At 52.5% G+C, this 52,686-nt stretch overlaps 1 protein-coding gene across 1 annotated transcript; it reads right to left on the bottom strand.

Moving 5' to 3' along the window:
- Positions 1 to 18,897: 18,897 nt before the first annotated feature.
- Positions 18,898 to 51,896, bottom strand: ST14 (ST14 transmembrane serine protease matriptase). Its single transcript, XM_084868277.1, has 19 exons — positions 51,639 to 51,896; positions 33,102 to 33,258; positions 32,281 to 32,408; positions 32,060 to 32,130; positions 30,896 to 31,053; positions 30,265 to 30,300; positions 29,773 to 30,013; positions 28,508 to 28,647; positions 28,097 to 28,194; positions 27,011 to 27,120; positions 26,702 to 26,832; positions 25,673 to 25,777; positions 25,237 to 25,347; positions 24,990 to 25,103; positions 24,619 to 24,741; positions 23,443 to 23,629; positions 20,965 to 21,239; positions 19,671 to 19,807; positions 18,898 to 19,578 (listed from the first exon to the last, which is right to left on the bottom strand). Exons 1-19 carry the CDS (start codon positions 51,717 to 51,719, stop codon positions 19,417 to 19,419), a joined length of 2,565 nt encoding a protein of 854 aa, XP_084724403.1. The 5' UTR covers positions 51,720 to 51,896; the 3' UTR covers positions 18,898 to 19,416.
- Positions 51,897 to 52,686: the final 790 nt, after the last annotated feature.

The raw sequence follows: 52,686 nt of genomic DNA, 5'->3' as shown, positions 1-52,686 counted from the left end.
ATCTACATGTGGGTTCTCACAATAATACTTCAGTCCAAGACAGTCATCCCATTGACCCAAAGCTGCCAGGGTCCCATTAGAGTTAAGTTCAGGGAGGAATGGGGTGAAATGTCAGAAGCACTCGCCCTCATTCAGTGAGTGTGATGTGTGAATGTGGGTTTTTCAACCCATTCACACTGTTGGGCCCCTCAGTAGCCTTACACAAAGATAATGTAAATAAATGCAAGGTGTATAATTTAAAAGAATTACACCCTGGAGTTGGATTTGCATATGAATTACATTCTAGGGGGGGAAAAAATCCTTTCAGAGAACGATGCTAAAGGTAATAACCAAAGATACCAGTGCCTGTGACTGACTGTTAAAATGAATAGTTTGGGCATTCTCTCTTGAACTGGAACATTTGTTCTAAATACCAAACTGAGAAAGTTAACAAAATCTACAAATATACTAAGAATTTAAGTGGGGGGAATTTGCTTATAAATATCCAATTCCAAAAGTTAATCTAACTCATGTTTGTATGGATAAATTGTTATACAGGTGGGAAAACTAAGATAGGGCATTTTAGCCTAGATAGAAATTTCTTACTAGCAAACTGATGTAGAACTAGGGTCTAAACAGCTCTACAGACAAAGAGAAGGCTGTTTACTGCTGTCCTCAACTCTTGTTGGTTGGTTGGAGTTTTCCTACAGAAGATACCTGATGTTTCTGTACCTACCCATCTATAGGTAAGCAGACGAGTTTTGGCAGAGGCTCTGGGTGGGGCTCCCACAGGACCCCACACCCTTCTTGCCCTGTCTATGATGGATAGGAAGGACAGCTGACATTTATGTTTGCCTTTATCTGAAAGTCAGTTAATGAGTCTCATTGGCCAGAAAATCTGGAAAATTAGGTGTAGCAACATGGGACGTGTATACGCACATAGACATGCCCCAGGAAAGGCCTCAAATGGACGGCCTCTGATGAATTTTGCCATCTGGAGACTGTTGGGAAAGTTGCTTTAATAAAATCATTGCAACCAAATTACATTCTGTAGTCCGTCAAAACAAGGGGCCGTGGCAGGGGCATGCTCTCTGGCATCAACAGTGTGCATGGTAGGACTTTTGTACATGCTAACTTTTGTCTGAACTTTTTTTTTTAATTGGGGTGACACTAGTTAATAAAATTATATAGTTTTTAAACATACAACCTATACTACATCTGTATATTGTTTGTTTACTACCCCAAATCAAGTCACCTTCCATCACCATTTATCCCTTTTCCCGCTGGTAATTATCATCCTGTTGTCTATGAGGTATTTTTTGTTGGTGGGTTGTTTGCTTAATCCCTTCACCTTTTTCACCTAGTTCTCTACACACACACACACACACACACACACACCCTCTGCTGATAGCTGTCAGTCTGCTAAGAACAGGTGTTTTACAGTTCATAAAATGCTAGCACTTTCAGTGATACAGCCTTCAAAACCCCAGTGAGACAAGGAGAGAGAGGAATAAATGCAATAAATTCATGGAAGGGAGGCAGGTTCTCTCCGCAGTTAAGGCGCAGGCTGGGCTAGAGCCTCTGGGCTTGCCGATGAGCCCTTCCAGGGGCTTAAGATCCCCGGGCACAGCGGCAGGAAGAGAAGCCAGGACCTTCTATCTTCCAGGTCTAGGGTAATTCTTGGGCACTACTAGCGTTTGGAGAGACGCCTGCGAGAAGCGGGTGATGCTGGCGGAAATGTGGATTAAATAATGCAGGTGAGGTGGTGGGTTAACAATGGTGGCAGAGTAACTGGATGCTGCACAGACATGCTCCCAAAACAAACTATATTACAGCTAAAATACAGAAAAACTTCCTGAATAATTAATGGAAAAATTGCAGGAGAGAACCCTGACACCCAAGGACTCAAAGTGGAGACCGCATAGAGACTGGTGGGGGTGAGGGGGGGGCACATAAGGGCTGGCCGGGCACCCATAGATGGCAACTGAAGTCCCAGAGAGAGATCTCAGCTGTGGGTTGGTTCCACTGAGATCTCTGGGATCTAATCCCCAAGCTGGACCCTCCCCCCCCCCCCCCCACCCCAAGCAGAGAGCACCAAAACTGAGGAGGCTACCCACATTAAATCTGGCTGTGAAAAGCAGCAGGGTGCTGTCTGCCAGAGGAACATCTGAAAATTCAGTCACCCTCTAAAACAGTGTTTCCCAAACTTCTCTCATGATGAGAATCACCTGGTGGAGTTGTTAAAACACAGATTCCTGAATCCCAACTAAGAAGTGCTAAACTAGAATTTTTGAGAACATATAAGGTAAAATTGCATACCTAACTTAGTGCTCTGTATATAAAATCTGTCTTAGAGCACTAGTTAAGTATACAATTTTACCTATATGTTCCCAAAAATTCTAGTTTAGCACTTCTTAGTTGGGATTCAGGAATCTGTGTTTTAACAACTCCACCAGGTGATTCTCATCATGAGAGAAGTTTGGGAAACACTGCTCTAAAAGAACCAGCACACAACATTCCCTGTGGAGCCATCCACCTTGTGCTCCCGCAGAGGGAGGGTGAAGTGGACCGGAGCTAATAGAACAGAAGCCAGAACTGTGGACTTGGGGGGTGGGGGGGAAGATAGAGTTCAGAAGGTAGACACCCCGTTTCCTGGGCTGAGTCATTCCCTCACACAGCAGAGGACATCTTTCCCACTTAGACATTTGTCTTGACACACCCTATTGGAAACCACCTTGCCCTAAGGCCACTTAAGAGATTAAAAATAACAGTTATCCTCCAGGCAGAAGCAACTACTCCATCCTGTTGAGGGGGGGAAAAAAAGAAAAAGAAAAGAAAAAAAACTTGCCAAAACCGGTTTGGCTCAGTGGATAGAGCGTCGGCTTGGGGACTGAAGGGACCAGGGGTTCGATTCTGGTCAAGGGCATGTACCTTGGTTGCAGGCACATCCCCAGTAGGGGGTGTGCAAGAGGCAGCTGATCGATGACTCTCTCATCGATGTTTCTAACTATCTCCCTTCCTCTCTACAAAATCAATAAAATATATTTAAAAAAAACAAACAAACAAACAAACAAAAAAAAAACACACCACATCTGAGGATGATTGCTTGGAGGCAATTCAAGTTAGAAACCTATCTAGGCAGAGGTGGTTTCTGGAGGCTTTGAGTCTTTGTTTGATCTAGTTAGTTAGAAACAGCCTTTAACACTGTCCTGCATTAAAGATTGAAAGGTGTAGAGGACCTACCTAATACATAGTCACAAGCCGAAACCGCCAAAATGAGGAGACAACCCGCAAGTGAAAGAAAGAACTAGAGAATTCTCCAGAAGACCTAAATTAAGCAAAATTAAATTTATCTGAAACAGTTCAGAGTAATGATGGTAAAGATGTTCAACAGCATGAAAAAAGAACAGTCTGAGATAAAGAATGACATAGCACAAAGAACATATTAGAAGGAATACACAGCAGATTACAGAAGCTGAGGATTGAATCAAAGAATTAGAAGACAGTTAAAAAAAAAAAAAAAGGTTAAAACAGGAGGACAGCTTAGGGGAGCTGTGGGACATGAAACAGTATTAGAATAGCAGGTGTGCCAGAAGAAATAATGGCAGAAAACTTCCCCTAACCTGGTAAAGGAAAAAGTTACACAAATTCTGGCGGCACAGATAACCCCAAACCAGAAAAATCAAACATGCCCACACCCAGACACATCATAATTAAAATGCCAAAAATTAAAGAATCTTAAAGGTAGCAAGAGAAAAGAAAACTTATCTAAAAAGGAGTTCCCATAAGGCTGACACCTGATTTTTCATCAAGAACTCTACAGGCCAGAAGGGAATGGCATGAAGTACTCAAGGTAATGGAAAGCATCTGAGACTCAGATTACTATATTCAGCAAGGCTATCATTTAAAACAGTCAAAGAGTTTCCCAGACCAAGAAACAAAAAGCTAAAGGAGTACATCACCACCAAGCCAACAATACAAGTAATGCTAAAGGGATTACTGTAATGAGCAGAAGAAACAGAGAGAAACCTAGCCATTCGCAATTAAAATGGCAATAAATAAGTACCTCTATCAGTAATAACCCCAAATATAAATGGACTAAATGCTGTAATCAAAAGGCACAGGGTAGCTGAATGAATACAAAAACATGACCCAATTATATGCTGTCTAAAAGAGACCCACCTATAAATAAAAGACAATAGTGAAGGGATGTGGGGGAAATCTCCCATGCAAATGAAAAAGAAAAATAGCTGGGGTAGCAATACTCAAAAATAGACTTTAAAATGAAAGCCACCACAAGAGACAACAAAGGTCAGTACATAATACTAAAGGGATAGATCCAACAATAGGATATAATCCTGGTAAACATATATGCACCCAACATAGGAGCACCTAAATTAAATAAAATAAAATAAAAATAGAAATAAAACACTTCTAGAGGGATTTAATGGAGAGATCAACCAACAATACAGTCATAGTAGGGGATTTTAACACCCCTCTGACTTCACTGGATAGAGCTTCCAGACAAAAACTTAACAAGGAAATGGAGACTCTAAAAGAACAGATGTGTTTAATTGACATTTTAACTGGATCCGATGGGTTTAATTGACATTTATAGAACATTTCACCCCGATGCAGAATATACATTCTTCTCAAGGGCACATGGGTCATTCACAAAGATAGACCACATGTTAGGACACAAGTCTCCACAAGTTCAAGAAGATTGAAGTCATATCAAGCATCTTCTCAGATCACAGTGGAATGAAATTAGAAATCAACTACAATAAAAACACCCCAAAACATTCAAATAAATGGAGGCTAAATAGCATGTTATTAAACAATGAATGCCCGAAACCGGTTTGGCTCAATGGATAGAGCGTCGGCTTGGGGACTGAGGGGTCCCAGGTTCGATTCCGGTCAAGGGCATGTGCCTTGGTTGCGGGCATATCCCCAGTGGGGGGTGTGCAGGAGGCAGCTGATCGATGACTCTCTCTCGTCGATGTTTCTAACTATCTCTCTCCCTTCCTCTCTGTACAAAATCAATAAAATATATTAAAAACAAACAAACAAACAACAACAAAAAAAAACAATGAATGGGTTACCTATGAGATCAAGAAAGAAATAAAAAAAAAAAAAACTTCCTGGAAACAAATGAAAATGAACACACAACAACCCAAAATCTCTGGGTCACAGCAAAGGCAGACCTGAGAGAGAAGTTCATAGCACTACAGGCATACAGTACCTCAAAAAACAAGAAAATTCAACAATAAACTAACCCTACAACTTAAAGAAATAGAAAGAGAAGAGTAAGAAAAGCCCAGAGTATGTAGAAGGAAGAAAATAAAATTAGAGCAGAAATAACAGACTAAAAAAATCAATGAAATTAAGATCTGGCTCTTTGAAACAATAAATCAAATCAATAAGCCATTAGCCAGACTCATCAAGAAACAAAGAGAGAGGACCCAAATAAAATCAGAAACGAAAATGGAGGAGTAACCACTGACACCACAGGAATACAAAGGATTGTAAGAAAATACTATGAACAACTATATGCCAACAAGCTGGACAGTGTGGATGAAAGAGAAAAATTCCTAGAAAGATACAATCTCCCAAAACTGAATCAGGACGAAAAACAAACAAACAACTGAATAGGCCAATAACCAGTAATGAAATAGAAGCAGGAATCAAAAACACCCACCAAACAAAAGCCCAGATCCAGATGGCTTCACAGAGGAGTTTTACCAAAATATTCAAAGAACTAACATCTGTATTCCTCAAACTATTTCAGAAAATCCAAGAGGAACACTTCCAAACTCTTTTTATGAGGCCAGCATTATCCTAATTCCAAAACCAGATAAAGACACTACAAAGAAAGAGAATTTCAGGCCAATATCCCTGATGAACATAGATACTAAAATCCTCAACAAAATATTAGCAAATTAAAAATATCATACACCATGATCAAGTGGGATTTATTCCAGGGATGCAAGGCTAGTAAAATATTCACAAATCAATAAATGTGATACATCACATAAACAAATTGAAAGACAAAAAAATCACATGATCATATTAATAGATGCAAAAATAGCATTTGACAAAATCCAATACCCATTTTTTATAAAAACTCCCAGCAAAAACTTAAGCCATTTCCCCTAAGAACAGGAACAAGACAGGGATGCCCACTTTCACCACTCTTGTCCAACATAGTTTTGGAAGTGCTAGCCATAGTGATCAGACGAGAATAAAAGGCATCCAAACTGGAAAAGAAGAAGTAAAACTGTCATTATTCACAGATGACATGATTTATTACATAGAAAGCCCCAAAGGCTCCATCAAAAAACGACTAGACTTAATAAATGAATTTGGCAATGTAGCAAGATACAAAATTAACACCCAGAAATCTATGGCTTTTTTATACATCAATAATGAGCTTACAGAAAGAGAAACAAAAACAAAAAAATCTAATTTACCATTGCAACAAAAAAAATTAAGATACCTAGGAATAAACTTAACTAAGGAGGTAAAAACCTGTACTCAGAAAACTACAGGACATTGAAAAAAGAGATAGAGGAAGACAAACAAATGGAAGAATATACTGTGTTCATGGGTTGGTAGAATCAATATCATTAAAATGTCCCTACTACCCAAAACAACCTATGGATTCAATGCAATCCCCATTAAGATACCAATGGAAAATTTCACAGACCTAGAACAAACTCTCCAAAAATTCATATGGAATAAAAAAAGACCCTGAATAGCTGCAGCAATCCTGAGAAAGAAGAACAAAGTTGGAAGGATCACAATACCAGATAACAAGCTATATTACAAAGCCACTGCTCTCAAAATCGCCTGGTACTGGCACAAGAACAGACATATAAACCAATGGAACAGAACAGAGAACCCAGAAGTCGACCCAAGCCATTATGCTCAATTAATATTTGACAAAGGAGGCAAGAGCATACAATGGAGTCAAGATAGTCTCTTCAATAAATGATGCTGGGAAAATTGAACAGATACATGCAAAAAAAAAAAAAAAGAAAGAAAGAAAGAAACTAGACCACTGACTTACACCATACACAAAAAATAAACTCAAAATGGATAAAGGACTTAAACGTAAGATGGAAAACCATAAAAATCTTAGAAGAAGCCATAGGCAGCAAAATGTCAGACATTATCTTTACTGATACAGCTCCCAAGGCAATGGAAACTAAGGAGAAAATAAATTTGACTCATTAAAATAAAAAGCTTCTTCACAGCAAAAGAAACCATCAACAAAATAACAAGAAAGCCCACTGCATGGGAGAATATTTGCTAGTGTTATCTCCGATAAGAGTTTAATCTCCAAAATTTACAGGGAATTCATACAACTCAGCAAAAGGAAGATAAACAATCCATCAAATAATGGGCAAAGGACTTAAATAGACACTTTTTAAAATTATATATATATATAATTATATATTATATATATAAATTATATATAAAATTATATTAAAAAATTATAATTATATATAAATTATATATATTAAAATTATATATAATTATAATTATATGTATAAATTATATATATAAATCAATTTTATATATATATATATATATATATATATATATATATAAAATTGATTTTTTTACAGAGAGGAAGGGAGAGAGATAGAGAGCTAGAAACGTCGATGAGAGAGAAACATCATCCAGCTGCCTCTTGCACACCCCCTACCGGGGATGTGCCCACAACCAATGTACATGCCCTTGACCGGAATCGAACCTGGGACCTTTCAGTCTGCAGATCGACGCTCTACCACTGAGCCAAACCGGCTTCGGCTAAATAGACACTTTTTAAAAATATATATATATTATTGATTTTTCACAGAGAGGAAGAGAGAGGAATAGAGAGTTAGAAATATCGATGAAAGAGAAATATCAATTAGCTGCCTCCTGCACACCCCCTACTGGGGATGTTCCTGTAACCAAGGTACATGCCCTTGACTGGAATCGAACCCAGGACCTTTCAGTCCACAGGCTGATGCTATATCCACTGAGCCAAACCGGTTTTGGTATAAATAGACACTTTTTGAAAGAGGACATACAGAAGGCCAAGAGGCATATGAAAACATGCTCAAAGCCACTAATCATCTGAGAGATGCAAATCAAAACAACAATGAGATACCATCTCTCACCTGTCAGAATGGCTATCATCAACAAATCAACAAACAACAAGTGCTGGCAAGGATTCGGAGAAAAAGGAACCCTCGTGCACTGCTGTTGGGAATGCAGCCACTGTGGAAAACAGTATGGAGATTCCTCAAAAAATCAAAAATGGAATTGCCATTTGACCTAGTAATCCCCCTTCTAGAAATATATCTTAAAAAATCAGAAACACCAATCAGGATATATGCACCCCTATGTTCATAGCAGCACAAATCACCATAGCTAAGATTTGGAAACAGCCTGAATGTCCATCAGCAGATGAGTGGATTCAAAAACTGTGATACATCTACACAAAGGAATACCACTCTGCTGTAAAACAGTAACTCTTACCATTTGCAACAGCATGGAAAGCATTATACTAAGTGAAATAAGTTAGTCAGAGAAAGATAAATATCACATGATCTCATTCATTTGTGGAATATAATAGCATAAACTGATGAACAAAAATAGAGTCAGAGGAAAAAATATTTTAGAATATAATAAGAAATCCTGTTATTTGCAGATTTCTAATATTTTCTACAACGTTTGTGGTATTATTCTATGTTAGTACAGTGTTGGTAATATTACATTTTAAATCATTTTTAATTCGGACAAATGGTTTTGTCTTTTATGCCAGGATCAGGTTCTCAAGAGTAAGGGGTTACCTTACAATGTAAAAAATTTCACATGGCCTTGCTCTAAAGATTTGGACTGATCACGTGCTCTTACCTAGTTAAACCTCCACTTGGTTACCTTGATAACATTTTATATAACTTCTTTCTCCTGCTACCGGTCACTGAATTCAAGCCTGTGTTTCTGGCCTAACAAAACCAGCCCCCTAGCTGCCCTTCCCTCTGCAGTTGGACCCTCTAGTCTGCCCCTCACATGCTGCCAGCAGCTCTCCACCCAGGCCTCTGCCCTTCCTAATTCTGCCTGCTCCCTCCCCAAAGCCCTCCCAGCCCACTCTGCCTGCTCTCCCAGTTGCATCCACACAGGTGAGAATGCAACCCACCCCTCAGTCCCCACTCCCCCCTATTGTGGGCTTAAGGTCCCTCCTATCGGTTCTCTTAGCACAGTGGTCGGCAAACTCATTAGTCAACAGAGCCAAATATCAACAGTATAACCATTGAAATTTCTTTTGAGAGCCAAACAGTTTAGGACACTTTTTTAAAAAATTAAATTTATTTATGTATGTATTTATTTATTTAAAGCATGTTAATATATTTTTTTTAATATTTGATTGTTTTTTTACAGAGAGAAAGAGAGAGGGAGAGTTAGAAACATCAGTAAGAGAGAAACATCGATCAGCTGCCTCCTGCACACTCTCTCCTGGAGATGTGCCCACAACCAAGGCACATGCCCTTGACTGGAATCAAACCTGGGACCCTTCAATCCACAGGCCGATGCTCTATCCGCTGAGCCAAACCTTTTAAATGAGGGTCGTAAATACAAGGCCATGTGGGGTTCTGAATGAGAATTAACTTGAATCCTCAGAACCATCACCATCACCTGGCCACATTTCCCCAACTTTCCCTCTGGGAGTCTGGTCCTTCCTTGTTCTTCCCTTCGTTTGGTTCACCCGAGCCGCTACTTAAGGAAGAGCGTGCGTGCAGAGCCCCTCCCTACCCCCCCCCCCCCCCCCCGCCGATTACCCATCTGGGCTGGGGTTCCCCATTAGGCTCAGATAGCATCCTATACACTTTTATTACATTGGTATTGATTATTTAGCCTCAGCAGGCCCAAACTCCATTAGATTAGGTTCCATTAGGGCAAGCTGTCCTCAGCCCCGAGCTGCTTGAATGAACCCATCGTCTCTGACCTTAGGAGCTTATGGTTTCTGAAGTAAAAAAGAATTGTAGACATAAATCTCATGTAGAAATAACTGCCAGGGAAGAATGTGATTCACGGAGGGCCGGGAGGAAGGGAGCGTTACAGGCAGAGACGGGGAGGGAGGCGGCCACACCAGGAGCAGCACCGAGCACAGCCGGAGGGACCAGGGGATGAAGGAGCTCAGCTTGCTGGATCCCTGGGGGGAGGGACGGGGACCTGGGAGAGTCGGCTGGGCCAGATGGGAGGAGGCCCGGAGAAGAGCCGAGTGTGGTGGGACTCAACCATCGCACATGTGCAGGCAGAGGAACCACTTCACGGGCTCTAGGGAGACGGAGAACACGCGTGTAGAGGAGGTTGGATGGAAGGCAGGGGGACTGAGGCCAGATCTCTGCCCAGTGACTCAGTGGTTCCGGGAAGAGCCTGGAAGGAGAGCCAGAGGGCGGGTGAGAGCTGAGCCTGCGACCCCAAGACCAGGTCTCCTGTCTGAACAGCAGACACAGTGTCTGCTCCACAAGGCCTTGTGCCGCGCACTTGACCTCGGCAAATTCTTAGGCCACTCCCCTTTGTGTTAGAAGAGAAAACTGTGTCTTGGAGAAAATAGGGTAAGAAGTAGGCGAGTGTGAATATAAGCCAGGCAGTGAAAGATAAACACCACATGATCTCACTCACTTATGGACAATAAAGAACACGAAAACTGTTGAACAAAAGTAGACAGAGGCAAAGAAGCATCGAACAGACTGTCAAACTATATCGAGAAGGCAGGGGAGGGTTGGGGGTAAGAGATCAACCGAAGGCCTTGTACGCATGTATATAAGCACAACCAACAGAGGAAAGACACTGGGGGAGGAGGGATGAAGGCAAGAGCCGACGGGTAGGGGAGGCCGGGAGGCAGGGGGTCAGTGGGGGAAAATAAGACACATATGTACTACTATTTGTAATACCTTAAACAATAAAATGAAAAATTTAAAAAGAAGGCCTGACTGGTTTGGCTCAGTGGATAGAGCATCGGCCTGTGGACTGAAGGGTCCCAGGTTCGATTCCGGTCAAGGGCATGTACCTTGGTTGCGGGCACATCCACAGTAGGGAGTGTGCAGGAGGCAGCTGATTTGATGATTCTCTCTTATCGATGTTTCTAACTCTCTATTCCTCTCTCTTCCTCTCTGTAAAAAATCAATAAAATATATATTTTTTTAAAAATTTAAAATTAGTAGGCAAGTGTGAGCCAGGTTCCAGAGCTGAGCTCGCAGGGAGGCTGAGGAGAGAACCCCCACCCCCTCCAATCGTGCAAATAAACTTGCTCCACTGGTGGCCCTTTCAACAGCACCCAGCTCCTGCCAAACCGGGGTGGTGGGGCTGGAAGTTCCAGGGACATTTCTCATGTCCTAGCGCCCTGCTCACCACCCTCCCGCTTCAGTGAGCAGGCGCAGGTTTGGGTTTTTGGGAAAAGCGAAGCTCCTCCTCCCCACCCACATATTGGCTGATGGGAGTTGAAAATGCCACTTCAAAGACCTGCCCGCCTCCAGCCCCCAGCCACTCCCTTTTCCACAGGGGGTGACCACACGCCTACATACATGTGGACTAAGCCCAGAGCTGCACACACACCGTAAGCACACGGAACCGGCCTTCAGCCTGTCAACATGCGTGGCGTTTGTGGGGCAGTTTCTTTTCCCATGAACTTTCTGGCAGGTGAGGAGATGCGCATCAGCTGCCTGGAAAGGTTCACTAAGTGGCTTTTAAAGAAATGGAGCCCAGCCGGGTGCGGCTCAGCCGTTGAGCATTGAACCAGAAACCAAGAGGTCACTGGTTCGACTCCGGTCAGGGCATATGCCTGGGTTGTGGGCTTGAGCTCTAGTGGGAGGCATGCAGGAGGCAGCCGATCAATGATTCTCTCTCATCATTGATGTTTCTATTTCTCTCTCTCCCTCTCCCTTCCTCTCTGAAATTAATAAAAGTATATTTTTTTAAAAAAAGAAATGGCCGAAACCGGTTTGGCTCAATGGATAGAGCGTCGGCTTGGGGACTGAAAGGTCCCGGGTTCGATTCCGGTCAAGGGCATGGGCATATCCCCAGTGAGGGCTGTGCAAGAGGCAGCTGATCGATGACTCTCTCTGTCATCGATGTTCTGACTCTTTATCTCTCTCCCTTCCTCTCTGTACAAAATCAATAAAAATATATTTAAAAAAATAAAAAAATAAAAAATAAAAATAAAAAAGAAAGAAATGGAGGAAGGCCCATGCCAGGGCTGAGGTTTCAACAGGAAACTGTGCACATTCGTGGAAAAACTAAGCAGGATTCACCCTAAGTGCCCAGGATGTGCCAGGTACAGCCTGCATAACCTCTCTCCATCCCTGCTTTCCCATCATCCCTGCTTCCCACGTCACACGTGACACCTGTGAGAACTCAGGCCTCCATCGGGGTCTGCTACACCAGTGTTTCCCAACTTTCTCTCATGATGAGAATCACCTGGTGGAGTTGTTAAAACAGATTCCTGAATCCCAACTAAGAAGTGCTAAACTAGATTTTTTGAGAACATATAAGGTAAAATTGCATACCTAACTTAGTGCTCTGTATATAAAATCTGTCTTAGAGCACTAGTTAAGTATACAATTTTACCTATATGTTCCCAAAAATCCTAGTTTAGCACTTCTTAGTTGGGATTCAGGAATCTGTGTTTTAACAACTCCACCAGGTGATTCTCATCATGAGAGAAGGTTGGGAAACACTGTGCTACACCATCCACTGCTCTAGGCCCTGCGAACGCACATTGACCCACACAGAAGCCTGGCCCCTGGGGAGTTTATATTCTTGGTGGGGGAAGGGCAGGGAGGGGCTAAGACCAACAATAAACAAGATCCGCAGTGTCGTGGGCAGGTGGGAGGTGTCAGGGAGGATGGCCAGAGTGAGAGGCCATGGAAGGAAAGGTCCCAGCGGGGGAGGCAGGAGGACTCCAGACCGAGGTTGAACTTAAAAAAAAAATATTATTGATTTCAGAGAAGAAGGAAGAGAGATAATCCTTGATTGGCTGCCTTCTGCACACCCCTCACTGGGGATCGAGCCCACAACCCCGAGCATGTGCCCTTGACTGGAATCGAACCTGGGACCCTTCAGTCTGAAGGCCGAAGCTCTATCCACTGAGCCAAACCAGCCGGGACAGCCAGCTTGAACTGGCAGGGGGCCGGGGCCCCTGCCCAGATGGGTTTTGTTTGAGGCCCCGGTGGCAAACGCCAAAGCAGAACAGACCCCGCCAGAGACGAAAGGGTGATACAGCAACGAGCATGGAGGAGGTTTGTTGTTCAAGCAAATAGGCCTTTTCCGGGCCAAACCCCAGGAAGGCCAGTCCTCCCCACGGGCAGGAGCAGGCCGCTCCCAGTTAGAACAGCTCCAGGCCAGACCGGGCCTGGTTGAATGAATCTAGCAGCACCCAGCTTCTGCCAAACCAGGGTGGTGGGGCTGGAAGTTCCAGGGACATTTCTTGTGTCCTAGCGCCCTGCTCACCACCCTCCCGCTTCAGTGAGCAGGCACAGGCTTGGGTTTTTTGGGAACTCGAAGTTCCTCCCCCCAATCCACGCTTTTGGCTGATGGGAGTTGAAAATGCCACTTCAAAGACCTGCCGGCGTCCAGTCCCCAGCCATTTCCTTTTCCGCAGGGGGTGACCACACGCCTACATACACGTGCACTAAGCCCGGGGCTGCACCCGCACCGTAAGCACATGGAACCGGCCTTTAGCCAGTCAACACGCTTGGCGTTTGGGGGGCAGTTTCCTTTCCCCACGACCTTCCCTGCAGGTGAGAGCTTTGCGTCAGCTGCTCTGGAAAATTGCATTTAAGTGGCTTTTAAAGAAATGGAGCCAGGGAAGGGCCCGTGTAAGGGCTGAGGTTTCAACAGGAAACTGTACCTATTTGTGGAAAAACTAAGCAGGATTCATCCCAAGTGCCCAGGATGTGCCAGGCACATCCTGCATAACCTCTCTCCATCCCTGCTTCCCACGTCTCACGGGACACCTGTGAGAATCCAGGTCCCCCTCAGGGCCTAGGAGAGGCTGGGCCAGAGTAGCCTTGGGGGAGATGTTAACTTCCCCTTGCACGCTGTAAGTGCCCCCAAACACACAGATATACATATGCGTATGCTTACACACACATACCCACACTCAGCCGTCCCTCTGTGTCTGCAGGGACGGGTTCCAGGCGCCCCCAGAGATGCTCAGTAAAATGTCCTATTTACACATAACCTACGCACACCTTCCCGTGATCTTTAAAATGGCTCTCTAAAATACCCAATACCATGGTTAATGCTACGTAAATCGTCGTGCCGTATTGTTTAGCGAATAAAGACAAGAAAACAAGTCTGTACATCTTTAGTGCGATGCAAACACCCACCACCGTCGGCTACCTACACGGCCTATGCCAGCAACGGCATTAACTTTTTAGGGTCTTTTTGACCACAGAACCCGTGACTTTGGAGGGCTATGTCTGTGCACACACAAAACTTCTCTCCGTCCAAAGTGGGAATATCTGAAGACATGCGTGCTCTCTCCTTGGGTTGGAGGGCACCCCTGTAGCTCAGAATCACCCCCAACCCCCACCCCCATCACTGCAGTCCTCCTGTAGCCCATGCCCTCTAAGAGCCCGCTCCCTGCCCGCCACCGGGTCCTCCCTGTGGGGTGGGCCTGAGCCCCACCCCTGAATTACCTGGGACCAGAAGCCTGCCATGGCCGGTGGGTGAGGGGCCGCCGACCCCTTCTCACACTCCTCTCCCCGCTGTCCGTCGGCAATGCCCGCCATCCTGGAGCCGGAGGAAGTGCCTGGCTCTGTTCACGGGCGCCAGGTGGGAACGCTCCCCCTGATCTGCTGACTCTCACCTGGCCCGCTCCCTCCCAGCCATCGTTACTGGGGAGCATCAGCTCCCAGGTGGGTGGGTAGTGGGGGGGGCGGTTCCAGTTCTGCACCAGGAAGAGAAGGGCGGGGTGGGTGGGAGTGGAAGGGATGAGCAGAGCCCAGAACTAAGGAAAATTCGAGCAACTCCCCAGGTCTGCCCAGCATCCTCCCCAGCCCTACCCCCGCCCCCACCCGGTCCCCAATGGGAATCAGATGCCTCCTCAGGGCCCAGCCAGCACAACACTGAGCACCTGAGCCCGCACCTGAGCCCGGCCTCCCCTGCTTCTCCCCACGCTCCGCTCCGTGCCCAGGCACCTGCGCAGTGATCTGAATAAGTTGTAGAACCTGTTTTCTTCTTTTCTTTTTCTTTCTTTCTTTCTTTTTTTTTTTTTTTTTAAGTATTTTATTGATTTTTTTACAGAGAGGAAAGGAGATAGTTAGAAACATTGATGAGAGAAACATCGATCAGCTGCCTCCTGCACACCCCCTACTGGGGATGTGCCCGCAACCAAGTTACATGCCCTTGACCAGAATGGAACCTGGAACCCTTCAGTCCACAGGCCGACGCTCTATCCACCGAGCCACACCGGTTAGGGCTGTAGAACCTGTTTTCAGTGTAGACTGCACGCTGGGTCCTGGTTTCCCGGGAATTGTAACGCAGGCCCGTGAACTATCTGAGCACAGAGCAGAAGGAGCTCGTCAGTCCCGAGGAGAAGGGAACGTCCTTGGGAGGTCAAGGCTGAATGGAATTCAGATCTAGTCTGAGAGAATGTTCATCTGGGGCCAAGGTCAGCAAACTGCGGCTTGCGAGCCACCTGCAGCTCTTTGGCCCCTTGAGTGTGGCTCTTCCACAAAATACCACGGCCTGGGCGAGTCTATGTTGAGGAAGTGGCGTTAGAAGAAGTTTAAGTTGAACCCCTGGTAACAAATATGCTCACCTTTCCGGAGCCCAAAACTCATCTTTTTTCTTCTTAATTATTTTTTAATATGTTTTTATTGATTTTTAGAAAGAGAGGGGAAGGGAGAGGGAGAGGGAGAGAGAGAGAGAGAGAGAAACACCAATGTGAAAGGGCAACCTTGATCAGCTGCCTCCTGCACGCCCTCCACTGGGGATCAAGCCTGCAACCTGAGCATGTGCCCCGACCAGGAATCGAACCAGCCACCTCTTGGTGCATGGGATGACACTCAACCTACTAAGCCACACCAGCCAGGGCCCAAAGTTCATATTTTAGTAGCTGGGCATTCTTTGTATGAAACTCCCTGCTTTTGAGGTTCTTATCTCCACGCCCCCCCCCACCCCGCACACACACACACACACACACACACACACACTCCACCGTGATCTTGTAGCTCTTTGGAAAAAAGCAGAGGCTGAGGATGCAAGAATGCCCTTTTTTAGTTTAATGAGTCGACATGCAGTTCCAGGGGAGGGGTCTGGCTCAGAGACCGGTATTCTCCATCTCGGGGGCGTGGGCAGGGAAACGGTGACACATCCAAGGTGAAGGGCACATGCAGCGGAGTAGGCAGAGCGCCAGGGGAGAGGGAGAGTGTGGGCGGCATCCCCGGAAAACGCACACACCCTCCCGCAGGGAGCGGCTGTGACCGACCGACCGTGGAAGAAACAGCCAGCGGAATCGGTCCTCCTCCGAGGGAAACAGCTCTGGGCATGGCTTCAGGGAACAATGGAGGGGAGGGTGAGGGAGCCTCGGAGCTGCCCACACAGGACGCTGGAACTGGGGGAAAGCAGAAAGGGATCATGGAACTCTTTAAAGCCCTAAGACAGTGATCGGCAAACTGTGGCTCTCGAACCCCATGCAGCTCCTTGGCCCCTTGAGTGTGGCTCTTCGCCAAAACACCACGTGAGGGTGTGCAGGTACAGTGCGATTGAAACTTCGTGGCCCATGCGCAGAAGTCGGTTTTCAGCTCTCAAAAGACATTTCTTTTTTTAAATATATTTTATTGATTTTTTTAAATTTTTATTTATTTATTTATTTTACAGAGAGGAAGAGAGAGGGATAGTTAGAAACATCAATGAGAGAGAAATATCGATCAGCTGCCTCCTGCACACCTCCTACGGGGGACGTGCCTGAAACCAAGGTACATGCCCCGGACCGGAATCGAACCTGGGACCTTTCAGTCCACAGGCCAAAACCGGTTTGGCTCTATCCACTGAGCCAAACCGGTTTTGGTTCAAAAGAAATTTCAATCGTGGTACTGTTGATATTTGGCTCTGTTGACTGATGAGTTTGCCGACCACTGCCCTAAGAGTTAGGGCTCCATCGAGCATCGTGTCATCTCTGGAGGCAGCTTAGGCCGCAGGGCGACTAGCGTGATGTGCCAGCGCTGCTCTGAGGACCGATCAAAGCTGCTCTTTCTTCTGCATCTTTCCTGGGCAGCGGGTGGGGCACCTGCACCTAAAGGTGCTCTAGACAGGCCTCCCCTGAGGTCAGTGGTGCCAGGCCCCACTCACTCCTCCTCTTCCCGAAGGGCTGCTCCAGCTCCCTCTCCTCTCCTGGCCCTGTCACGGCTCAGAAGGGCTGCTCCTCCGAGAGCCAGGCCGATCCCTCGCTGCCAGCTGGGTCACAGGAGCCAGTGTCCCCGCACAGACGCAGAGGGAAGACCAGGGCACAAACCTGTGGGCATCTTCCCTCCCCGACACCGAGGCCAAAGCCGAAGTCCCTGGAAGAGGCTTGAGCCGTCTTCCAGGCAATCCCACCGCGTAAGAGCAGGTGATAAACATCCACGCTCCTGCTCTGGGGATGAGCCTCACCTTTCTCCGGGTTACCTGCCGGCTTTCCAGGCTCCCTTCCTCTCTGTCACCCTGAAGAACCCCAGCCAGGGACCAGGGCCTGACCCGAGAGCAGTTACCCGCCACCTCTCCCAGCTCAAGGGGCCTGCAGACCCCCAGAGCCCACACCACACAGGGAGCAGCGAGGGGGTCGGAAGAAGTCATTTCCACCTCCCAGCAAACTGCAGGCCTTCGCTCCACCCCCTCAGAACCTCCTCAGGCCCTGCTCCTGCCCCGTTCACACCCTGTGGCCGCCTTAGGGTACCCAGAGATGCCACCTGTGCAAGGCTGCAGGGTGAGCTATCCCGTTTATGGGGCCTGTACAAAATGAAAATGCAAGGCCTCTTGTTCAAAAAATAAGAATTTGCCCAGCGGTGTGGCTCAGTAGTTGAGCATCGACCTATGAACCAGGAGGTCATGGTTCAATTCCCCATCAGGGCACACATGTCGGGGTTGCTGGCTCCATCCCCAGTGTGGGGCGTGCAGGAGGCAGCCAACCAATGATTCTCTCTCATCATGGATGCTTCTATCTCTCCCTCCCTCTTCCTCTCTGAAATCAACAAAAAATATTTTTAAAAAATACTTTTCTGTTGATTTTTTACAGAGAGAAAAGGAGCAGTATAGAGAGTTAGAAACATCCATGAAAGAGAAACATAGACCAGCTGCCTCCTGCACACCCCCCTCCCCCCTTACTGGAGATGTGCCTGCATCCAAGATACATGCCCTTGACCGGAATCGAACCTGGGACCCTTCAGTCCACAGGCCGATGCTCTATCCACTGAGCCAAACCGGTTAGGACCGTAAAAAAGTATTTTTTAAAAAGAACTCCCTAAACCCTCCCTAGGTCCTTGACACTGTCCCTCTGGGTTACCCCAAGCAAGGAGAACATTTTAAATAATTAAGTAAAACGCAAAGGATCATGGATGGACTAGAGAGGTGAGAGCCTATAAGCAAGGCAACACGACTCCTCCAAGGTCACAGGACCCCTCATGCCTGCAGGACTCCTCATGCCTGCATGTGTAAGCACACCTACGGGCCCCCCCCCACACACATGTAAGCACACGCACACACATCTGTAAGCACATGCACACACACCGTTTATGTAACCACCTCCCCACCTAATGGAAAGTTCTACTTCCTCCTTTCTTTCCGAGACACAGCAGGGCACCAGGCGCTGGTCTCAGAAGCTACAACCACGAGCAGAAACCCTGCCCTCACCGGCCAGAGAAGGCCCTGAGCCCTGAGGCCCCCACTCTAGGCCTGGCTCCAGGGGCAGCCCTGCAGCAAGAACAAAACTACTTAAAAAGAAATAAAATTTTACTCAAATGCACAAACACACTCTGAACCCCAGCTGGGAGCTGGTCCAACCATTCGCGTCATAGGCCTGTCTGTCGCCCAGGGTCCTCCGGGCCCGGCTTCCTGACGAGAGTGTCCCCAGGACCACAGCGCCCAGCTCGCTCAGAGGCAGCATTGCGCTGGGCCTGGGTCCGAGGCGAAGAAGCACATGTCCAGGGGAGGGCCCAGCTGCAGTCTCAGGCCCCCCTACCCCGCTCAGGTCCACGCCAGCACCCTCCCCTCCCCACCTCCCGGCCCCACCCTGGAGACTGAGGGAGGCGAGAGGCTCTGCCGGCTGCTCCTCCATCTCCAGAGTCCTGGGGCTTCAGCTCCGTCTGTGGGGGGCCCGAGGCAGGGGCGCAGGGAGCGATCCGGTGCTCGGCCCGCCAGGGGTGCACATTGGGGGTAACCATTGGATGGCCCCTGCCTCTACACCCCGGTCTGCTCTTTAATCCAGTCCCGGAACAGAGGGAGCCTCGTGTACACGCCCGGCTTGTCCCTCTGGGCGCAGCCTTCGCCCCAGCTCACCACGCCGGCCTGGAAGATGCGCCCGTCCGACTCCACGCTGGACAGGGGGCCCCCGGAATCGCCCTGCGGAGACACAAGCCCTGATGAGTGTCCCGCCCACCTTCCCAGGCGTCCAGCACCCACCCGATGCCCAGCGCCCGGCACCCGGCACCCACCTGGCAGGCGTCCACGCCCCCGCTCAGGTAGCCCACGCACATCATGCGAGGGGTGATCTGCTGGGGCAGCAGCTTCTCGCAGGTCGTTTGGTTGATGATGCGGATCTCGCCCTTCTGCAGGATCAGCGACACGGAGCCTGGGGGGGGGGGGGGGGAGCTGAGCTGGGGGGGCAGGCGGGCTCCTGGGGCCACACCATGTGGGGACCGCACCCTCCAAGGGGCTCCCACAGCAACAGCCGGACTAGCAACACCCTGGGCACAACCCGAGCCCGAGGAGGACACACGGCTACGGAACAGATGATGCATCTACCGCTGGATATGGTGCGGCCCCAAAAGACACACACACACACACACACACACACACACACGTGCACCACGAACAGCCGTGAGAATAAGGAACAGGAAGCGGCCCTAGCGGGGTGCTCAGTGGTTAGAGTGTCGGCCCTTGAACCGAAAGGGTCGCAGGTTCGATTCCCAGTCAAGGGCATGTACCTTGGTTGCAGGTTCCCCAGGGAGGGGTGCATGCCAGGAGGCAACCAATCAATGTATGTCTTTCACATCGATGTTTCTCTCTCTCTCCCCCTCTCTCTCTCTCTCTCTCTCTCCTCCCCTTGTCCCTTCCTTCCACTCTCTCTAGAAATCAACGGGAAAAATATTCTCAGGTGAGGATTAAAAAGAAAAAGGAGGAAGAAAGCACCATAAAATGCCTTAAGTCAGATTATTTTGCTCTTTCCTCTCCATAGTCTACACATTTCAGCAGTGATCTGCAAACTGCGGCTCTCAAGCCAAGGTTTCCCGTCTTTTGACGAATGAGTTTGCCGACCACTGACCTAGACACCTCTCCATTCCAGTCATTACAGGCTGTTGTTGTTCCTTGTGATTAAGCCCTCTCCCAGTGGTCGGCAAACTCATTAATCAACAGAGCAGCAAACCGTGGCTCTCGAGCAGCATGTGGCTCTCGAGCCACAGCTTGCCGACCACTGCTATAGTAGATCAGAACTGAGTGTTTCAACATAACATTTACCAACGAAGGGCCCTCCTGGAGGCAGAAGGAGAGAGGAGGCTTGGCTCCCACCACTGGTCCCGACACACAGGCCCCGCCCCACAGTTCTCACCTACACCCTCTTATCTTCATTTTACAGGCGAATAAACAAGCTCAGAGAACTCGCCAAAGTCACGCATCCAAACCCCCCCCCCGCCCCCAGTCCTCTAAACCTCCCCCCCCCCCGCAACCCTCTCCTGACCCGGAGAGCTTGGTCCTCACAGAGGGGGCAGGAGGGGCAGGCCAGCTCACCTCCCTCGACGGTGTGGCCCCAGCCGGTGACCCAGATGGCCTTGCCCGTGGGGAAGTCGTGCGAGGTGTCGGGCAGGCAGATGGGCCGCACCGTGTTGCTGTATTCCACCGGCCGCTCCAGCTCCAGCAGCGCGATGTCGTAGTCGAAGGTGAAGTCGTTGAAGGAAGGGTGGCTGATGATGCGCTTCAGGCCGCGCTCCTGCACCCCGGAGTCGCTGCGCTTGCTCTGGTCGTGGAGGCCCAGGTAGGCCTTCCACAGGGTGTGGTCGGAGTACCTGCAGGGGGAGCCGGAGAGCGCCCCGTGAGCCACCTGCCGCACACTGGGAGGGGAGTGTGGGTCCTGCTTGGCCGCCACCCTCAGCTGGAAATTACTAGGTGCCTCCCACCACCTCACTCATCCCCCATTCCCTCTTTTTTTTTTTTTTTAAATATATTTTATTGATTTTTTACAGAGAGGAAGGGAGAGGGATAGAGAGCTAGAAACACTGATGGGAGAGAAACATCGATCAGCTGCCTCCTGCACACCTCCTACTGGGGATGTGCCGGCAACCAAGGTACATGCCCTTGGCCGGAATCAAACCGGGACCCGTGAGTCTGCAAGCTGACGCTCTACCCACTGAGCAAACCGGTCAGGGCCAGAACTTGGTTTCTAAATATCCTTCTCCATTCAAAGGAACCGAGGCTCCTGGGAGAAATGGCTGTTTTCAGGTCTGGAGCAAGGAAACCATAAAGCCAGCCTAGACCATGTATTGAACGGAAGTGGGTGAGTTCTCAAACAATGATGAGCCAGCAGGGCAAGGCGCTCCCGGGCCAAACTCAGGATCCTCCGAACACGCACACACACACAATAGGCTTCGTGGCCGCACATGCTGAATAGCAGAGAAGGGGGAACGGGAATCCAGGAGTTCACCCTGAATCTAAGAAGTCATTCCCAAGAAATTAATGCGGAGGAGGAAAGGTATTCTTTACAGAAAAACCATCGAATAAACACAGAAGAAAGAGTGGACGATAAATCGCATTTTGTACCCACCACAGCAGTAACCAAAACATGCAAGAATCATGCCCTAACCGGTTTGGCTCAGTGGATAGAGCCTCGGCCTGAGGACTGAAAAGTTCCAGGTTCGATTCTGGTCAAGGGCATGTACCTTGGTTGTGGGCACATCCCCAGTAGGGGGTGTGCAGGAGGCAGCTGGTTGATGCTTCTAACTTTCTCTCCCTCTCCTTTCCTCTCTGTAAAAAAAATCAATAATATATATATATTGTATATTAAAAAAAAAAAAAAAAAAAAAAAAAAAGAATCATTGAGGAGCCGGGTTGGCATGGCTCTGGTTGAGCATCAACCTATGAACCAGAAGGTCACAGTTCAACTCCCACTCAGGGCACATGCTGGGGTTGTGGGTTTGATCTTCAGTGTGGGGTGTGCAGGAGGCAGCCGATCAATGATTCTCTCTCATCATTGATGTTTCTCTCTCTCTCCCTCTCTGAAGTCAATAAAAAAGTATATTTTTAAAAAAAGAATCACTGAGCCAAGACCAGTTTGGCTCAGTGGATAGAGCATCGGCCTGCGGACTGAAAGGTCCTGGGTTCGATTCTGGTCAAGGGCATGTACATTGGTTGCGGGCACATCCCCAGTGGGGCATGTGCAGGAGGCAGCTGGTCGATGTTTCTCTCTCATTGATGTTTCTAACTCTCTGTCCCTCTCTCTTCCTTTCTGTAAAAGAAATCAATAAAATATATATATATATATTTTTTTAAAAAGAATCATTGAGGAATGCTACAACCACCGGGTGAAAGATGGTTGGGGAACAGGATATTCACATTGACTGGAAGTGTCATCCAAGATTACTTACTCACAGCCCCAGGGGAAGTACCTCTAAGGTGGGGAAACCCAGGGACACCACCTTAACCACGCAACCCGGCTTTTCTCCCAGTCGGACACCATGTGCTTCCTGAGGACACAATATCACCGAGGCAGTGTTTCCTACGAAAATGTGGGACCTAACTCTAATCAAGAAACAACAATCAGCCCTAACCAGTTTAGCTCAGTGGATAGAGCATTGGCCTGCGGACTGAAGGGTCCCAGGTTCGATTCCGGTCAAGGGCATGTACCTTGGTTGTGGGCACATCCCCCCAGTAGGGGTTGTGCAAGAGGCAGCTGATGGATGTTTCTCTCTCACCGATGTTTCTAACTCTCTATCTCTCTCCCTTCCTCTCTGTGAAAAATCAATAAAATATATTGAGAGAGAGAGAGAGAGAGAGAGAGAGAGAGAGAGAGAGACCTGTTTTCCTTTCTGCTGTGAGTAGCCGCATCCGGGGTGTCTGGGCCCTCCAGTCTGGCCCTGCCCCAGCGCCAGCCTAATCTTCATGACTCAGAGACACAGGCCTTCCAACCCCAGAACCCACGGGAGGGGCTCCCAGAGCCCCCCACCCCCACCCTCACCCAACCCTCACCCCTACTCCACCCCACCCCGGGCTCACTTGAATGCTCGTTCGTCGGCGAAGCAGTGCGCAGCGGACACCATCCAGCTGGGGGAGATGAGCGAGGCCCCGCACAGGTGGCCCTGGCCCAGCGAGTGCAGGCTCACCTGCCAGGGCCACTCGCCTTCCTCCGCGTCCTTGCCGCCGACCACCCGGGACTGCCTGCTGAAGGCCCGCAGCCCACAGTCTGCGGGGGGCCGGGGCCCGAAGGAAGGGCGGGGGGTCAGGGTGGGCACCAGCTCCAGGCACCCACAGCAGGCCCTGGGGGTGCCCACAGGGGGTGGTGTGTGGCATGACAGACCCTACAAGCGAGGAACTCTGAGCCTCGGACCCCACTGACTTCCATGGGGCCCCTTCCCTGCTCCCAAGGTCAACGCCCTCACATTCTCCCTCTCCCCACCCCGCACAAATGCATCCGGGCACCTGCGGACACCTGCCGGTTCGCTTAGATGACCAGGGGGCCATTTGCCTAGATTTCCCTGGCGAATGCTGAGGACACAGCTCAGAGGGAGCACGGGCGGGAGACAGGAAGTCAGAGAACAGCTGCCAGGCTCAGATCTGCCTTGGGCCAGGGCTTCTGGCGCGCGCGCGCGCACGCGCGCACACACACACACACACACACACACACACACACACGAGGCTGCACACTAAAGTAGGGGTGTCGAACTCAATCAGAGAAGGGGTCAACATCTAAAATCCAGCCTAAATCGCGGGCCGAATGGTTTACTGAACAGTCATAAACTGACAATGTCATAAACTGACAGCGGAGTGCAGTGATGACAGCGCGGCGCGGGCCACATTGCAAGGCCTGGCGGGCTGGATTTGGCCCGCGGGCCTTGTGTTTGACACATGTGCACTAAAGCATGGGGTGGGGTGAGGGCTTGGGAAGCTGTGCCAGGGCCTGCCGTTCCCCTGTGGCAGGGGCCAGAAGCGGGGGCCAGCCCGGCACCCCCACCAGGACCAGGACAACGGAGGTGCTGGCTGCCCTGGGCCTTGCCTCCCGGTCCAGAGTATGCCCATGGGGCAGTGCCCCCGTGCCAACCAACACATCGGCGAGGCCATCCTTTCTTCCGGGCAGCAGCCAGGGAAGAAGTGGGTGCGGGAGGCCCTGGCGGGTTCCGCCTCTGTCTGTGCCCACCCGGTGAACCCCCTGTGCCCGCGGGCGGGCCCGCTCACCGCAGTTCTTCTCATCCGAGCCGTCGCTGCAGTCCTTCTTGCCGTCACACTCGGGGTTGGTCTTGCTCAAGCAGAGCCCGTTGTGGCAGCGGTAGGTGTGTTTGGTGCAGGTGACGACCGCCCCTGCGTGGGGAGCAGGATGTGGGGAGAGAGTCAGTCCCCCCCCGGGGACCTCCCTCATTGGCAGCCTGCCACCTGCCTGTCCATGCCCCACCCACCCACGCACCACACCACCGCCCCCTGTCCTTCCAGCCCTGCCGAGGGCCTTCCACGTTCTGGAAGGTTCTCCCTCTGCACGTGAGAGCGCCTGGGCGGCTTCCGGGGAGCAGGAGGAGCCCCCCGAAGGCCGGAGGGCGGGGACCAGGCCTTACCGCCGCTGCACTTGGCCTCGTCGGACCCGTCCCCGCAGCTGTCCTTCCCGTCGCACCGCTGGCTCTCGGGGATGCACTTCCCGTTGCGGCACCTGAAGGTCTTATCCGGACAGCCTGGGAAGCACCGAGCACTTTCAGGGTCGCAGTCCCGGCTGAGTGGACTGTGGGGAGCCGGGCCCCCCCAAGGCAGCCCCTCACGGGCACCCCCCCTCCCCCGCCCCACGGCCAGCCCCCCACGGGCACTCACTGCAGTCCAGCTCGTCGCTGTTGTCCCCGCAGTCGTTCACGGTGTCGCACACCCAGAAGAGGGGCTTGCAGAACTTGTTCTTGCACGTGAACTGGTAGGTGGCGTTGCATTCTGGGACGGGGGGGAGGTGAGGGCAGCAGTCAGCTAGGGAGGCTCAGCGGGGGTCACTTACTGCCTCCCTGGGGACCTGGTCCCTGGGGAGCACCCGGTGTCCCACTCATCACCTACGGAGCCGCCTCAGCTCAGCAGACGCTGCACTGCCTGCTCTGGGGGTGCCAAGGCGCCCCACAGCCAAGCGAGGCGGGGGCTAGAGGTCTCCTGGGGGATGGGCTCACCCTCCCGCAACCTCAGGCCCCCTCCTTCCCCCCCGGATCGGCTGGCAGGCCCCCAGGCACAGCCAGGGCCAGAGGGGTGCCCGGCCCGCAGCCCCACTCACGGCAGTCGAGCTCGTCGCTGTGGTCGGCGCAGTCGGCCCAGCCGTCGCAGCGTAGCTCGTTCCCGATGCAGCGGCCCGTGTTGCACATGAACTTCCCGGGGCACGCTGCGGGGAGAGGACGGGCCTGAGGTCCGGGCCTCCCCGCTCCTCCGCGGCCACTCCCCGCCTCCCCACCGCCCTCCCCGGAGCCAACCGCACAGCCACACTGAGGGCTGACGGAAACGGCCAGCCCAGCCCTGAACGGAGAGGGGCAGGCTGGCATGGGCACCAAGGGCAGGGTCTCCAGGTGTACCAAGGGTGGCAAGGGGTTTCTTTTTATCTTTTAAAATATATTTTATTGATTTTTTTTACAGAGAGGAAGGGAGAGGGATAGAGAGGATGAGAGAGAAACATCGATCAGCTGCCTCCTGCACACTCCCCACTGGGGATGTGCCCGCAACCAAGGTACATGGCCTTGACCGGAATTGAACCTGGGACCCTTCAGTCTGCAGGCCGACGCTCTAGCCACTGAGCCAAACTGGCTAGGACTTTCTCTCTCCCTCTCCCTTCCTCTCTGAAATCAATAAAAATATCTTTTTAAAAAAACGCATAGCCGAAACTGGTTTGGCTCAATGGATAGAGCGTTGGTCTGCGGACTGGCGGTGTGTGTGTGTGTGTGTGTGTGTGTGTGTCCCAGGTTCGATTCCAGTCAAGGGCATGTACATTGGCAGCGGGCACATCCCCAGTGTGGGGTGTGCAGGAGGCAGCTGGTCGATGTTTCTCTCTCATCACTGTTTCTGGGTCTCTATCCCTCTCCCTTCCTCTCTGTAAAAAATCAATTAAAATATATATTTTTAAAAAATGCATGCATGTGAGGTGGCCTTTTTCCCCTCCGGAGGCTGCCAGAGGGGCATGCGCCTCACACTCCCCGGGGCCTCAGGACGAGGAAGGCCCAGCGCCAGGAAGAGGCAGCTCGGAGCGTCCCGCCGGGGCCCTTCCCTCTCGCCGGGTCCCTCCCGCCAGGTCCCTCCTTCCGGAGACGCCACTCACGGTCACTGGAGTCGTAGGACAGGTACTCAGCCAGGAAGCCCGTGTCGGTGTAGGACTGGTCCGAGTGGAAGCGCACCGTCATCCTGCTGCTCTTGCTGGCGACCATAAACTGGGTCCTCTCTCCGCAGAACCTGGGGAGGGGGGGGAGAGGAGGGGAGGCCAACTGTAGGCAGAGGACCCCCCTGGGGAGAGGACACCCCTCTCCCCGCACATGGGCACGGGGCCCGCTCCCTGACTCCCCAGACAGCCCCCCAACTCACTGACCTGCTGCCCCACTCCCCAGCCGGCACCCCTCTCCCGGGCACTCACTTCTCCCCGTTGACCTCCACGAAGTCCTTGGGGCACGTGCCCAGGGGTATGTTGGGCTCCAACAGGTAGAAGACTTTGAAGGACACCTTCACGTACCGGTTGTGGGGCACCTGCAGAGAGACACGCACCGGGTCTCTGCGGCTTCTTTCCCTCTTCCCCGAACCCGAGGGCGTCCGCGGCGGCCATGGGGCTGGGAGGAGGAGGCGGGCGGGCAGGGAGCGTGGCTCCTGCTTCTCCTCTCGGGTCACGGGGGGGCAGCATGCCACCCAGAGCAGGAGGGACCAGGGGGCCGTGTTTGGAAGAAACTCTAGACTCAGGGGCAAGAGTCTAAAGAAGGCTGGGCCTGGCGGGTGTGGCTCAGTGGTTGAGCGCTGACCTATGAACCAGGAGGTTATGGGTTTGATCCCCAGTCAAGGGCCATATGCCCAGGTTGCAACTCGATCCCTATTTGGGACGTGCAGGAGGCAACAGATCGATGATTCTCTCTCATCATTTATGTTACTATCTCTCTCTCCCTCTCCCTTCCTCTTTCTGAAATAAATAAAAACGTATTAATCATAATTTTTTAAAAGGCTGGAAGGCCCTCCCACCATGATGGAGGGAGGAAACAGATGGATCTGGGGTGGGGAGGACATGAGAAGCAGTCCTGCGGAGGGGACTCTTGTCCCAGGGCCATTCAGCAAGTGCTCTCAGCTGGCACATGCCCACTCTGACCTAGTCCCCACCCCACTTCTGGCTGGGAGCAGCCACAGGCCCTCTTACGTGACCCAGAGCAAGTGGAGGCTCTGCCCACGAACCCCCCCTCTCCCCCCCGACAGCCACGGAGGAGCTGGGACCCCAGTCTGGGTCTGCCTGGCTTTGCAGCATGTCAGCCCCGCATGACCCTGCCATGCATGACCCTGCCACACATGACCTTGACACATAGGACCCTGCCACCCATGGGATTCACACCTGCAGCCTCGTGGAAGTGGCCAAGAAGCTCATCCCCTCTGCGCTCCTCACGTGCCATCCCAAGCGTCCCTCCTCCCTCAGTCTCTCTCTCATTCATCTCCCTGACCCCTCCCCCCCTCCCCCCACGGTTCCTACCTCGATTTCCCAGGTGCAGTCGATGTTGGGAGGGTAGTGGCCCGGGTAGTAGGGGGTGCTGAATGTCCCGCTGGCGTCATTTAAGTAGCCTCCACAGCCTGAGAGGAAAGAGGAGAAAGAGCATGAGGACTGAGCACGGGCTGGGCCAGGCGGAGCGGCCTGAGGCCAAGCCAGGGCTCCCGTCTGCAGGCCTGGCAGCTGGGCACCGGGAGGCGCCACAGCCAGTGCTGGGAGGCTGCCAGCGCTGACGGGGCTCCGGACCCAGGTGAAGGGCTAATGGCCTATGACTTAAGCTTCCAACCTCTGTCACTGACCTGGCCAGCCCTCCACTACCTGCTGTCCCCTTCTCCCTCTGCCCGCCCCTGGCCCTGGCCCTGGCCCTGGCCCTGGCCCCACCCCTGCCCTCCTTACTGCTCATCTTGGGCATCTGGAAGAACACGGCTTCGAAGCCAGGGTGTCGCCGCTCCGTGTTGGTGATCAGCGTGACGAGCAGGACGTTCTGGGAGGAGATGAAGGTCAAGTTGTAGGAGGCGGGGTAGGTGCCACACAGCCTGCGGGGGCAGAAGAGGTGGGCGTTAGCGAGGGCAGACAGAAGCCACGCGGAGGGGGCCCAGGGACCCCACCCCTGACCTCGGGCCCCTGCACAAAAGGCCCGCCCCACACTTAGCCTAAGTAAGGATAAGACGGTCCATTTACAACAGCAAAACCCTTAGAAACATCGACTACCTAACATTAGAGCAGTGGTTCTCAGCCTTCCTAATGCCATGGCCCTTTCATACAGTTCCTCATGGTGTGGTGGCCCCCAACCATAAAATTATTTTCAGCCAAAACCAGTTTGGCTCAGTGGGTAGAGTGTTGGCCTGTGGACTGAAAGGTCCCAGGTTTAATTCGGTCAAGGGCATGTACCTTGGTTGCGGGCACATCCCCAGTAGGGGGTGTGCAGGAGGCAGCTGATGGATGTTTCTCTCTCATCGATGTTTCTAATCTAACTCTCTATCCCTCTCCCTTCCTCTCTGTAAAAAATCAATAAAACGTATTTTAAAAAATTATTTTCATTGCTATTCATAGCTGTAATTTTGCTAGTGTTATGAATCGTAATGTAAATATCTGTGTTTTACGATGGTCTTAGGCGACCCACAGATTGAGAACCGCTGCTGTAGAGCCTAAGTCCATCGGAAACACAGATATTTACATTACGCCCGTGGGAGAGAGAGAGAGAGAGAAACATCAGTGAGAGAGAGAATCACTCGTCAGCTGCCTCCTGCACGCCCCTCACTGAGGACTGATCCCGCAACCAGGGCATGTGCCCTGACTGGGAATCGAACCTCGGCCTCCTGGTTCACAGGTCGACGCCAGCCGAGCAGCAAACTATCTTTCCAATGGCAGCCTCTCTCGACCTACAAGCCTCCACAGAACCGCGTTTCACCACCGCAGGGCGCACCTTGGCTCTGCAGGCGAGGGACCCCCTGCTTACTGGCATCTAGGGACCCGTGGCCTCCTCACCACGGCCAAGGCAGAGACGCCACCTCCGTGACGCTCCGCTGAGCTCACGCCACACCTGCCCTCTGCTGCCAGCCAGTTTGCAGTGGCCTGTGTCACACACACCATCTCCAGCTTGGCCCTGAGGCCTTGCCCACCAGCTCCCACAACCCCCTTCTGCGCCCCGGAACACTCACTGGGCCACCTTGCGGGGCTCCACGGGGCTCAGGGTGTCATACACCATGACCAGGTCATTGCCAGGGAGGTTACAGGGCGCGACGTCAAAGCTCCGGAAGGTGAGGCTCAGCACGGAGTTGGCATCGCCCCGCAGGGTCCACTGGCAGCGGGCGAAGGCCGGGTAGGGGCTGTCAGGAAAGCCGGGTGTGGTGAAGCGGGTCTGCTCCCCCCATCGGGTGTGCAGGGCGAACCTGCACCTGTCTGTGGGAAACAGAGGGGGAGAGGCAGAGCCGGGCAGAGCTGGTGGGGACAGAGGCCCATAGAGGTGCCCCCAGATCGCCATGGGCTAGGACAGACCGGGAAGCAGCATCTCGTGGCCTGGGACAGGCGAAGGGATGTATGTGCTGGCTGTCATCAGGGTGGGACCAACCCCCTCCTCCTGGGGGGCTCCTGAATGGAAGGGCTTCTGGCCCCATCCCAGCCCACCACGAGGAGGAGGGCCTGGTACTTACTGTCCTGGGCGGTCTGCACTGTCCTGGGGTCAGTGGCTGAAATACAAGAGGGAGAATCGAGTATTTACTGGCCCGGCCTTTCCTCCTTCCTGCTTCCTCATTCCCCCGGGGAAGGAGCCAGCTCGAGTCTTTCTTTTTAAAAAATACATTTTATTGGTGTTTTACAGAGAGGAAGGAAGAGGGATAGAGAGTTAGAAACGTCAATGAGAGAGAAACATCGACCAGCTGCCTCCTGCACACCCCCCACTGGGGATGTGCCCGCAACCAATGTACATGCCCTTGACAGCTAGTTTTTTTTTTTTAATATTCTATTGATTTTTTACAGAGAGGAAGAGAGAGGGATAGAGAATTAGAAACATTGATGAGAGAGAATCATCGATCAGCTGCCTCTTGCACACCCCGACCTGGGGATGTGCCCGCAACCAAGGCACATGCCCTTGACGGGAATCGAACCTGGGACCCTTCAATCCACAGGCCGACGCTCTATCCACTGAGCCACACTGGTTTCGGCCCAGCTCGAGTCTTATCTTGCTGCAGAGCAGAGCGAGCTCTTGCGGTGGTTCCCTGCTCCCGCCCGGGCCAGCCCCCCAAGGCCCACCCCCGGCAGCCCAGCCCGGAGGCCCGCACTCACGGAAAGCCACCACCGAGGTCAGCAGGAAGGAGCTCAGGGTGCGGGCGCGGGGCGGCAGGCGGATGGTGCGCTCCTCGGCCATCACGCGCTCGGCCTCCTCCACCCGGTGGCTGGGGATGCTGAACTCCGACCAGTAGTAGGCGATGACGCTGCCCTCGCTGCGGAGAGGCCAGAGGCGGAGAGGCGGGTGGGCTCGGGGCAGGCCCCCCCTCCCCCCATCCCCACTCTCCCCGAGGCCCCGGTGCAGACCCAAACCCACGTATGGAAAGTAGCAAAGGGGCCCGAGCACTCCGGAGCGGTGTAAATGGCTTGCCCAGTGCCCTCCTGCCGGGTGCCCTCCTGCCAAAGCCCCCACCCAGCGCCACGCCTGCCCTCTGCCTAGTGACCAGACGTCCCGCTTTTAGCGGGACAGTCCCGATTTTTAACAATTTGTCCCGAGTCCCCGTGACGTTTTTAAAAAGTCCAAAAGATTTAAAAGAATCTTTCCAAAAATCAGGACTTTTTTTTTTTTTTTTTAATACATTTTATTTATTTTTTATAGAGAGGAAGGAGAGAGAAGTAGAGAGTTAGAAACATCAATGAGAGAGAATCACCGATCAGCTGCCTCCTGCACACCCTCCCACTGGGGATGTGCCCGCAACCAAGGTATGTGCCCTTGACCGGAATCGAACCTGGGACCTTTCAGTCCACAGGCCGACACTCTATCCACTGAACCAAACCGGTCTTGGCAAACCAGGACTTTTTTAAAACGCTGCGGGACTCGGGACAAATTGTTAAAAATCAAGACTGTCCCGCCAAAAGCGGGACATCTGGTCACCTTACCTCTGCTGCCGGCCAGTGTGCAGTGGCCTGTGTCACACACACTGTCTCCAACGTGGCCCAGAGGCCCCGCCCACCAGAGGCGCCCGCCCGGCTCCCACAGCCCCCCTCTGCGCCTCGAGACACTCCCTGCACCACCGTGCGGGGTCCCTCAGAGCGACCCGGCCCAGACAGAAGCTGTCACAGTTGCAGACAGAACAGGACTTGGTTCCCCAAGCCAGGGCCTCGTGGCTGCATCGCCCTGCTGGCCACCAGGCACTTGCCCCCCTAAAACAGGGCACGGATCCCATTCCCAGCATCCTATGCCCCCACCCCACCCTCCACCCACTCCCCCACAGCACCCACCTAAAGGCAGTCACTGTGGAGTCCTTGTAGTAGGGCCCCAGGACGGAGATCTCGCTGTACAGTTGCTTCAGCTGCGGGAAAAGAGGAGGTTCAGGGAGGCCGGCACCTCTGCCCCCAGCCCCAGCCGCTCCCTCCGTCCTGGGACTGGTGCCCTCCCGTGCCCCGCACCGGCCCAGGGAGATACAGCTGGGACAGGGCTCCGGCCCAGGACGCGGACTCACCGCCTCCTTCACTTTGCCGGCCAGCTCTACAAATTCGGTGGAGTTCGGGTTCTCGTAGGCGTCCAGAAAGTTCTCGTTGGTGATCCTCAGGTAGCCATTGAAGACCTTCTGGACCCGCACTTCCCGGTCTGTGCAAGGCCAGGGAAGGAGAACAGTCAGAGGAAGTGCCATCACCCCTGTCCCGTCCCCCAGTGTCCACAAGCTGCCCTCTGCAGCCGTAAGGGGGGGGGTGAGGGGGGTGACGATAAAGGGCGTGGGGATGGTGGGCCAGGTCCCCATGGGGTCCACACCCATGCTCAGACCCAAGCAGGAAAAGCGACAGAACCGCTGACAACCGGGGCAGTGGGTGCCAGGAGCGGCGTGTGGACCTGAGCGCTGTGGGCCAGCTCTGACCAATTCCTCACCCACTGCTCATGACTTGAAAGAGGAAAAGGGAGGGAGCATCTTAGACCCCCCTCACCCACGCCGCTGTGCCTCCATTCTCTCCCTCGTGTCCTTAAGACACGGGCCCTAGCCCTGACCAGTTTGGCTCAGTGGATAGAGCATCGGCCTGTGGACTAAAAGGTCCCAGGTTCGATTCCGGTCAGGGGCATGTACCTTGGTTGCAGGCACATCCCCAGTAGGGGGTGTGCAGGAGGCGGCTGATCGATGTTTCTCTCTCATCAATGTTTCTAACTCTCTATCCCTCTCCCTTCCTCTACGTAAAAAATCAGTAAAATATATCTTTTTAAAAGTCAATAAAATATATTATAAAAAAAAAAAAAAAAAAGGAAGCGGGCCTTGGGTCAGTCCCTCTCCCCCCACCCCTTAACTGTACTCACACTTGAAGTGCCAAACCAGGAAACCAGCCGTGAGAGAGACCAGCAGGATCACAAGCACAACCACGGGCACCACCCAGGGCCTGAGGCCTCCTTTCTCCACCTTCTGGGTGTTGTTGACCGGCAGGAACACCAGACCTTCCTCAAAGGCATGCATGCTCTGCAGAGAGGAAGGCACAGGCTAACACCAGAGCTCAGACACTCTCCCGCCGGCCCCGCGTGCAAACCCCGTCACTGCAGCTGTCCACGTGCATGAACCCGCTCCGGCACAGGGAGAGGCCCAGAGGGGGGCCAGCCAAGGGCCACGACTGGCCACCAGGTGCCTCAGTGCAAGCTTCCAAAGGCAGCCCCTGCTCCAGGCCCCACCAGTCCCAGGCCCCACCGGTCCCCTGCACTTGTGGGCAGCACAGACTGGCACCCTGTACACCCCACCCAGTGGCCGTGCTTCACCAATGTTTAACCAGTTGGCCGTGCCATGTGGAACAAGCCACCTTGCCTTCAGCCTGAGGGGTCCGAGGGAACGAGTTCAAAGTGAGGAGGTCATGTCTCTATTGGAATCCACACTCGTGCTCAGACCCGAGAGCCGGAAAAACAACAAAATGTCCCTCAGCCTGGCTGGCGTGGCTCAGTGGCTGACCTATCAACCAGGAGGTCACGGTTCGATTCCCGGGCAGGGCACATGCCCAGGTAGCGGGCTCCATCCCCGGCGTGGGGCATGCAGGAGACAGCCGATCAATGGTTCTCTCTCATCATGGATGTTGCTATCTCTGTCCCTTCCTCTGAAATCAATAATAAAAGTGTATTAAATAATGACAAAAACACCTTCCCACAAACAGGATAGCGCTTTTTGGAGTCTTCCCTGCAAAGGGGTATCAGGAAGGGGGGGAGAGCATGTGAGGATGGGACAGGTGAACTTTTCTAACACGTGATCTGCCTGTCTTCAATCCTGCAGAGGAGCCGTGTGTCATGAAATCACGAAATTGGATGGTTCCTAGGTTTAACTACCTCATATCCACGGCAAATGCAATAAAGTGAGAGCCACACCCCAAATTCCACAGGTGTGCCATTTTTAACCGCGTCCAGACGTCGTTCTTCTGGTGTCGTCGTTCTTCTGGTGTTAACCTCAGAACCCTACATAACGTGCTCGAACGGCCATTTCTTTTTTTTGTCCCATTTAAACCTTCTCGAGGAAACGTTCTCCCCATTCCTGTCACAGCTGGATACTTTTATCTCTAAGTTTTTAGTTTCCTAACTGGTTGTACCTGTGACTTTATGTGATATCGCACACAGGAACACACTCCACAGCTGACCTGACCATGGTAATCATAGCGCAGCACATAAATGTACCAAATGAACACGCTGTATACACCATAAACTTACGCACTATTGTATGTCAATTATACCTCAATAAAAATACATTTGAAAAAAATGATGAGACACACACCCAGAGGCAAACGGCTTGTTCTGGAATTTGTCCCCATATTTCTACGTTATATGCCAGTACTACTACCGCTTTTTAAAATATATATATATATATTATTGATTTTTTTACTGAGAGGAAGGGAGAGGGATAGAGTTAGAAACATAGATGAGAGAGAAACATATTTTGCTTTTCCTGCTGCAAATATTCTTTCACTGAGTTTCTTTTTAACACACACACGAGTCTTTCCATACAATCGAAGAGCTGTGCAATACTCTTCTAATCCTCCACATATAAAGTCTGTCAAATAGCCTCTTCTTTAATTTTCCTCCTGGGGGCCTCCCTCCTACAGCTCTGTGTCCCTTCTCATAGCTATTGTCTGGAACTACTATAAAGGCAATGCGTAAAACACGCATTTCAAAAACCATCTATTCCATTTCCAAGAAGGATGCTTTATTCTTTGATTGTTACTTTATTAGGCAGTCTTCTTTTGTTTTATGAACGCACTGCCTTCTGGCTCTTTCTGAGGTTACCAACTAGATATATATATATATATGTCATCATTCTCTTCAGAACTTTGTCCTTCTCTTTCATGCTGTGGGTTTTCTTTCAATGGCCAATGGTCCTTGGTTGTCTAATCATATTTGAAGATTTTTTTAAAAATAAAAATTTAGAGCTAGACTCTCTAAACAGACTGTGTAAACATGTGTATGTGTTAGAAGAAATGTAAGAAAAATTACTGTTTATTGCTTTTCTTTTCAATTTACAGAGTAATTTCACAACTATTTTCTTACTTGAGCCTCGCATCAATCAATCCTGGAATCACTCATGAGTAGAGCCGCCCCCCTGTCCTCCAGACCAGGCCGGGAGAAACGAGGACCTGGCAGGATCACGCAGCCAGGCGGTCCTGGTCTCTGCCTCCCGAGTGGTCAGCTTCCAGAACTCAAGAAGCCAGGATTCAGGGAAGAGGGAAAGCCAGCCCGATAGACAGGGCACCCCAGGCCTGGCTTCCTAGCAAGGCCATTGGCCATGGGACAGGCTCCGTGGCAGAGCCTTGCTGGTCCCTGCAGTGTGACCGCTCAGCCCAGAAAGGCTGTTTAATCAGTAGTTCTCTTTTATGGCCCTCCTCTCAGCTCCATTTTTAGGCATGTCAGAGATTACCTGGCCTAGCCCAGTGGTTTTATTGATAAGGAAACTGAGGCCGAGAGGGAGTGACCCGTACAAAGTCACAAAGGCAGTGAAGTCAGGGAAGCAGCCACGCCCTTCCACCGCAGACCAGTTTCAGGCCTGCTCTGGTGGAGGAGGGGGCAGGGAGCTCCATCCATTTGCCTTGGCTGCACACACAACCACCCAACAACCGTCCACAGGACAATCTCTCTGCTGGGCCACGGAGTCGATGGGAGAGAACGCAGCCCGGTGCCTGCTTTGCCTCTTCTTGCTCCTCTTTTGTAGAAGTAAACACACTGGCAGGTGTACACACAAACACCAGCGCCGTGAAGCCAGATGCTTGCTTGCTACAAACACACAGAAAGGCCGACTGCCACGGGCCAGACACCGGCCCCAGACACCCAGCAAGGCTCAACGCCAGCTCAGAGGAGAAGCCAGGAATGATTTCCTGGAGGACAGGTGGGCATGAAAAGCTTGGGGGTACGGGGAAAGAGTGAAGAATCTGGAGGGGCCCTGACCGGTGTGGCTCAGTGGAGAGAGCTTCGGCCTGCGGACTGAAGGGTCCCAGGTTCGATTCCAGTCAAGAGCATGTACCTTGGTTGCAGGCACATCCCTAGTAGGGATTGTGCAGGAGACAGCTGATCGATGATTCTCTCTCATCGATGTTTCTAACTCTCTATCGCTCTCCCTTCCCCTCTGGAAGAATCTGGAGGGGCAGGTTGTAGGGATAGGGTCAGAGGATCACCATTCCCATCCAACATATTACTTCATTTACTTATGTATTTATTTATTGCCATCCAATTCATTAGAGGGATAGAGAGGCTGGTCCAGAAATCCAGGAGCATGTAGAAGCCCTTCAGTACCCTACTTCCTGTTGCTCTAAGCACACTAGTGCAAGCGACTCGTCTCCCCAAGGCCAGGGGTGGTCCTAATAAACGGATGCACAAAAGCTATTTTTGACGGAAGATAGAGCCTTGTAGTCTGGGACTCCCGTGAAGTAAGAAACTCAGCAGGGCTGAAAGCTCAATACTAAGCAAACAAAACTGTGCCCACGTCAACCAAGCAATCCTCCCACTCCCGAGGGACCTCTCCCGGCTCCCAAGCATACGCTGGCAGGCCTGCCACCAGCTCCCAGCCCTCTGGGGCCCACGCTCCCACTGGTTCTAGGACCAGAGACTCCAGAGCTACACTGTCACCGGTCGTTCAGAGTGTGGGTCTCGCTAGAGAAAAGCAACTGATCCGTGTTGACATTTATAAATGGCAAAAATAACACTAGCTGAAACCGGTTTGGCTCAGTGGATAGAGCGCCGGCCTGTGGACAGAAAGGTCCCAGGTTCGATTCCAGTCAAGGGCATGTACCTGGGTTGTGGGCATATCCCCAGTAGGAGGTGTGTAGGAGACAGCTGATGGATGTTTCTCTCTCGACGATGTTCCTAACTCTCTATCCCTCTTCCTTCCTCCCTGTAAAAAATTAATAAAAATATACTTTAAAAAATAAATAAATAACTAAATAAAACTAACTGCCCAGCCGGCGTAGCTTAGTGGTTGAGCTTGGACCTAGGAGCCAGGAGGTCATGGTTCGTTTCTCGGTCAAGGGCACATGCCTGGGTTGTGGGCTCAATCCCCGGTAGGGGGCGAGCAGGAGGTGGCGGATCAATGATTCTCTCTCATCATTGATGTTTCTTTCTCTCCTTCTCCCTCTCCCTTCCTCTCTGAAATCAATAAAAAAATAAATAGATTTTTAAAAAATAACAACAATCCGAAAATCCATGCAAGATTCCCATGTAAGCGGATGAGGAGTAAAGAAGTCTTCATGCCAGATGATGGTGTGTGTTTTTTTTAAAGATTGCTGCTCATTTGGCTAAGGTTGGGTGTGACCTGCCGGGAAGGGGAATGAATGAATCTGAAAGCAGAAAAGGTCACTCCGAGTCCTCGGAGGAACCGTGCGAGACCATCGCACCGCCACTGGGAACCTGCTTCTGCTGCTGGAGGCCAAGGTCAAGGGGCAGGGGTGATGTCACCGGCTGGAGACAAAGGCGTGTCGCTCAGACCTGAGACTAGACCAGGGTGACTGGCTCCATGGGTGGCTGCCGATTCTGCTGCTGATTTGTGGCGGGTGCAGTTCACCTGTGGGTCCGGTGACTCAGTGCACCCGTCACCCGATAGGGTGAATTTCAGCTTCATGATGTCATCACTGTCACTACGGTCATGAGAGCCACACAATTTCCCTGAGATTGTTCAAGCGAAAAGGGACCGTCTGAGCATCTGCAACAGTTCTCCAAGGAGAGGGGGTGCTGTGAGCTGGAGCACTCGAAGGCAAGTGCCTGCCTCTACAAGGAGAAGCACAAAGCCAGCCTAACTCTCACAGCCCCTCTCAGATGCCAGTCCCTGTGAGATCCTGGCCAGAAGCCCCAGAAACACGAGCCACCTAAGGTGACAGACAGCGCAAGAAATGAATTCCAAAAACTAACGCTGCCTTTGTCTTCCCAGGCGATGCTGAGCACAGTAGGGCTGCACAGCATTGAGATTCCAAGGGGAAACTGGAGAAAGACCTCTTATTTTATTTTTTTATTTTTTTACATATTTTATTGATTTTCACAGAGAGGAAAGGAGAGGGATAGAGTGAGAAACATCGATGAGAGAGAAACATCGATCAGCTGCCACCTGCACACCCCCTACCAGGAATGTGCTCGCAACCAAGGTACATGCCCTTGACCGAAATCGAACCTGAGACCTTTCAGTCCACAGGCCGATGCTCTATCCACTGAGCCAAACCGGTCAGGGAAAAAGGCTTCTTTTTTTAAGTGGCTGATTATGAGGGGCCCTACTTAGGATGGCTCACTTCACTTTTTTTTTTTTTTTAAATATATTTTATTGACTTTTTACAGAGAGGAAGGGAGAGAGATAGAGTTAGAAACATCGATGAGAGAGAGTCATCAATCAGCTGCCTCTTGCACGTCCCCCACTGGGGATGTGCCCGCAACCAAGGTACATGCCTTTGACCGGAATCAAACCTGGGACCCTTCAATCCACAGGCCGACGCTCTATCCACTGAGTCAAACCAGTTTCGGCTCACTCCACTTTTTAAAAAATTATATATTTTTATTGATTTCAGAGAGGAAGGGAGAGGCAGAGAGAAATAGAAACATCAATGATGAGTGAATTACTGATCGGCTGCCTCCCGCACACCCCCTACTAGGGATCGAGCCCACAACCCGGGCATGTGCCCTGACGGGGAATCGAACCATGACCTCCTGGGGCAAATACATCTGTCTCCCTGCTAAAGTCACCACCCACACCTCGGACAGCTGTAGACAGAGAGCAGCAGCCCCTACGCAGGTTCCCTGGAGCAAGACGTCAGCCCCGGCCCAGCACAGAGAGGGGCACTCGGTGTGTCCATCACAGGATGGCCAAAGGGACCCAGGAGAAGGGGAAAGAACCACATCAGAACCCTCCGCCCACTCAGCAGCCCGGACAACTGATCTCAGGAGAAGCCGGAGTCTCGGGATCCCACGGATGGTCCCCCCCCCCCCCCCCCCCGGCGTTTCCCCGACCGGCCTGGGCATGCAAAGTCACAATAAAAATGAAGCAAAGCTAGCAATGTGCTCCCGGCATCCACGTTCCCAAGCCCCTCTCCGCAGAGAGGCTGGCACCGCAGCCAGCCAGGAGCGGGGCCAGGTTATTCTTAGGAACTTCAAGTCCCAGCAACCCAGCCTTCCTTTCCCAGAAGCGTGGGCCGGGCTCGCCCACGTCCCGCCGCAGAGAGAGGCGCCAGCGGGTCAGTTTCAGTTTCAGCTGGACGGGGTGGGTCCTGGCTGCCGTGCCCGGGGCCCTCCCACGACAGGCAATGGGCATCCCTTGGTCTCCCAGGCAGAGGCACCGGAGTTCCTCGGAGACACACGCCCAGCCAAGGTGGGGTCCGCTGGCGGTGGACTTTGGAACCTGCTGCCTCTTGTGGCCCAACCTCTCACACTTGCCCTTTGACCCGTCCCTGTCCTCCCACCAGAAGCAACCCAGCTGAAACCAGTTTGGCTCAGTGGCTAGAGCGTCTGCCTGTGGACTGAAGGGTCCTGGGTTCCATTCTGGTCAAGGCCATGTACCTTGGTTGGGGGCACATCCCCGGTAGGGCGTGTGCAAGAGGCAGCTGGTCGATGTCTCTCTCTCATGGATGTTTCTAACTCTCTATCCCTCTCTCTTCCTCTCTGTAAAAAAAAATCAATAAAATATATTTTTTTAAAAAAGAGGAAGCAGCCCAGAAATACCTGAGATCCATGGGAACAGAATGCTGACCCCACCCCCACCCCCCAAGCTAAGTTCCCAGGGAAGGAAAGAAGTGAAACAAAGCTGCACACCTGGTCAGGGCAGGAAGCGAAGTCGCGGGGGCCTGACTCAGCCAACCGGGCGCTGTGTCAGCAAGAAACCCAGGGCTGGGCCCCTGCCAGCCAGTATGGCTCCCTCCCCAGCTCCCTGCACTGCCCAGGCCCTGCCCGCAGAGCAGGGTCCTGGGACCACACACCTCTAAGGGGACAACCACAGACCGGGGAGGGACACACACACACACACACACACACACACACACACACACCCTGCAAGTCCCTTCCTTTCCTTTTGAGGGATCAGGGTGAGTGGGACCTCCATGAGGTGTGGGGCCTGGGAGCTCTGAGCCACTGGGGCAAATGGGCCTGGCTGGGCCTCGTTGGCCTCTCTGAAAAGTGGGTTAATAACCCCCTTGCCGCCTTCTGAGCGGAGGTGTTGTAAAAACAAATTACCTGACTCACGCTAATGACAAGGGCCTACCTGCGGTCTCCCTTCAGTTTTGATTTCTCCACCCACCAGTCCATCCAAGCAAGGCCCCTTCCTCCCTCTGGTCTTGTGGAGCAGCTGGAGTTCAAGTTAAAACATTCAAACAAAACAAAACAAAACAAAACAAAAAACACCCTTAGAAGCACAAGTCCGCCTGGAGGCCTCATACAGGAAGCCCCTGGGAGCCACAAACCAAGGCCAGACCACCCATCCCTGCACCCCACCCTCTTCTCCTCTCCCCTCCTCCCCGCTGCGCAGAGGCCAGCAGGGACTGCAGGGGGGGGAGGAGAGGGAGGAGAGAAAGTCCTCCTTAGGGTCTTGTCATCCAGTCTTGGTCCTGAGGCCACTTTCCCAGCAAAGCCAGGGAGCCTGCTGGAGCACGCTCCAGGTCTCGGTTTACACATCAGGTCTAGGGGTGCTGAGGGCCCCCACCTCTCTCACCCTGCCCCCAGCCAGGAGGCCCCCAATCCCTTCACCCTTGACCTTGCCAACGTGAGTAATTGATTGAAACCAGGAGGCTGGTCCCCTCCTGCCCACCCAGAAGGTTTCCTCTCACAACCTACTGAACCTGCCTGCCCTGGAGGACATAGCCAAGGCCACGCCCCCGCAGGAAACCTCTGCGGACCACCTCAATCCACAGTACATCCTCCTGGGCCCGCGCCTCCCCTCTGACCTGCACCACCCACTGGGCATCAGTGATACCCCACTGCCACGGGGAGCAGCCCAGGCAGCCCTGGGAGGTCGGGGTGCCCCGGTTCCTACTTGTTCTGCTTCTTTCCCCATCCCTTTACCCTTGACCTTGCCAACATTAGCAATGGATGGGTTGGTTGATGGATGGATTGATTGAAAGACGTCTCTCTCCCCAGCCAGATATGGAGAGGGTACCCCAAGCAAGCTGGGATCATCTCCCGGGTGCCACAGCCCAGGGGACTTTCCGAGCTTGTATAGGGCCATGCTCAGCTCGCATCCTAGTTCTGCTTACAGCGCTCCCAAATTTGGTCTCTCTGAGTCTCTTCCTCTCCCAGTGAAAAGCTACCCCAGGACACATCCTCTTTTGTAATTCCACCAGAGAAGTCCATCTAGCCTCCAAGCTCACCCTCCATCCTCTGCCCCAACGCTCCGCTGCCCCTGTCCTGGGCTCTTGGGTCCATCCTCACCTGCCAGAGGTCCTCCTCCCGGCGCCCGACCCCCAGGCAGATCCTCCCAGAAACCCAGCATGAGGAACAGGAAGTAAAGGCAGTGCCGGGAAACTTCTTCTCATCCTTTGGCTCGAGCCCACATTTTTAGAAAATATATATTTTATTGATTTTTTACAGAGAGGGAGAGGGATAGAGAGCTAGAAACGTCGATGAGGGAGACACATCGACCAGCTGCCTCTCGCACACCCCCTACGGGGGATGTGCCCACAACCAACATACATGCCCCTGACCTGACTGGAATCGAAATTGGGACCTTTCAGTCCGCAGACCGACATGCTACCACTGAGCCAAACCGGTTTCGGCCCACATTTTGATTTTACAGGCTAGTGCTTTCTGAATTACTGACATTTCTGTTGACATCACGACAGAATCATGCGCAGTTTGTAAGAACCCCAAGGGGTCCCTCGGACACTCTGCCCAGGTCCCCCCAATGCTAACATCCTATGAAACTACATTACACGACCACAGCATTAATATAACCCATTGATCTTAGTCCCGTTTCCCATTTTGCTCGTGTTCCTCTGTGTGTCAGTATGAAGTCCCATGTTCTGTTATCACTGGTGTCAGTGTATTTTATTCACGGGCAAAGTGGAGATTCTTTTTTTTTTTTTTTTTAATATATTTTATTGATTTTGTACAGAGAGGAAGGGAGAGAGATAGAAAGAGAGAAACATCGATGAGAGAGAGTCATGGATCAGCTGCCTTTTGCACACCCCCTACTGGGGATATGCCCGCAACCAAGGTACATGCCCTTGACAGGAATCGAACCCGGGTCCCTTCAGTTCCCAAGCCGACGCTCTATCCATTGAGCCAAACCGGTCTCGGCCAAAGTGGAGATTCTGACCCTCTTGCTGCCTGGGTGTGACCATGCCCACCTCCCTCCTGGCCCCTCCCCACTAAACCCATCTTCCAGTCCTAAAGCTGCCCTTTCAAACGTTATAGAAATGAATGATAAAGTATATAAACGTAGGGATTGCTGGCTTTTTTCACGCAGCGAAATTCCCTGGAGCATGACTCAAGTCACTGCACACTTCAGCCACTCTAAGTGGCTGTTTGGGTGAAAGAACTGAACATGCAAACAGGAAAGAAAGCACCACAAGGGGGGGATCTGGGGACCCAAGGCCATGGTCACAACCCAGAACCCTGTGCTGGAGGGAGGTAACAGGAAATGAGCCCGGAGAGAACTGCAGAACCATATCCTTGGACTTGGATTCTTAGAGCTGGGGCTATTTGTAGCCATCCTCCCATCATCCCATCTCCCATCCTCCATGGCCATCCTTTCTGGGGGGAATAGCATTTTCATTTGCTGCCAACATTACAAATCCTTCCACCCCCAGGTGCCATCAACATCACAATGCCTGGCACGGGAGTGTGGCAATGGGGCCAGCCTACCTCCTGCAGTTCCCCAAAATACCTCCAGGTCCCCATGCTGAGTCGGCTCCTCCTCTCGCTAAACTCGCTCAACTCAATCATCGAGGCATCAAAGTGTTTCCTAAGCCTCTGGCCATCTGGTTCAACCTCACAACACTATTAGTTAGCAATATTCCCATGAAGTCATGGAACCCAGCACTCAACAGAATGAGGCCTGACCAGCATGGTCTCCCTGGGAGCAGTTCATCCGTTACCCACCTTCTCCTGATCGAGCTATAGCCATTTCCTGATCGAGCTATGGCCATTAGCATATTCAATTAGCGCGCACACAAAATAAAACAACGAATAAGCAAGGATACAGCCACTTGTTGGAAGCTTATGCAACAATCAAAAAAGGTTTTTAAAAGAGTAGGTAAACCCAGCCAGCATGGCTCAATGGTTGAGCGTCAACCTAGGAACATGGTTTGATTCCCAGGTTGCGGGCTCGATCCCCAGTGTGGGGTGTGCAGGAGGCAGCCGATCAATGATTCTCTCTCATCATTGATGTGTCTATCCCTCTCCCGTTCCCTTTCTCTCTAAAATCAATAAAAATGTATTTAAAATTAAATAAAAGTAGGTGATATGTGGAAACACCCCCGTCACACCGCCATCCCAGTCTCAATCTCAGGTAACCATCTGCTCCTTAAGACTGGGGGGAGATAGAGGCTGTCTTTGCTCTAAAATCCAAGTTAATCAATGTGGGAATTCATTTATTGGACCATGTCTTTAGTTGCAGAACAGGAATAACATTATGATTCCATTTGGGGAAGAAGAATCATGTACACATACACTGTATATTAATATCCAAATAAGTGCATGTTTGTATATGCATAGAAGACCTGTGGGAGAATATAAGACAAACTATAGGGATTATAAAATCTGGAAGAGAGCCCAGCCGGCGTGGCTCCATGGTTGAGCATCGACCTATGAACCAGGAGGTCATGGTTCAATTCCTGGTCAGGGCACATGCTCGGGTTGCAGGCTCGATCGCCAGTGTGGCAGCCAATCAATGATTCTCTTTCATCATTGATGTTTCTATCTCTCTCTCCCTCTCCCTTCCTCTCTGAAATCAATAAAAATATATATTTTTAATAACCTGAAAGATAGAATTTCAGAGGAATTTCATCTTCTATTTTCTATATTTCTGTATTGCTTGTCTAAAAAAGAAAAACAAACCAAAAAAACCCTTAACTTTTGTAGTAAGGGAAGAATAAAAAAGCAACTTCCTCCAGAAAACATGCATAGGATAGGCACTACCAAGTTAGTAAAATGCTTCTCTAAGGTACTTCCCCAGTTTAAAATTCTTTCTCCTTATCTGAGCCAAATTCTCTTTAAATATGTACATATTAACCTTTTAATAATAACTTAAAGTTACAACCAAATAAAACCATGAGGGGATTTACTTTAGATTCTAGGGAGCCACCTTACACGCCTGACTTTCATTGAACCGGACGTCAGCTCTACAGTTCGGATCTCCTTCTGCCTTCAACATCCTGCTCACAGCCACATCACCACAGGGGCAAGGAAGTGGCTTCAGTGTCCATTGTCAGGGTGGGACAGTAAGAGCGTGACTTACTTCTAACAGAGATGGGACACTGCTGCCTCTCCTAGAGACTGTCATTGTCTTTCTGACTCACAATGAAGTCATCCAAGGTACGGCCTTTCCCCCCAGGAGGGCATCATCCATCAACACAGATGATAAGCAAACGCTCCAAGACCTCATCGGAGCTGCCACTAAATAAGAAATGTCGCAGAACCCGGGCAGAAGTTAGGAGCAGCCCAGAGTGACGTGGGTCCATAAATGGGCCCTGTTGGCTCAGTCCTTCAACCAGACACAAGCCTACGGGACCTTGCGGTTCTCCAACCGCCAGTCCTCCACCAAGCCCAGGACACAAATTGGTGTGTGCCTAGCAACAAACCAGATAAAACATACACATAGGGTAAGAAATGGAAAAGGGCATAAAAAAAATGCAAGCAACCAGATTTGTTGGCTTGAGGGGGGTAAATGATTTTTTATTTTAAAATTTCCATTAAGATATTTATTCATGTAATGAGAAAGGAACATTTTGTTCAAAGCCTCGTTGGTTGAAATCGCATCCCCAGCCGGACTCCTGGTCTACCAGGTGAGTAACTCGTTAAAAGGGGAAACCAGACAAGTGTGGGGTGAGAGGTGTTTAGTGGCCTTTGTGTTGGCGCCTGGTGCTCACCACAGCCCATAATGGTGTGTCCCAGGATGCGGCTGGGAAGATGCATCAATCACCATCGTCTTGGGAACACAACTGTATAATGGCATTGCGGGGAAACTCATAGGCTTTGAAGTCTCAGAGATCTGGGTTTGAATCCTCCTCCTACCTCTGCCTTTGGGCCATTATGCAAATTTTCAGAGCCTCAGTCTTCTCCTCTGCAAACTAGGCATTTCCTCCCCTCACACAGAGGATAAACAGAGGTAATGAATTTAAGTGGGCATATCTAATGAGGGGTAGAACAACTGACATCATATTCTTCTCCTTTCCACCATCATCATCATCATCATCATTGTCTCAGAGACAAAGGAGCCCATATTTTGACCAGTCAGACAACCATCACCAAGATCCTAAGGATTCAGTTGCTAAGTCTGGAAAGAACAAGCAAATTCTGAAACTATGAGATTCGAAGACAGAATTTTTAGTAGGTGATCTGCTTCTAGAAAAGTTCTTTTCTAAAAATATATATATTTTATTGATTTTTTTTACAGAGAGGAAGGGAGAGGGACAGAGAGTTAGAAACATCGATGAGCGAGAAACATTCATCAGCTGCCTCCTGCACACTTTCTACTGGGTATGTCCCTGCAACCAAGATACATGCCCTTGACTGGAATTGAACCTGGGACCCTTGAGTCCACAGGCCGATGCTCTATCCACCGAGCCGAACCAGTCAGGGCTAGAAAAGTTCTTAACAAACAGAAAAGGGGCAACTATTGGCCACAAGCTGTGAGCAAACCCCAGACACTCTCACCTCTGCCGGCCAGGGTGAGCATTCTCTGAGGAGCCCAGCCATTCCCATCCTCATTCCCATGCAAATGCTACTGCAATTCTGCTAAGCCCCAGGCACCTCAGATGCATCCAAAGAAAAGAACTCCAGTCTCTTGCCCAAATCAATTCTTACTCTTAGTAATCCATCCCTTCCTGAGCCCACTGGGCCCACAGCCCTGTCTGGCACTAGAGCAGTCTAAGCAAAACACAACAGAGCCAGACTACCAGAGTACAAATCCAGGGCCCACTACTCTTTCGCTCTGGGCCCAGTTTCATCCCCTATAAAGGGGTGATAACAATGGCACTAAGAGGCGTAATACATGACGTAGGCTCGACAGACGCTGGCGAGGATTACCAGTCCTCCAAACACCCCAGGAGCATGTGCAGAGTGTCAGAAGCAATGCATGTTGGGGGCTCCATCCCACTCTCCTTCCTCTTCCAAGAACGCTTTCTCCCTTAGGAGAGACATGAGCCAACAGCCTGGGCAGAACCACAAGCCAGAAAAGGAACTGATGCCAGAGGAACTCCAAAACCACAGCGGCCAGGGTGGCCACAGGCCGCAGCGCACCCGGTTCCCGGGAAGCAGCGAGAGAGGCCATACATGGACCCTGGGGGGTAAGCTGTGATGGAAAAGCACCTGCTCAAGGCAGACCCACCCTCAGTGCCTTCCCACAGGGAGTGGACAACTATCGAGGGAGGACTGTCTTCTCTTATGCCTCCGCATCCTCCATGAGGGCCATGAATCCCAAGGTCTTCCCCAGACCAAGGTGGACAAAGCCCCCCAAAGAAGGCAGACTGCTTGGCCATCTTAGTGTCCCGCTGGCCACCTTCCCTGCCCGCCCTCACCCCCTTTGCACACACCTTCCAGCACAGGGGCCTCTGGGAGCTCCAAGAGAGAAGGAAGCGTTTAAAAGTTTTACCCTAACCAGTTTGGCTCAGCGGTAGAGCGTCGGTCTGCGGACTAAAAGGTCCCAGGTTCGATTCCGGTCAAGGGCATGTACATTGGTTGCGGGCACATCCCCGGTAGGGGATGTGCAAGAGACAGCTGGTCGATGTTTCTCTCTCATCGACGTTTCTAGCTCTCTATCCCTCTCTCCTCCTCTCTGTAAAAAATCAATAAAATATAATTTTTAAAAGTTTTGTTTTACCCTAATCAGTCTGGCTCAGTGGATACAGCATCAGCCTGCGGACTGAAAGGTCCCAGGTTCGATTCTGGGCAAGGGCATATACCTTGATTGCGGGCACATTCCCAGTGGGAGGTGTGCAAGAGGCAGCTAATGGATGTTTCTCTCTCATTGATGTTTCTAACTCTCTATCCCTCTCCCTTCCTCTCTGTAAAAACTCAATAAAATATATTTTTTAAAGAAAAATTTTGTTTTGTGTGATGGGAGGGGAAGAGGGGAATAAGAAGGAGAAAGGGACCAGAGCCAGAGCCATGGTCTTGGCACACGTTTCCATTTTTTTTTTTAAATATATTTTTTATTGATTTTTTACAGAGAGGAAGGGAGAGGGATAGAGAGCGAGAAACATCGATGAGAGAGAAACATCGACCAGCTGCCTCCTGCACACCCCCCACCGGGGATGTGCCCGCAACCAAGGAACATGCCCTTGACCGGAATCGAACCTGGGACCTCTCAGTCCACGCAGACTGACGCTCCACCACTGAGCCAAACCGGTTTCTGCACACGTTTCCATTTTATACAGGGTCCTGTTCACAGGAGCAGTGTGAAGGGAGGGGAATGACAAGTGGAACCCTGGGAAGGGGGTCTCGATCGCTGGAAGCTGTGCCCCCAAGTTCCTCAGAGAGACTCCCTGGGCCCAGGGGGCAGGCTGGCCCTTTTGTGAGGTCAAATCCTCCCTCCTCCCCGACAACCTGGTTGTGAGCCTCTTCATGTGCCTTCATTCTCCTAACTCCCCATTGCCCTACTGTTAGCTTTTTCAACTCACAAATTCAAACTATGGTTTATACGCCACATTGCAACTCACAAATGGCTTTCATTCTGTAAAGCCTCCCTTCTAATCCTTGCCACAGCCCTAGCACATAAACGCCAGCCCCATGGTACAGCCACAGAAGCTGGGGCAAGGGGGTCAGGTAATATCTCTGAGCAGGAAAAGCAGGGGCACCGGGTCTTGCCTCCATGTTGGTCACTGCGGCCACCACATCATCGACGGCCTCCGCTCCACTCCCCGACTCTGACTCCTCCAGCCTGGGCCAGCCGCCCGCCTTCAGTGCCCACCGGGGTTTCTCCGGAACCCCCCGGCCCCCACACTACACTAGTGGGGTGCTCCCCGAAGGCAGGGCCCATGCCACTGGGTCTCTCCCAGTGCTGGTGCCCTACGTCTGGCACAGGCTCCGTCGGTGGGTACCTCCTTGAGATCTGCTGTGTGGACAAGTGAATGTTTGACCAATGAACCAAGAGGCGCCTCTCTGAAGAGCCAGAGCTGTGCCGTCTAGCCCCCACGTCCGATTTCCCCCAACCCTGGCTTCCCCAGGCTGAGAAGGGACACGACTTCACGGCCACCATCAAATAGTCCACAGAGGTCGGACCCTGAGTGAGACGGACCTCCGTGCTCTTGTCACCGGCTTCGTGTGCAGCTCTCATGCACCAGGGCTCCCACAACCCCAGATGCAGGGAACAGGTAGGGGTGCGGCAGAGGCGGGGGCGCCAGCCTTGGGAAGCACAAGGCCAGACACAAGTGCCGCCAAGCAGAACGGTTCCCGGCAGCACAGTGCCCGGCGGGGGCTGGCATGGCCAACGAGGCTCTGCAGACGCAGAGGACAAACCAGGGCGGCGGCCGCTCCTCCGGGTCAGGGAGCAAGTGAAGGCAGCATCTGCAGACCCGACGCTGATCACTGTCCAAACACCGTCCGCGGCCCAGGGAGTGGACTGCTGGTGAGGCAGGGGCAGGGGCAGATGGGGACAGGAATGCTGAGAACTTCCTGGAGAAATAGAATGGGCTTTGGGCACAGCAGGCCACTCCCTGCAGGCACACGGAGTCACACCTCTTCACACACACACACACACACACACCCCTCACACGGCGCCCAAGAGTGTAAGCTCATGATGAACAACATAGACCGGTGAACAAGAACAGCATCCATCAGACTGTCAGACCTCAGAGGGAAGGTAGGGGAGGGTGGGGGTAAGGGGGAGAGAGAGCAACCAAAGGACTTGTGTGCAGGCATATGAGCCTAACCAGTGGTCACGGACAACAGGGGGGTGGGGGCATGCGTGGGGAGGGGTTTGGGATGGGAATGGGGGGGATGATGACAAATATGTGATACCTTCATCAATAAAGTAATTAAAAAAAAAAAAAAAAAGACTGTAAGCTCCTTAAGAAAAACAGCCCTGTCCGATTTGCCTTTTGAGCCCTCCCTGCCACGGTGCCCGGCACAGAACGAGGTACCAGAGCTGGTTCAATGGAGCTCAGCAGAGGGTGGGGAGAGGGAGAGAGGGAGGGAGAGAAAAAGTGGCAAAGTGATCCATCCGAGAGGAGGGAAGAAGCTTATCGAAAGCGGGAGGAAGAGCACTGTGGGTGGCGGGTGGTCGAGCTCCCCGGAACATGAGAATCTGGGGCCCGGGACAGCGGGGGGAGGGGGGAGGAGGGGGAAGCGGGGGCTGGCAGGGGCAGGAGGTGTCCACCCGCAGTGCCCTCGGATCCAGGGCAGGATGTGGAGGCGAGCCCCAGGCCTGGCCCAGGCGGGGTGGGTGCGCAGGGTCAGCGATGCCTCAGAGGAGGCTCTGGGGAGACCCTGCTCCCCCAGCGTCCGCAGAGAGAGTCCCAGAAAGGGAAGTCACCGAGAAAAACCCGCCCTGAGATAGCCAACACCCACCGGCAGGTCCTCACCCACCCAGGAGCCTGGGCAGGCAATTACCCGGGGCTCATAAACACGGCAATTACGGGAAGGAAAACAGGGGCGCCCATCCGGGGTGAAGGGCCTGCAGCGGGCGGAGAGCGGCCGGTAGCACCGGCCACAGGCCCCGCAGGCCGGCCGGCGGCCCCGTCCTGGGCTCGCTGGGCCCAGGAGGGGGAGGGCAAAGGGGAAGAAACACGTTCTGTTTGTGGTTCTCGGCTTCTGCAAGCTGCTGGGATGCCGCTGGAGCAGAGGGAGTGACTTCAGGAGCTCCAACATGGGGCCTGGCGAGGGGCAATGCCACACACAGCGCGGGGCACAGGACGCCTGGGCTCAGGGGCACCGGTCCGCCTGGCTTTTGCAGCTGGCCCTCGTCCGGCCGCCAGGAAACCTGGGACCCCGCTGGGCAGAGGTGGGGGCCTGGCTGCCCGCCCTGCTGAGCGCTGCCACCCAGGTGTGCCCTTCAAGGCAACCAGCAACCCATCCCAGCTTGACCTCAATGTCATGTCCGAGATTTCTCTGTCCCCCACCGTTCTTCCTGCCAAACAAGTGCTCCCAGCTTCCCTGTCATCAGCGAAAGGCTCAAGACACGTACCCACATTCTTTCCCACGGAGTCCCCTTCCCCCAAAGCTCTGTCTTCCCTCGGAGGCGCCCAGACAAGGGAATTGAACCGGTATCCTCCTGGCGCCCAACACACTGAGCCACACCGGCCAGGCTCCCCCTGACATCTTCCACCGTGGAGTCCTTAGCTCCAACCTCACGAACAGCCAAGGCTCTAGTCTCCCAGGTGCCCGGATGCCCTCTGCCAAGGGCCCCCTGTGCCCCTGACCAGCAAGGAAAAAGCAAATTCCCGAAGAGGCCAAGCAAGGCTAGGACCCCCCCACCAAAAAAAAAAAAACAACAACAAACAACAACAAAAAAAAAACAGAGACCTCCCTCCTCCCCGCCACACCACCTATTTATTCCAAGCTTTGGCCTCCAGTCTTTTTTTTTATTATTATTACTTTATTGATTAAGGTATCACCTATGTGTCCTCATCCCCCCCCCCCCCCCCAATTCCCATTCCAACCCTACGCATGCCCTCACCCCTCTGGTGTCTGTGACTTGGACATAAATAGGTGGTGTGGCCAGGAGGATGGAGGTCTCCGGGTTTTTTGTTTGTTTGTTAGTTTGTTTTGGGGGGGGGGGGGGTCCTAGCCTTGCTTGGCTCCTCTGGGGATTGCTCTGATTGCGCGGAGTCCCCCCGGAGGGACCCAAATGGCCCCCTTTTTCCCCCGCGGAGACTCCGCATCTGCAAACACCTGCGCCTCCCGCCTCCCCCGCGGCTGAACAGGTACCAAAGGTCCCGCGGCCGGCACCCGCCGAACCGGAAATTCCACCTGCCGGGCCACAAGCAGAGGGCAGCGGAGCGGTCCGGGGCCGAGACAAAGCGCAGCCGAGGCGCGGGCCGTCCAGCTCCCCGCCCTGGACGGCGCACCCGGGCTCCCCGCCCTGGACGGCGCCTGCAGAGCCAGCTCCCCGCGCCCCCGCGGCCCGAGGGGGTCTCTCCGGCTCCTCGCCCCTGGACGGCGCCTGCAAAGCCAGATGCCCGCGCCCCAGAGCCAGCTGCCCGTGCCCCGGCCCGAAGGGGAGGGGGTCCCTCCCGGCCCCCCGCCGCCCCTGCCCTCGCCCACCTCCGGCCGCGAGCTGTACTTGAGTCCGGCGCCGGGCTCCTTGGAGCCCCCTCCGCCCTTGCGCCCCCGATCGCTCTTCATGGTCGCGGGGGTGCCGGCGCGCGGGTCTCAGAGGCGTGGTCCCCGCGGGCAGCGGGCTCCCATCGCCGCCGGGGCCGGCGGATCGCGGGGCGCGGGGCGGGCGCAGGTGGCGGCGGCGGGGAGTCCGGTCGCGGGCCCGGCTCCCGGGCAGCCAGCGGGTGAGCGGTGTGCGGGGCGGGTCTGGCCCGGCCCTTCCTGTCCCGCGCAGGTAGTTTCAGGGTGTGGCTCCGGGCCGCCCCGCCTCCCTCCCGCCGCGCTCCCTGCACCTTTCCCGGGGCCGCCTCCCTCCCTCCCTCCCTCCGGCCCCGGGCACCGCCTCCCTCCGGAAAGGGGAAAAGCAGGCCGCCAGCCTGGCCTGGGCGGGGGGGGGGGGGGGGGGGGGGGGGGGGGGACGGGGCAGCAAGCTGCGGGGGGTTCCTGGGGGGGGGGGGGGTGGCCATGGGCACGGGCTGCGCCCCGCACGTAGGAGCAGGCACCCCAGTATCGCGCTCTCCTTCCCTCCTGGGAGAAGCGGCCTCTCCCCGGTTCCGTCCACCCGCTCCCCGCGGTCCGGCCGTGGTTTCTCTCCCGCCCTCCTGCACCTTCAGCCTCCACCTGGTGGCGGGACTATAGGTCTCGATTGCAAACGCTCCAACAAACCCAAACAAAAACCGGACTGCCCCGGCCAGCCGGCCTCCCGCAGCCTCCCCCGCGGCCCCGAGCTGCCCGTTCTCGTTGTTAGAGGCCCTTGCTGGCCTGCTTCCAGCTCTCTCTGTCACCAGAGTCCTGAGTTGCTCACCCAAATGCCCTCTTATCTGCTCCCAGCATCCTTGACCCATTCGCAGCCTCTGACACTATCCCATCCGCAGATGCCCACCTACCCCAGGTTCTGGTTCTACTTCTTGGCCCCTAAATGCCATGGTTTCCAAGATCTCCCTTCAGCCTCCTCCCCTTTTTCTCTACACGTTCTTGGCATCTCGTCTTAGGG

This window comes from Pipistrellus hanaki (assembly GCF_964339955.1).
Source record: "Pipistrellus hanaki genome assembly, chromosome: 19".
Taxonomy (NCBI): Eukaryota; Metazoa; Chordata; class Mammalia; order Chiroptera; family Vespertilionidae; genus Pipistrellus; species Pipistrellus hanaki.
This window is presented reverse-complemented; position numbering and strand designations above follow the sequence as displayed.

What these genes read in the sequence shown, in the direction of transcription:
- ST14 (XM_084868277.1), bottom strand. Translation starts at nt 51,719, where the DNA reads ATGAAGAGCGATCGGGGGCGCAAGGGCGGAGGGGGCTCCAAGGAGCCC. An exon ending in CGAGGCCAAGTGCAGCGGCG is followed by an intron (nt 24,742 to 24,989) that starts GTAAGGCCTGGT and finishes CTCCCCACGCAG; the next exon opens with GGGCGGTCGTCACCTGCACC. An exon ending in GGGGCGTGGACGCCTGCCAG is followed by an intron (nt 19,579 to 19,670) that starts GTGGGTGCCGGG and finishes GTGTCTCCGCAG; the next exon opens with GGCGATTCCGGGGGCCCCCT.